The sequence below is a fragment of the Azolla caroliniana genome, unplaced genomic scaffold (genome assembly GCF_043228905.1).
Source record: "Azolla caroliniana isolate FFs.n. ecotype wild unplaced genomic scaffold, voAzoCaro1.0.p SCAF_9, whole genome shotgun sequence".
In the NCBI taxonomy this organism is placed as follows: domain Eukaryota; kingdom Viridiplantae; phylum Streptophyta; class Polypodiopsida; order Salviniales; family Salviniaceae; genus Azolla; species Azolla caroliniana.
This window is the reverse complement of record NW_028230444.1, coordinates 9,116,895-9,188,983: the sequence shown is the minus strand read 5'-3', so window position 1 is coordinate 9,188,983 and position 72,089 is coordinate 9,116,895. Positions and strand designations below refer to the sequence as shown.

At 42.3% G+C, this 72,089-nt stretch overlaps 2 protein-coding genes across 3 annotated transcripts; one reads left to right on the top strand and one right to left on the bottom strand.

Moving 5' to 3' along the window:
• Positions 1 to 55,926: 55,926 nt before the first annotated feature.
• Positions 55,927 to 57,511, bottom strand: LOC147860119 (uncharacterized). 2 transcript variants are annotated; one of them, XM_087325020.1, is made up of 3 exons: positions 57,396 to 57,511; positions 56,303 to 57,350; positions 55,927 to 56,224 (listed from the first exon to the last, which is right to left on the bottom strand). In XM_087325020.1, exons 2-3 carry the CDS (start codon positions 56,817 to 56,819, stop codon positions 56,088 to 56,090), a joined length of 654 nt encoding a protein of 217 aa, XP_087181146.1. In that variant the 5' UTR covers positions 56,820 to 57,350; positions 57,396 to 57,511; the 3' UTR covers positions 55,927 to 56,087. The 2 variants fall into 2 exon arrangements, with proteins under 2 accessions (XP_087181146.1, XP_087181147.1); XM_087325021.1 differs by having other exon boundaries at positions 57,396 to 57,505.
• Positions 57,512 to 59,207: 1,696 nt separating this feature from the next.
• Positions 59,208 to 64,974, top strand: LOC147860118 (serine/threonine-protein kinase GRIK1-like). Its single transcript, XM_087324807.1, has 11 exons — positions 59,208 to 59,812; positions 61,494 to 61,568; positions 61,691 to 61,735; positions 61,827 to 61,901; positions 62,205 to 62,292; positions 62,394 to 62,518; positions 62,638 to 62,733; positions 62,883 to 62,949; positions 63,933 to 64,048; positions 64,504 to 64,582; positions 64,669 to 64,974. Exons 1-11 carry the CDS (start codon positions 59,516 to 59,518, stop codon positions 64,728 to 64,730), a joined length of 1,125 nt encoding a protein of 374 aa, XP_087180933.1. The 5' UTR covers positions 59,208 to 59,515; the 3' UTR covers positions 64,731 to 64,974.
• Positions 64,975 to 72,089: the final 7,115 nt, after the last annotated feature.

Below are 72,089 nucleotides of genomic sequence, written 5' to 3'. Positions count from 1 at the left end.
AAGCAACATCAACACCCATTTCTGAAGGAGCGGAATGTGAGCAAAGGCGTACTCGACGTAATTCATTCCGATGTATGGGGTCTGACTCAAATGGCGACATTCGGCGGATGCCGATAGTACGTGACCTTCATCGACGACTTCTCTAGGCACACTTGGATCTACCCGATGCGACAAAAGAGTGAAGTGTTCGGACACTTCCAAAAATTTAAGAATTGTTGGGAAATAGGTCCCTCCGGATGGGAAGGGAGAAGAACAGTGCCGATGAGTGAACCCTAAACCCTATCGGCCTCGGCCGAAACCAGATGAGGAGTACCCGGCTACGGAGAGCCGGATGGTGCAGGCCCGGTATGAACCGGATGAGGAGTACCCGGATATGGAGAGCCGGATGGTGCAGGCCCGGTATGAACCGGATGAGGAGTACCCGGCTACGGAGAGCCGGATGGTGCAGGCCCGGTATGAACCGGATGAGGAGTACCCGGATACGGAGAGCCGGATGGTGCAGGCCTGGTATGAACCGGATGAGGAGTACCCGGCTACGGAGAGCCGGATGGTGCAGGCCCGGTATGAACCGGATGAGGAGTACCCGGATACGGAGAGCCGGATGGTGCAGGCCCGATATGAACCGGATGAGGAGTACCCGGCTACGGAGAGCCGGATGGTGCAGGCTCGGTATGAACCAGATGAAGAGACATATTCGTAAATATGTTTCTGAGAGCCCATCGAGGCTACTTTTGTAAATAGCCGAAAATTCATATTAGTATAAATATGACTTAGGGCAAACTTTTAGTAACTGTTGTTGTTGTTTATTCACCTGTTGGTGCAAGAGAAGAGTGAGTGCGTAACTGTATAGAGAGAGAGAGAGAGAAAGAGGTCGTTGCCTCTGTTGTAACCGCCGCCTGTGGCGAAGATCTGTGAGCATGAGGTCGTTGCCTCAGTGAACTCACTATTGTACATTCTTACATAGTGACAGTTCGCAGCCTGTGGGCTGCCGTGGTTTTTTCCCCTAGTTTGGGGTTTTCCACGTAAACCTCCTGTGTATCTTCCTCTTCTTTGTGTCGTGTTTTATTTCCCGTTTTTCTGTGTATCATTCTAAGCTCGGTTGTGGCCGAGCGTTGCGCAAAAGGAGCAGTGGGTTCCCGTCAAGAATGAAGTTGAGAAAGCCACGGGCCGACATGCACGATGTCTTCGGTCGGATGGAGGCAAGGTGGCAAGGAGTACTTCTCCGACGAATTTTCAGCATTTCTACGGAAAGAAGAAATACAACAAGAGTTTCCGTGTCGACATACGCCACAACAAAACGGAGTGGCCGAACGCAAGAATCAACACATCCTCGAAGTGGCATGGGCTATGCTTAACGAAATGTACATGCCAAAATCATATTGGGCGGAAGCAGCTAACACAACCGTCTATCTTATGAATCGGTGTACGACATAGGCCAAAATGCCGGAGTTTGAAGACGCTCATTTCGATGGCAACGAATCGACTTACTCCCTCGATAGTGAGTTCGAAGGCCTTGACATCCGGACAAATGGAGTGAAGAAAGCCTTAGAATCCGCAAACGAGAAGCTACGCCGATCCACTCGGCGTACCATTACGCTTTTATGTTGAAGGTAGCAATAGTATGGGAGTTGGAAACCTTTTCCGAAGCCGCGAAGGACCCGTGATGGATCGAAGCAATGAACGAGGAGATGCGCGCACTACGCAAGAATGACACATGGGATATCGTTCCCCACTCACCACACAGGAAGGCGATCGGATGTAGATGGATTTACAAGGTGAAGTATAATGCCGACGGCTCCATCAACCGCTGCAAAGCTCGACTCGTAGCGAAAGGATATACACAAACACATGGCTTCGACTACGAAGAGACCTTTGCCCTGGTGGCAAAGATGACGACGGTGCGGACCGTGATCGCACTTGTAGTGGCAAAAGGGTGGCACCTCCACCAAATGGACGTCAAGAACGCCGTTCTTCAAGGCGAATTAGACGAGGAGGTGTACATGGTACAACCACCCAGCTTCAAATCGTGCATTCATCCAAAAGCCGTATGCCAACTCAAGAAGTCTCTCTACGGCCTCAAGCAAGCACTGCGTGCTTGGCATTCGAAGATTACGCAATATCTTCATCAAATCGGCTTTCGAATGTCGAAATTCGACAACTCCCTCTACGTACGACATGACTCTAGAAGCTTAATTTTCATCATCCTATACGTGGATGATCTGGTCATTGGAGGTGAAAGTCTAGTCGACATCAACAAGGTCAAGTCCCTCCTCTTCGGAAAATTCGAGATGCGGACATGAAGGAGCTCCATTACTTCTTGGGCATCGAAGTAATTCGGATTCCGTCTGGCATTATGATCTCTCAACGGCATTACATTCTCAACTTGTTATACAAGTTCCAGATGACAGAGTGCAAATCGGTCGCTACGCCTCTCGATCGAAACCTCAAACTAGATGCTGACTTCGGCACAGATGAGTGCGAGCCGACCCAATATCGTCAATTGATCGGGAGCCTCATCTATCTCACGATCACTCGACCCGACCTTAGCTATCCAGTCGGACTCGTCAGCACATTCATGCAAAAACCACGCGACATTCACTTGTATTGCGCTAAGAGAGTATTACGATATGTGAGCGGCACAATGGATTAAAGCGTTCTCTACGCATCAGCCACACCAATACGACTCAAAGGGTACACAGACGCGAACTGGGCTGGCTACAAAGCCGATCAACGATCGACCTCTGGATTTGTCTTCTCCCTCGGCAACGGAGCGATTTCGTGGAGTAGCAAGAAGCAGCCTACCATCGCTCTTTCGAGTACAGAGGCAGAATACAGGGGCGCAACTGTAGCTGCATGTGAAGCCGCATGGCTCAAGAGGATTTTGAAGGATCTGGGCGTTCCCATCAAGGATCCGACTCCCCTTTACTGCGACAACATGAGCAATATATATCTGGCTCAGAACTCGGTGTTCCACGCACACACAAAGCATATTGAAGTGCACTATCACTTCATTCGAGAGCGCGTATAGGCCGGAGATGTCGACCTTCAACACATCAACACAAATCTTCAGACGGCTGACATCTTCATGAAGGCCTTAGGAGCCGACAAGCTTCGGCAATTCATGTCAGACCTTGGATTGATGATCCCTGACTTGCCAAGCTTGAGGGGGAGTACAAGTGAGAACCGGATACCGTCCGAACCGGGTACGAGCCGAAGCGGACACCGAATATCGTCCGAACCGGATACCAACCGAAGCAGACATCAATCGAAAGGAACCAACCCGAGTTGAGCTTGAGGGGGCGTGTTGAGAATCAAGCTCAGCATAGCACAACGTGTGAACACACCTTTTGAGAATCTATGATTACTCAAAGGTCAAGAGTCACACCACTACTCTCTATACATTCACTATGTGTCATAGAATCATATTCTATGACACATAACTAATGAGTTACATATTCCCCATGACTACGAGTCTTCATATTCCCCGAGAGAGACAATGGTTGTTGTAAGTTAATGAAGAGAGAGGGTGACTCTATATAAAGCACCCTCCTCATACTTCATACTAAGTCGGTTGTGACTCCTTGTAATGCTACAGTTTCATTTATCATATTCTCCTTGCTAATATACATCTCCTTCTTCTTGATTACTTCATTTTGTCTCTTATCCATCTTGTGTTTCTCTCCTCTCCTCTTTCCTCTCACACATACACATAACACACATCTCTTCTGCTACACAAGAATCACCATTGATTCTTTACAGGAGGAACTTTTCTTATTTGCAGTATCAGTGACACCTTCTAGTGCCACTCAAGGGAATTCAAACATCCAAATTCCCAAAAAATATCAAGAATATGCTGATGTCTTTTAAAAAGTTAAAGCTAGTGTACTTCCAAAGCATCGACCGTACGACTGTCCCATTGATCTTCAACCAGGAAAAGAGCCACCGTGGGGTCCGATCTACAATCTATCATCAACTGAGCTTGAGGTTCTTCGAGAATACATCGAGGAGAATCTTGCACATGGGTTCATTCGACATTCAAAGTCTCCAACCAGTGCGCCCATATTTTTTGTCATGCCTTTCGGGCTCACAAATATACCCGTAGTTTTCCAACGTATGACAAATGACATTTTCCGAGATTTTTTGGATATCTTTCTCATAATCTATTTAGATGATTTGCCAATTTACTCGAAAACACAGGAGGAGCATGATATACATGTCCAGGAAGTACTTGAACGGTTAAGAAAGTATGGTTTGTATGCGAAACTTGCGAAGTGCAGTTTTGACAGCAAACAAATCGACTTCTTGGGTTATACTATTTCATCGAAGGGTATCTTCATGGATCCAACAAAAGTCAAAACAATATTGGAATGGCAACCCCCACGTTCTGTTCGAGACGTCCAATGTTTCCTCGGATTTGCTAACTTCTATCGCAAATTCATATGGAATTATTTAAAGATCGTGTTGCCTCTCACCCAACTCACCAAGAAAGATCAAGTGTTTGTTTGGACTGACGAAGCAGACACGACCTTTACTCAGCTAAAAAAAGCATTCACATTAGCTCCTATCTTAGCACATATTGATCCCGAAAAGACATTTACTATTGAGGCGGATGCGTCAGACTTTGCATTGGGGAGTATCCCATCACAACTAGGCAAGGATGGGCAGTCCCATCCAATCGCGTTTCACTCGCGAAAATTTACTACTACAGAGATAAACTACGAGGTGCACGACAAGGATTTATTAGTTGTGGTCGACTCTTTCGAGCAATGGCGACATTTTTTGGAAGGATCGCATCATCAAATCATCATTTATAGTGATCACAAAAATCTTACGTATTTTCAAACGGCCCGAGTGTTAAATAGGAGACAAGCTTGGTGGGCACAATTTCTAACTCGTTTTGATTTCAAGATCATTTTCTGCCCTGGGAAACAACAAGGGAAAGCAGATGCTCTGTCTCGACGATCATATCTCGCACTTCGGCTTGGAGATCCGGCCTTCGACAATCAAAAGCAAATTCTCCTAGGACCATCAAAGCTACAAGCAACAACAGTTTATGCCACACCGCTTGAATCAAGCCTTGTGGATATTATTCGGCAACGACTTCACTCTAATGATTTCGCTAAGGATGTCTTAGCCCACATTAGTCCAAGCCATGCATCTTGCTCCACATTGCAAGGGTAATCTCAACACTATTAGGAATTCAAATGGCAAGATGGCTTACTCTTTTACAAGAATCTCCTTTACGTCCCTGATGGATCACCCTGCCTTCAAGTATTGGAGCATTGTCATGATGCCCCTTTGGCTGGAGATTTTGGTATTGCCAAGACCATGGAGTTAGTGAAGTGCTCGTTTTGGTGGCCTCATTTGCAAAACTTTGTCGAAGATTATGTTCGTACATGTGACACCTGTTGTCGAGCCAAAATACCCAAATATCATCCTTATGGCTTGCTACAACCATTACCGCCTCCAACTAAGTCATGGCAGTCTATTTCTATGGATTTCATTATGGATCTGCCACCTTCAAAAGGATTTGATACTATTTTAACAGTAGTTGATCGATTTACCAAGATGACACATTTTTTACCATGTGTAAAGAGCATCAATAGTCAAGAAACCGCATATCTCATTATGTGTGAAGTGTTTTGACATCATGGTCTTCCAGACAATATAAGTAGCGATCGTGGTCATCAATTTATCTCTCACTTTTGGAAGCACCTATGGGTAGGCCTCAAAATCTCTTGCAAACTCTCTTTGGCTTATCATCCTCAAACTGACAGACAAACTGAGCGCACAAATCAAATGCTCGAGCATCTTCGTTGCTTCATTAGTTATCAACAAGATGATTGTCCAGTAATATTTTACATCTTGCTGAGTTTGTATACAATAACATAGTACACTCTTCAACCAAGGTTACACCTTTCCTTTCCTACACCGGCAACCATCCTCGATGGTGTATCCTAGATCTTCCTGAGGTCGCATGAAACCCTAGTGTTGAGTATCACCTTCATCGACTACACCGGATCGAGTTAGCGTTACCTTCACATCTTCAGACACCTCAAGCACAACATAAGACTAATGTCGATCGCCATTGTCTTAAGTCTCCTTTTAAGGTTGGTGACTGAGTATGGTTGCTTCGTCGTCATATCAAGACTACACAACCCTATGAGAAACTCGATTATCAGCGCTTAGGTCCTTTTCTCATCACGGCGTAGATTAATGATGCAACCTTTCGTCTTAATCTTCCAGCACACATGCGGCTTCACCCAGTCTTTCATAGTTCTCTTTTGGAACCTTGTCGCACCTCTTCCATTACTAATCGAGTCGTGCCACCTTGGCCCTCTGTCCAACTTGCTGACGGCCCAGAATATGAGGTAGCTGCTATTCTTGATTCTAAAATTGTGCGTAATGAGCTCTATCTGGTTGATTGGGTAGGCTAACCTGCGAGTGATTGCACTTGGGAACCCGTCAATAATGTTTCTAATGCTCAAGCTATTGTCGACGACTTCCATCGCCGCTATCCAAACAAACTGGGCCCTACATTGTTGACGTCGACTTCCAGTCGTCGTTCTCGATGGGGAGATAGTGTCATGAATACATAAACATCATGGTTTCACCTGGGCTTGAACCCAAGACCTTGTAATACATAATCAAAAACCCAACCATTAAGATAGCTTATGATCATATAAGATAATAAAAGCTACTTCCGTAATACACTGATTATTGTAAATACTCTGGAACATTCTAGAATATCATAGAGCATCTTAGAATATTCTTGGTCTAGAACATTCTAGAACATTATATAAATCTCTAGGCTATTCTATAGGAACCTATAAATAGGGGCATACATGTATTCTCAAATCAATTCGAATCAACACCAGTCTTAAGCTCTCATCGCCTATCTTGTATCGATTCTCATTCTACTTTAATACATTCATTCTTCTCTTATCATTTCATTCCTCTCTTCTTGTGATCTCTTTATATCTTTCTTCTGTCACTCTATCTTCTCTCTTGGTTTGACGAGGGGGAGCCAGAGATCTTTGAGGAAGCAAAGATCAATACCCAGAATCGAGAGTGGTTATGAGCCATGCAAGAGGAGATGGATTCATTGCATCAGAACCACACATACGAAGTGATCAAGTTTCCGAAAGGAAAGAGGGCACTCCAGAAGAAGTGGGTATACAAATTGAAGTTGGGAGATTTAGGGAATCCACCCAGATACAAAGCACGAATTGTTGTAAAGAGTTTTCAGCAGAAGAAGGGTGTCGATTTCGATGAAATATTTGCCCTAGTAGTGAAGATGACATTCATCCGAACAATGTTGAGCATAGCAGCCAACATGGACCTTGAAGTCAAGTAGTTGGATGTGAAGACGGTCTTTCTGAATGGAGAGCTCGAAGAAGAAATCTATATGTAGCAACCGGAAGGATTCATCAAGAAAGGAAAGGAGAACTTGGTGTGACGGTTGAGGAAGAGCCTTTACGGTCAGAAGCAGGCTCCACATTAGTGGTACCGGAAGTTCGAATCCTTCATGGCCAACCAAGGGTACCACAAGACGCAGGCTAACCATTGCGTGTTTGTGAAGAGGTTTGACGGAGGAGATTTCCTCATTCTCCTGCTGTACGTGGACGACATGCTGATAGTCGGACGAGACCATATAAAGATCCGAATGTTGAAGAAGGCCTTAAGCAAGTCATTCTCAATGAAGGGCATGGGTCCAACAAGTCAGATGCTCGGAATGCACATTGTACGAGACTGGACAAAGAAGTTATTGTGGCTGTCACAAGAGAACTATGTGACAAAGGTGCTCCAAAGGTTCAACATGCAAAACGTGAAGCCGGTCGGGTCGACACTACCAACAAACATCAAGTTTTCCGGGAGACAAAGTCCAAAGATGAAGGCAGAAAAGGCTGAGATGATGACGGTACCCCATGCCTCAGTAGTCGGAAGCCTTATGTATGCGATGGTCTGCACCAGGCCAGACATAGGTTATGCAGTTGGAGTCGCCAATCGATTCATGAACAATCCTGACAAAGAGCACTGGGCAACTGTCAAGTGGATACTTCGGTACTTGAAAGGCACCTCGACCGTGTGCCTCCGATTTGACTTAGGTAATACCATACTAGAAGGTTTTACCAACTCCAACATGTCAGCTGATGTAGACACCAGCCGGTCCTCGTCGGGGTATGTAATGACTTATGTAGGGGCAACCGTCTCGTGGTAGTCGAGGTTGCAAAAGGTCGTGGCGTTGTCGACCACGGAAGCCGAGTATATGGTCGTAGCTGAAGTTGGCAAGTAGATCATCCAGATGAAGGAGTTCATCAGAGAGTTGGGGATTCAACAAGAAGAATTTGGACTCTACTGCGACAACCAAAGTGTCATCCACCTTGCGAAGAATTTTGCCTACCACTCGTGGACTAAGCATATCCAACAGAGATACCATTTGCTTAGAGAGAGGCTAGAAGAAAAGGAGTTTGCTCTAGTGAAGGTGCACACATCAGAGATCGGGTCAGACATGTTGACAAAGGTGATGTCGGCGAAAAGGTGCGACATGTGTCAAAGTCGGGTCAGGTTGACGAACAACCCCATGCCGGAGTGAAGGGGGAGTTTGTTGGGAAACAAGGTCCCTCTGGATGGGAAGGAGAGCACGAGCCAAATCAACAGGATCCGAAGGAAAAGAGAGACCGGATCTGGATCTGGATCCGGATACGGATCAGTAACCAGATCGGTATCCGGATCAAATCCGGATAGGCATCCAGAAGAAGCCACATATGTAAATAGGTTTAGCGTTGCACCTATTTAGACCAGATTTGTAAATAGCCCTAAGTTATATAAGTATAAATATAACTAGGGCAAAAGGTTAGATATAACATTCATGTTGTTGTAATAGAGAGAGAGAGAGAGAGAGAGAGAGAGAGAGAGAGCGTGTTGTTGCATCTCTGTTCTACCCGTCATCCCGCGAAGAAGACGAGCCCAAGGTTGTTGCTTGGGAGTCTCTATGTATTTCCTTTTGCATAGTGAGATAGTTTGGAGTCTATGGATTCCCGTGGTTTTTCCTTGTTAGGGTTTTCCATGTAAAACATCTTTTGTCACTGTACTCGTGTATTTCTGCTTCTTGTTTTTCTTGTTTGTTCAAATCTTTGTACTAGCATATGCTAGAGTACAAACCGGTTGTGGCCGGATTCGATCTCAACACCCTTTAAGTTCCTTCTTTCTTTGATACTTGAACCTTTCATCTCACACTTTATTCTTAGACATCTTTGCATCAAACGTATTGGCATCATATTTTCTCATAAACAATATTTGAACTATTATTTTATTTCATATCCGAGGTGGTTTCACAGTATGTGTCGGAAACATCACGACAACGTAGCATGAAAGGTTGTTATGCATCAAGTTGCATAATTCTAGTACGAGCATTTATTCACTAAAGACAATAACTTCCTCTTAACTTTGAAATAAGCAATATCATGTTCTAGATTGGCAAAGAGTTTACCTTTATCCAAACAAGCATATGATGAGGAATGTAGCATCCAAGTACAAAAGTGGGTAGGGTATTCATTTGGCATTTCTATTTTAAGTCATATGTAAAATAAATTTTCATCATTTTTTATGATCAACACATATTTCTCTAATTTTATCTTAATCAAACATGTCATTCCTGGTCCTCTTCATTGTTTTGGATCTTTCAATCATATTAAAGAGTGTACATTGTAGTTGCCTCATGATCTTTGGTTATTCATTGCAATTCCAAAAGAATAAGTCAATGGCCCTATTTTCATATTCACATTTGACATACCATAATGTATACTAACGAATTCACCTATGACCTTTGTGAGGGATTCGGGTATTTCCATACCCTTCTTTGTATATCTAGACTTTCGACATTCTTTTCTTGATTCATCAAATACATAATAGGTGAGTTAGAGACCATGTCCCCACTACATACATCAATTTCACAACTTTGTTGTGCTTAAAGTTTCCATTTCGCTCAAATCGCACTTGATTGTGCCCCTGGTTCATTTGTTTCTAATGAGGCTTTCTTAGATTCTCTAATATGAGCTATAGGTTTTGCAGCCGATTTCTTATGACTATCATTCTAAATATCAAATGATAATGTGGGTGTGTGTGATAGATAGATAGACAGATATACTATATTATCGTATTCAGAGGTCAAATGTGACCTATGAGACCAAAAATATTACATTTCACGTGATATGTGTGAAAGTGAGTAGCGACTCTCGATGTTCAAGAACTTTACCGATAAATGTTGCAATCGAGAGTGCACATTGTGGTTGTCAGAGAAATTCGTGCAAGGATTGGGCTTGGTCGAAGATGTGTGGAAAGCATGGTCAAATATGATCAAAAGCAAAGCATTGTATCAAAGTGTGATACTCAAACTCTTGAACTTGTTTAGGGCAAAGTGTGCATAGTCGACCACTCTCATCACTTATGCCCCAACACCCTGTCTCACATCGCAATGCATGTGAGCTAAGTCGCATGGAAGCAATCATTTGAATGGAAGCCAACGGAATGGGCTCTACCAGAGAGAGAGAGAGAGAGAGAGAGAGAGAGAGAGAGAGAGAGAGAGAGAGAGAGAGAGAGAGAGAGAGAGAGAGAATGATAAAACCAAATAACAATGAACTAAGTGGGCATCCTTGCCTCACTGATCTAGTGATATTGATTTTTTGAGGGACTCTACCATTAAGCATCACACAAGATGTTGCGTTCCGACCAAGCAGAAAATTAATTCTTGACATGTGATGTCCAAAACCCATATTATGCATCTCTCCTACGTGAAAAGACCAATTAACACAATCATGTGGTTTTTCCAAATCCAATTGCACTATAACCATTATCTCATTTGTATGGTAGGCATAATCTAAAGTCATTTGAACATTCAATACATTGTGCAAAATATTTCCACTTGCAATAAAACCATAGTGAGTTGGATGAACCAACACTTTACAAGGGGGAGGGGAGGGGGTTCCTTCAATATATAACATTATCTACTTACTAAATACATAATCTCTCATTGTACTTACTAACATTATCTCTCATTGTCAACATAATTTAGGTAAAATACATATACATATCCTTTACATGAACTATAAAAGGGACTTATATCTCTAGGACTACAATGTTATGGTAAGAGAGTGAGTGGATTTTAGATCATACACATGCACCCACCATTTCTGTAGTCACACATGTTGTACAATAAAGCTTGAAATTCCAATATGTTTTCTTTTCAAAAAGAAATTCCAATATGTTTGACTACGATAGTTGTTAGTACGTTATGTACAAACCCTAAACCCTAAACCCTAAACCAAGGCCTAAATTTGATGGGTTAGTATCAAAGTTTTTTGACAAGCATTTTTTAAAGATGTATGTCATATGACATAAGATTGCAAAAACTAACATGTCATTTGATATACAAATTTAAAAAATGAAAAGCTCTCTATAATGCTACATTGTTATAGATGTCATTACTATAACACAAATATACACAAATTAGCATAATTACCTCACAAAGATAATGAATATACATAAAATAAATATCGTGTTAATTTTTTACTATTAAGTATGAAGAAAAGTTTTTTTTTTGGAAAAAACAAAGGTTTTTTTTGGAAAAAAAGTGGTTATTTTGAGAAAAACATGGTTATTGTTTTGCTGAAAAAGGTTTTTTTATTGAAAAAAAAGGTTAGTAAAAAATTAAGGTTTAACTTAAAACTTAAAACATTAAAATCAAACCTAGAGTTTACACTTAGAGTATTTAATAAATGTTACTTTTTAAAATTTCAATCAAATTTAAAATTTATTACATGATGATGATATTATTTTAAGCATGTTATAAAAAAAAACATATAATATAAATATATTATTATACACACTTGATAGTATATAAATATATTTATATGACAATATGTATCATATATATAATATATATGACATGGAAAATAGAATTTTAGTATGTCATTTGACATGTATAAATTTTAGGGGCTTTTCACATGAAAATGAAAATTGAAACATTGTATGTCACTTGACAAGCATTTTTATTAAGTGTAGGTTTTTGACAAGCAAAAGGGCCTTTGACGGGCATGACACCCGTCAAATTTTTGCCCTGATGGGTACCATATGTCTTTAATGTATTACTATTGGATAAGTACCTCCAAAACTAAAAGTACTTTAAATAAGTTTATGTTATTTGTTAAATATATAAAAATACGTGTTTTGCATATAGTATGTTAAATAGTTGAGTCATTTTCAAAAATAATAGTATATTCCTAAGTGGTTGCAATTACAATGAGGCTATTATTTGTCAAGATACTATATTATTTTAAGTTCATTTAAAATATATATACCACACTTTAATAGCGGCATTTACAATCTAGGATTAAATATGATTTTCCAAGAAGACCAACACCAAAAATATGGTTACTACAAGAATAACAAGATCATCCAACCTCTATAATAATATCATCAAGCAACTTCATATAGGCTCTATAGTAAACAAATAACATCATCGAGGCATTATAAAACAATGCAACCATAGTTTTTGCTATTAATACAAATATTTTTAACTACTTATAAAAATGCACTAAACTCGTAAACTTGAATTTCACTAGTAAGGTCAATAATGCACTTAAATTCTTAAACTAAAATTGATGAAAATGTTAGTTAATATTTATTGTTTGAGTTGTAATTTCAATCTTCAAACTCTAGTTTCTTAGGAGTCTATAAGTTGTAATTACTTAAATTCTTAAACTAAAATGGATGAAAATGTTAGTTAATATTTATTGTTTGAGTTGTAATTTCAATCTTCAAACTCTAGTTTCTTAGGAGTTTATAAGTTGTAATTATATGGGTAAGCATTTTTTAGGACATATTGAAGAGGAGGGAAAATCAAGGGAGAAACATTTGTCAACGAAGACTTTCTAATCATTTTGAATGTTAGATGTGCATTTTGGGTTCTTTTTTAATATTTATGATTATATGAACATTGTCGTTTTTTGGGATATAGAGGATGTCCTTATATTCCCTTCCACTACAAATTGTATGTGCAATTGGATGGAACTGTTTAGGTTTTTGTCCAAGATATTGACGAATCAATGTGATATGTGAGTCTAAACACAAGAACTTTAGACAATATTTCCCAAGGAAAAAAGCAAATAATTGAAGAAAAAATAGACTATGAATAGTAATAAGATTCTTGACTACAAAATACAATCGTAGGATTGTTAGTAAAACCTAAATAATAATTGAGAATCCCCCCATATGAACCTCATTTAGGGGTTCAAATAGATCAAGCCATGTTGGGATGGCTGAGTAGATGGCCCCACTTGGCACTCATGGCTTTTGTCAAAGATTATATACTATGTTCAATGTATTTGCATGGACTTGCCTTATCTAGTTTTTGTCTTGATTGCGAATATACTTTGGTATTTACAATGTGACAATATTTGGAATATGCACATCTACACATGTGTTAAGTCTACCGATGTTTATATGTCCATGATTGTAAAGTAAATCGTTTTAACATTGTTTCACACTAACATGGCAATGTATTGTGCATATTGTTTGCACTAATACAATAAGTACAATATTTAAAAAATGAGCAATTTTATGGACTAACTTTAAGGTGTAGTATGTGTACCATATGGACTAACTTTTCGATGAGGCCCACACATGGTCGCTCACGTTCCATTTCCCGATGAGGGCCAGACATGGTCGCTCACATCTATTCATGTTCCAATTCTTGGTGAGGGCCGCATGGTCTCTCACGCATGTTCGTGTTCAGTTCTCAATGAGGGCCGCATGGTCGTTCACGCCCGTTGGTGTTCGTGTTCCAACTCTCGGCGAGGACCGACATGGTCTCTCATGCCCATTTGGTGTTCGTATTCATCGTGAGGACCGCACATGGTCACTCACACCCATTGGTATTCGTGTTCCAATCTCTGGTGAGGACCGCACATGGTCACTCACTCCAGATATCGTTCATGTTCCAGATCTCGGTGAGGAGCAACATGGTCGCTCATGCCTGCTGTTGTTCATGTTCCAGTTCCCGGTGAGAACCACACATGGTCTCTCATGCTCGTTGGTGGTCGTGTTCCAACTCTTGGCGAGGACCGACATGGTCTCTCATGCCTGTTGGTATTCGTGTTCCCCGTGAGGACCACACATGGTCACTCACGCCCGTTGGTATTCGTGTTCCACTTCCCGACGAGGACCACATATGGTCGCTCATGCCCGTTGGTGTTCATGCTCCCTGTGAGGACCGCACATGGTCGCCCACACCTGTTGGTATTCGTATTCTAGTCCTAGGCGACGACTGCACATGGTTGCTCATGCCCGTTGGTGTTCAATACCTCGTCTTCTGGAAGGGTTACTCCTTGTCTAGGATTTACAAAATACTTTGGAGGTGGTCTAAGATTTTCATCAACAATATCCCCTTAAGCCAATGATCGGTTTGGGAAGGTGGCGTAAGAAGGGAGATAATGTCACATTCTAGACTCGAATCTCTGACTTTTAACACACACAATACATTGTGTTGTGTTAACCATATGGAAACTCATGTGAACTATCCACATTTGATTGTGTGAACTTGCATATATTGTAGAGTCTAGGTGTATAGTACATTCGAGAATATTCTAGTCGTTAGTATATTCTAGATTTATTTTGTGGTATATTCTAAATGGGTATATTCTCGAGATATTTCTCGAGTATATTCTAGAGATATTCAATCTCAGAAATTATATAAATACTTGTAACATCCTTGGTCCATTTTCAAGGGATTCAACACCAGTCATTGACATATCAATCTAGTATTCTCGTTTAGCCTCATCTTTGTCTCGTTGATCTTTATTTCTGTCTTCATGCCCTCATGTCGCTCACAACATCTAAAGTTCCTAGCCTCATCACATCTAGCTCCAAGTTCATCTATCACTCGTAGCCCCATCATTTGTGCTCCGTCCAAGTCCGCCCTTGGTGTGTCCATGACAGAGCCAGAAGGGGATGCGGAGACTTGCCGAAGATAACCTCATTCCGGAGGTGAAGAACGTGCAATTTGAGAAGTGCATTGATTTCTTGGCCGGCAAGCAGAACAAAACCTCTTCCTAGTCGAGACCACTGATGAGGCAAAAGGCACTACTTGAACTCGTGCATACCGATGTATGTGTTGGCCGCCTTGGATGGCCAAGTGGGAAAGGTTAAGAAGGAGAAAGAAAAAGGCACGGTTACGGCAAGTGAAGAAGACGACTAGGGTCGTGGCGTAGTAAAGAGGGAGTAACAATTGTAGCATAGGGATAGCCGAAGCGTAGTTAATGACAGTAACGGTTCACGCGCGGAGTGTAACTGTCCATGACCCTATATATAAAGGGCATGGAAAACTTGTAAAAAGCTAGCGATAATCTTGTACTCAATATCTGGAATATAGTTTCTGATTGCCTGAATCCTTTTTGTTCTATGATTCTTGTATCTATTTCATGTTTCGTGTCGAGTATACGATCTGTGTTGAAGCCGTATGACGTTGTGTATGCTAGTATGTAAGGAGCTAGTTGTAGCCGTCTCCCTAATCTCCACAGTCCCACGATCAAGTTAACCCTTACACATCCCATACACAGTCATCGGAGTTCCAGGTACGACGTACTCACCCGTTCCTCAAACCACGATTCCCTTGAGCCGAACCCCGAAGGACTGAGGATTTGGCCCCGTGTCACCGTAACTGGTAACAATATGCTTCGTGGACACAAAGTCACATGCCCGGTCTCAGGACCTCGTGACTTTCATAGATAACCACAACCGAAATTTGTGGGTCTCCACACTAAAGAAGAAGGACAAGGTATTGTCCGTCTTGAAGGAGCTTCATGCGAGAGTAGAAAGAGAAACCAGTCGGAAGCTGAAAGCAGTTCAAGCGGACAATGGAGACGAATACCAATGGTAGTTTGAGGAATACTACCGGTCGAAGGGAATCCGGCTCGAGTATTTACCGTGCCGAAGATGCCAAAGCTGAACAGACTGGCCGAGAGAATGAACCGGACCATCAAGGAGAGAGTCCGAAGTATGCTTGCACATGCTAAGTTGTCCAAGACGTTTTGAGCTGAGGCGTTGATGACAACAACGTACGTGATAAATAGATCAACATCATCACCCTTGGACCAGAGATATACCACAGAGAGTGTGAACCACCAAAGACGTTTCGTACCGGCATCTGAAGGTGTTCGACTGTGTTGCCTATGTGCATATCACAAAGGAAAAACGGGGAAAACTGAACCCGAAAACTTAGCCATTCATATTTCTCAGCTATAGAGATGATGAATTTGGCTATCGACTTTGGGACTTAGTCAACAAGAAGGTCACTCAGAGCCAAGACATAGTCTTCATGGAGGAGAAGACTATTGTCGACTGGAAGTCGGAGAAGAACATATCCTCCCAAACAGTCGGAAGTCGATAGCCGACTGAAGAACATGGAGAGTTGATCGAATTCGGATCGACAGTTGAAGGCCAGTCGGGAGTTGGAAGCCAGCCGAGAATCGGATTCGAACAAGGAACCGAAATGACCAAAGAAGGACTAGACATCAAAACCGGACAAGACCCCAAAACGGATTCGAAGAAGCAAAGAAAGACACTCACTACTGCAAGTGGTTAAGTGCCACATAGGATGAGATGAATTCCCTAGATGAGAACCAAACATATGAATTGACGGAGTTGTCGAAAGGAAAGAGGGTGCTCCGGAACAAGTGGGTGTACAAGTTGAAATCGAGTGACGTCGGAAATCCTCCAAGGTACAAAGCCCGCATTGTGGTGGTGGGTTTCCAGCAGAAGAAAGGAGTGGATTTCGATGAGATCTTTGCCCCGGTAGGGAAGATGACATCCATCCGGATGGTGTTGAGCATAGCGGCATGCATGGACCTTGAGGTTGAACAATTAGATGTCAAGACTACATTCTTGCATGGTGACCTTGCGGAGGAGATCTACATGTAGCAGCCGGAAGAATTCATCAATAAAGGGAAGGAGAACCTGGTGTGCCGGTTGAAGAAGAGCTTATACGGATTAAAGCAAGCTCCCCGGCAATGGTACTGGAAGTTTGACTACTTCGTGACCGACCAAGGATACCACAAGACGTAGGCCGACCATTGTGTGTTCGTGAAGAAGTTCGACGGAGGAGACATCCTAATACTCCTACTGTACGTGGATGTCATGTTGATTGTCAGACGGGGCCGTATCAAAATCGGGATATTGAAGAAGGCCTTGAGCAGGTCTTTCTTAATGAAAGATATGGGTTCGGCGAGACAAATCTTGGGGATGCACATAGTCTGAAACCGGACAAAGAAGTTATTATGGTTGTCACAGGAGAAGTATGTGACAAAGGTGCTCCAAAGGTTCAGCATGGTGGATGTGAAGCCGGTCTGATCGACACTTCCAGCAAACTACAAGTTGTCCGGGAAACAAAGTCTAAAGAAAAAGATGGAGAAAGCTGAGATGATGAAGGTACCTTATACCTCAACAGTAAGAAGTCTAATGTACACAATGGTGTGTACCCGGCCGGACACCGGATATGCAATCGGAGTGGTCAGCCGGTTCATGAGCAATCCGGAATGGTTCATCAATAGTTCGTTATATGTTTATATAGCATACTTTGGATACATGCATGCTCGCCACCTCATAGGCACGCATGCTCGCCATTTGTCATTCATGCAAGCATGACACTTGGTAATCATGCGTTAGCCTATGCGGTCGCAACGTTTCACACTATTAGATATGTTTTTTCCTTATCTAATATAATAATTTACAATTTAATAAGTGTAATATGATGTATCCTAGTGGTTGAGGCTACACATTATCTTTGAAGAGGTCATGGGTTCAAATCTTTATTATCCAAGTCTTGGAGTTTTGGTATATGTTCATGACAGTGATAAGTCGTATAAAGGTGAATCCGATAGCCCCCTAAGCAGTGGCGATGGACCTCTAGAGGTCGGATTCAGCAAAAAGGGCCATGAAATTAGCCAACGAGAAATTTCATCGATCGACGCGCGACAAAAAACCCGTAATCTGGTGTTGGGAAGTTTTGCTTATCGATTAAGACTACTTGTAAAGAAGACCTAAATTTTGCTTATCGATTAAGACTACTTGCCGAGCAAGGGCTCATTGCTCCTTTTGTGGGCCGGTGGCTTTCATTGACCATGACTCGTCGGGCTTTTGAGCTCACTGCATGAGTGAACAGACAGGTACACAACGGAAGATGAACACATAAGGCAAACGCACAAGGAATGGAACGAGAATGCAAACACGAAAGTTTGAACATCTTTATGAGAAGGAGAAGTGCATGGGCACACCCGAAACGCTCCCTCGTCACAAGACAACCGAACGCACAAGGAAGACACAAAACACACACACGAATGCACGTACACCTTCATGAGGACTGGTGCATGGACACGCCGGAAACGCTCCCTCGTCACAAGATGGCCGAACGTACAAGGGGATGAGAATAAAGAAACAAAACACGAATGATATTGGCTAAAGAAATGTGTGTGTGTGTGTGTGTGTTCGATTCCAACGCAAGAGTGCCCTTTATAAAATAGGGTTTGATTACAAGAAAGAAGTTAGGAAGAGGGGGGGAGGATTACAAAGTGGCAACTTTAGTTAGCCACAAGCTCAACAAAACACAAATAGTGAATGCCCTTCGAGACAAGAGTAAATCCGAACACCAAGCACATGAGCACACGAGCACAAGGGCACGCGAACATTGCTACCAACATGAAGAAGATGAGCACCGCGACGAAGAGGGGATGAAAGAGTATGAGCATAGGAAGAGCAAGAGTTTCTCCCCACAACAGTTAAGATGAAGATGAAGAGCTCTCAAAAGAAAATGATGATAGTCTCCTTCTCCCAAAGAGTCCTCCTCCAAAATGAGGCCCCTCGACCTCCTTTTATAGGAAAGGTTGGGCATTATTGTATTTAATGCAAGAAAAGGACTAAGTCTCCTTAAATTACATTGAATTGTTAGATTAGATTTGAATCTTGCACCTCTAGCTAGAGGGCCATTAACTTTCTCTTATATAATATTTAATTTTATATCTATAAATATACAATATATTTCCTTCTCTCTCCTCTCTCTTACTTTTCCCACCCCCACATTTTTTGTGTGTCATTTCACTCCTTCATTTTCCATTTCTTTTGCACCATTTTATTTGTGCATGTGCACAAATAATTGCCTTTGCATGCACACACATTGCATATCACACCTTAGCCCTTGTCCATCGGCTTTTCCCACACTCGGCACGCCACATCACGACATCCACCCCCACCAAACCGCATATCCTCCAGTATGTGCCAAGTATGGTAGGCCGAGGGTGGTCAATCGACCATTTTCTCCTCCTCGTTGACCCCGAAGCTCATCATTTGCTCGTCTTCATCTTGGTTAGAGTCATCAAGGTTTGGCTCATCGTTGGCCACTTTTTGAAGATCTTGACCCGCTTCCCAGCTATTGGTATTGCCAACCTGGTTCCATCGAGTTTAGCCAGGTGGTAGGTGGCGTTTTGTTGTTTACGCTTGTTACCATGTACAGTCTGAACCATTATTTCACGAACTTCTGCATCGAGCTATGTTGATTGTCGAGGCTGCTATCATACACAATCACCCAGTCTCCTTCGATCTTTCGAGGGCATAGTCGGTGTGTCTTGTCGAATCGGGCTTTATTATTTATTCTAGCCACTTCTAACCTTTCCTTCACCAACTCCAAGTCTTCCGGTCTTCTCTCGAGTTGCCTTATCCTTGTTGCTAGAAGCTCTTCTCGACTCATCTCGTTTTCCCACAGCATCACTACCGATGATGTGATCGTGTCATCAATGGGCATCGCTGGCTTTTGTCCGTACATGAGCTTAGCTGGCATGAACCTTGTCATTGAACTGTGAGTGGTTATGTCATCCCACAAGACATAAGGTAGTAACCGAGGCCAATTCTCGACTCGCCCATCACAAGCTCTTACAATGGCCTTGACTATAGGCCCACGCCCGCGCTTTATCTTTCCGTTGGCCTCCGGGTTATAAGTGATCATGAGGGAGAGCTTCACTCTGGAAAGAAAGGACAAAGAGTATGATTGATGAAAGCTCGGTGCAATGGTGGTCAAAATGGACACAACATGCGACAGAATTATAGACTCTGCGAGCGAATGCTGAGAACCAAAGAAAGGACGGTGACAACTTCTACAAGATGGATGCGGAGAGCATTGTAACCATCCGGGAGGAGTTGTCAGACGATTTCTTGTCCCTGGCAGGTGAACAATTGGTGGTTGTGAGGTGGCTGGTAGAATAGTTGGATGATGACCAGCTTGCCACTCAACCTCAATTTGAGCGGTACGAGTGGGAGCGTAGACGGCAAGTGGCATCGCAAATGACAGCGGCAATCAACATAAGTGACGGAGAGCAATCTCCGGAGCAGCCACCGAATGTAGCTGGAACTGGAGGAGGCCAGCTAGACGAAGCTTGAGTGGAGCAGCTGGAAGTAGCCAGACCGGAAGAAGCAACGGAAGCAGAACGGGAGCAACAGGAGAAGCCAAGGACGGAGGAGCCAGAGCCAGAGGGGCGGAGACTAGTAGAGCCGAGAGCAGATGGAGCCAGAGAGGAGGACCAGGACGAAGAGCAACAACAGTGACATCCACAACAACAACAACAACAACAACAATCGGAGCACCAACAGCAGAAGCAGATGGAGCAACTACCTAATGAACCGTTGGAACCCCTGGACCAGAGTATTCTGGACATTCTGGAAGATGAGTGAAGGGGCTAAAGTATGAAAGGGGAACCGGTTTTGGGATAAAGGGAATTGTAATTAGAATTATAAGATCGGACGGACGGACTCGGAATCGGTATGCCGATCCGGATCCGGACCGTTTCGTAACTGGTTGCCAGTTGGCAGCGGTTCGTAACTGGTTGCCGATTGGCACCGGTTTGTAACACAACCGGATACCTATAAAAGGATCCGGATATGATGTAACTGGAGACGGATAATTAATAGGGAAATGTTGTTATTTTCATATCTTATTTATCCTATCATTCCCGTTGTGTGCTTAATGATGTTGATCCTACGCGTGTAACTAATCGATCCGGATAACAATTGAAGAGGATCGGTTCTGTGTTATGGTCTTCCCATTCCTTACCATACCACCCCTTTGGTGAAGTGTTCCAGAAGGACACCCTGTGTTAGTGGTTTGTCCAGCCCAGGATTAACAAGCATATCTTCCATGACATTGTTCTTCCCTGAAATGTGGCAAATCTCCGTGTTCATTGATTTGATGTAAGCAATCCATCTTAGCATAGCTACATCAGGTGTTGCACATCCCTAGGATTAGAAGGCAATCCGTTTCTATGACCACCTTCACTACGGACACGATACCCCAAAGCTCATGCTTCACTTGGGCATATCCTCGTTGTCTCTCGCTTTAGACCTTGGCTCCAAACCAGATGGTGTAGCGTGTGCAACCTCTCCTTCTTGGTTGATGACCCATCCAATCCCCGTTGGACTCGTATCTACCGTCACGTAGATGGGAACCCCTTCCTTGTATATGGCTTTTCATAAAGTTGGTGTTGCTACCAACATTCCTTTGAGCCACTTCATCGCCTCTATGTGATCTTTCTCCCACTTGAACTTCCACCCCTTCTTGAGTAGCCCATACAAAGGCTTGGCTAGGTGAGCGTAGTGCGGGATCCATATGTGGTAGAATGCACAACACCAAGAAAGCCTCACCTCTATGTGTGATTTATATTCTTCCTTCATGTCTATGATGGCGTCCACCTTTGCCAGGGATGGCTTCATGTCGTATGCCCCGCACAAGTGTTCCACCACGAGAATCTCCAGTTGGCTGAATGCCGATTTCTTGCCTAAGAAGGTCAAGTGTGCATCTTCAAGTCTTTGTAGAACCTTCTCGCAATCGGAGATGTGCTCTACCACAAAACTTCTACACCCATCCTCATCCAAGGTTTCATTTTTCTCCACTTTCGGGTACTAACACATTCGCGTTCACAAGTGGAATCACGCATAAATGGAAGGATAAGGGAAATTTTGGTTGATTTTAGGGCTTTTTCAATCATTTTACAAAACACATTGATACCAGTATCATACATGTTCAAACATACTATGAAAAAGGTTAAAAATCCACTATTTTCATGATTTAGAAGTAACTAAAAAAAGACGAATTTCAAAAAGATACATTCTCAATTTATATCACAAACTTTACAACCAATGTTATTTTATAAGAAACGATTTTTTAGAAATCATAAGAATTCAAAACACATGCTTTTATATTACTCGATTTGTTACAAGCGGAATGTAGTTACACTTAATAACCAAATATACATTCATGATCACTCCTTTACGGAGAATCACTACTATAACTAATATACAATGACGATTCCTCCTCATCATCCTCGGATGTACCAATCAGTGCATTATCTTCGTCATAAACCAAATGGTTTGACTCTAGATTATATGTAGCAGATCTCGTTTGCCTTTGACTCGAGCCACCTTGTAGACCTGGTAATTTTTCTTTTATTATATCTATTGTTGACTTCCTTAATCGTCCGGCTTTTGTATGTGTGAAGTCGTACACGATGATATCCACATCAAAGATATCAAGGGTCGAGGTGTTACGAATGTTTCGCTTCCTCTTCCTACCTCCCCTTCTTGTTGGGCATTCAATCATCTCCAATGTATACTTACCTGTAAAAGCATTTGCACTTCTAGTGTTGTACCAATGAACATTTATAGACTTGATCGTGTTTTCTATTTCATGCATTAGCACTTCTCTCGAATTTTACCAACCCAAAATTGGTGGCCATGTGAGTTCTCATCAATCGGCGTTGCAATCAACATCCCCGTGGTGAGCTCTTGCAAATTGCCTTGCCATCTAGCTTTGGCTGCTTTGGTCATCCTTGGTCCCACATAAATGTCTCTTTGTTGTGGATGGACTAAGCTGTCATTAATCGCAATTACTAGTTGCTCCGGAGTTCTATTTATGCGATCATGTTGCAGCGACCATGTGAATAGCGTTTCCAAATTCCAATTATCAACAGATACACAATTGTCTATAATTTCTTTCTGATCACTATAAAATACATCCCACCATGACGTGTCTTGTTGTGTAGCATATTTCTTGGCGGCCTCAATATGCTTTCTTTTTTCTTCTAAGGCTTGGAGCCATGATCGTTTTTGTTCTGATACCAAGTCGCTCTACAACTGTCCTTTCTTCTCAATTGGCATTTACTTAGCTCCATGGACAATTGTACTCGGCATACAAAGTAATAACTGGCAACCACCTTCAGGTTCCCATGTTGTAGAAGATGAATATTGTTTAGCATACAAAAGTGTAGAACCACTTATTCCATTTTTCTTTATCATAAAAATGTGATTGAAACTTATATTGTTTAACTGAGCAAGCACTTTAACATTCCCACCACCCCCATATGATATATATCTCTTAAAGTCATATACCTCCTTCAAGTGTAACACTTTTGGGCGTGGTGTATATGCATCACAAATGACATCAAATAGTTTAGGTAAAGGGAAAGCATCATGCCGAGACAACTGTCTGGAGAATGTGCTAAACATCTAATCTATATGGTCATGTGTGTGGCCAACTAAAAGGAAATTGACTTTCACTTTCCTAAACAATTCTTGGTTGACCAACATACTTAGATAGCCAAATACAGTTGAATTTTTGTTCTCTCTAGCAGTATTGTCCAATTGAATGTATAGAACAGGGGGGAAAGGTTGGCCCCAAGACATCAAAACTCGGTGAATGACTGTAACTGTTAGGTTAGGGTCATTGTGAACATTGGGGTAAGTAATAAAGACGTGAGGTCGAACAGACCTATTATAAGCCAAGCATCCCACCAAGTGCATTTGAACAAGGCACTCATCATTGACATCTTTGGGGAGCCTCCACATATGCGGCAAACACGTCTTCTTCTGGTCCATGCCATCTATCATTAAGCACATGTATTGTTCGGGCCTCTTCAAACACTTCTCTCTATGATGCATCGCCTTCTTTCGTTCTAAGGATTGTGCCTCACGAGGCTCTTGTAGTAACTTCTTACTCATATCCTTTTCCATTGATGTCTTTGCACCTTTAGCCAAACTTTTAAGATTTGCACAAATGGAGCAATACCCCATACGTACTTTATGAGGAATAATAACATTTGAAAACCGAGCTCTCCATAATCTTGTGAATTGGCTATAGGTGAGACTTATTACGTGAGCCCAGCATATCAGATCGATAGACATCATAAATTTCCCGACGTGTATAATTATCAGAAAGGTGCATCCTACCTGTAGTGGGCATTACTTCACAATTTAACTGAAAGTAAGTTTTCATCCAACCAATAGCATGTCTTCCAATTGCACCTTTCATACTTGGAACCTCTTTACAATTGAGCATCTGATCCCCGCTAAGTAGACGTTGTTGTACTCTATGTAGCTGCATGTTACTAACACATAACACAATTTTGAATGCAACTCTACATATCTGTTGTGCATGGAAGATATAATACTCGAATGATACTTTGATCCCCGTACATTTGTCAGATACTAGTTGCATATGTGACCCGAGGTAAGTGTCTTGCTCATCACCAGTCATCGAAAAATAGTATCGCCTTAATTCTCGCAACTTTGATTTTCCAATCATAGACATACAACCACGGGCACAACATACTTTTTTGACATCAAATCCAATCTGTTTATCTGATGTCACCAAGCTAAATCTAGCCAGACGAATTCTTCGTGGGATTCTTCTAATATGCATAGGGCTCCCAGATTTCTCTTCCTGCATAGAGGTTGGTGTAACCTTGTTATGATCTAATTCTCTGTTGTGACCATCGCCAATGTTATTCAATGTTTCCTTGGCACTACCTTCATTCTCCGTATCTTTATTAATATCGTATTCTTCAATAGAGAACTCTTCACATGTGTCATTATTTACATTCCTTGTAGATGAGCTTAGACAATATTCTTCGATAGAATATGGTGAGTCTGTCGACAGACAATATTCTTCAATCGAATATGGTGACTCTGTCGACAAACAATACTCTTCAGTAGAAAACGATGAGTCTGATGACAAACAATATTCTTCAATCGAGAACGGTGAATCTTCACTCATGGCTTAAGGTCTAGATAGGGCTCTGTAAGTTATGTGCTTAGGGTAAAGAAAAAAACTAATAAGCTCCTCTCTAAACATAAACTTCTCTCTAAACAAAAACCAAATCAATAGAATGTCTATATTATGTAATATTATATTAATACAATACATAAAAAAATTATTTTTAATAAAGTAATTGTATTTAAAATATCAATTATTATTTAAACTACATCTATATGAAGTTAAATCAAGTATAATATAAATCTAATCATTACCAAGCCATAAATATGTTGGATTAATGTTAAAATCATTGGCTAATTAATGGCACCCATATTTGATATAGAACCTCTCACTCATTGGTTCTTTAATGCTCACCATTTTAAATATTAGACTTATCAATCATTGGTTAATTCATGCCCACATCTTTAATACACAGCATTTGAGAGTCATAAAAATTGTTGCTTTTAATAATCAATCATTGGTACATTCATGAACCTCTATCATTGTCTCCTTCATGACCTTTGAAGTCATTGCAGGTTGTTATGACTATAAAAGATTGATCAATATGTTAGTTTGACTTTGTAATCATTAATGCAATCATAAGTTACTCTAGTTAATGTGACTGTGGTTACCAACTAACTATCCTCAAACTTACCAATGTGGTCAATCCCTATAAATAGGAAGACCTCGTCATATTTCACTCACAAGAGCACCCAAGAGCGTACAGAGCACACAAAGCACACAGAGCACGAAGCACAGAAGCACGATCTCCGCCTCCACTGCCACACGATCAACCATGTCTTCAAAGAGAATCGAGCGCGAGGACTCCAGGTAGGCCTCTGACACTGTGGACATTTTTGTAAATATGTTTTGTCGCTCAAGAACTCGATACGCTGTATCGAGTTCCTGTATACAATACAAACTTTATACAGGAAATCGATACGGCGTATCGAATTCATTTTTTTTTTCTTGCTTTTTAAACAGGAACTCGATACGGCGTATCGAGTTCCTGTTTAAAACCTACACTTTAAACACAAACTCGATATGGCGTATCGAGTTCCCGTTTAAAGTTTAGGTTTTAAACGGAGTATCGAGGTCCCGTTTAAAACCTAAACTTTAAACGGGAACTCGATACGCCATATCGAGTTCCTGTTTAAAAAGCAAAGAAATCACAGGAACTCGATACGGCGTATCGAGTTCCCGTTTAAAAAGCAAAGAAATCACAGGAACTCGATACGGCATATCGAGTTCCCGTTTAAAGTTTAGGTTTTAAACGGGACCTCGATACGGCGTATTGAGTTTGTGTTTAAAACCTAAACTTTAAACGGGAACTCGATACGCCGTATCGAGTTCTTGTTTAAAAAACAAAGAAATCACAAGAACTCGATACGGCGTATTGAGTTCCCGTTTAAAGTTTAAGTTTTAAACACGAACTCCATACGCCGAACTCAATACGCCGTATCGAGTTCCCGTTTAAAGTTTAAGTTTTAAACACGAACTCGATACGCCGAACCGAGTTCCTATATAAAAGAAGGCTCTAAAAGAGAAAAATTGTGTTTTTGGGGCAACAATTAATTAGTGTGTGGAAAAGATATCAAATTGTCTGTCAAAATCAATCTTTTTTATGTTGACTTGCCTTACTTTTTAAAAAAAAAACATGCCCTAATTATAGGTGTTTTATGACCTACTATAGCTTAAAATAGTAGAAAATAACCCACAAATTACCTTTATGATAGCAAATTCTCCTCAATATAGGTCTTGAATCTATATAAGTCATACCTACTCTTTAAAAGAATATATAACCCTGTTTACTTATTACGATATATATTTTCTAGTTTGAATAGCCCTGCCTAGAATAGATTTTTGAATATAGGACTACCATGTACTCTGAATACATGATTGATATTTTCACTTCACCACTAATCGCATGATAGTGAGAACTGTTCTTCATCTTCATATTTATATTTTAATATACAACCTTAATCTACGTGACCACCTAACTTATGTTTTTGCATATACTTTCTTAAATAGGTCGTTTGAGAACCTGTCGGACCGACCAGTGAAGAAAATAAAGCTTTGCATACAGGGTTCTCCAATCGAAGCCCAGACCAAGGTAGCTCCTGAGACCATGAAGAGAGGAAAAAATCTTCTCTTCAACGAGGAGACAAAATCTTAGCCACACATTGACGTTAGCCAAAAGAAACTTGTCGCCGCTACTGGAGGTGAAGACCTTCCTGACCGTGATCTAACGGACAAGGAATGGTGTATGCAATATGTCGACTCAAAGAAAAAAGTCGTATTGTATACAACAAAGAAGAAGGGGGAGGGGCAGCTTGGAAAGGATATGGCCGTATTCTATGATTTGACTACGAAGACGCAGATTCGGCCAACATACTGGTAATGATAGAGTGCTCCAAGGGGGTACGTAAAGTGTTCCTTTTAGAAGACCTTTTAGTAAAGGAATCTTGTGGGCCAGAAGCGTTCAAAAAAGATCTTGAAAGCTCACAAAACCTTATTGTTACCTTGAGGCCTTATATACAAGGCCATGTAACTCTAAGAGATGAAGTGCCCTCCCCATTGAAGGCCACAAAAAGGGTATCCAAAGTCCAGTCAAGACCACCAAAGAAGAAGACAACCAAAATGTCAGACACCAATTCAACAAGTGAAAATGAAGAGGAGGACAATAAGGGGACGCCAAGAGCTGAGCTGGCATTGGGTGTTTTGTCATCCGAGCAGAATAAGATAAGGAGAGAGTTAATGCAACGTAAACTGGTCAGGAAAGGGCAAGTGTTTAATTTGCCTATAACACACATCCATCGGCCCCCTATTGATGAAAAAACAGGTCGACGACCACTTGAGATTAGAGATCCACACCGCATGCATGTTCAAAATCTCAAGAAAAAAATGAAAATTAATCCTCATGCCACTGTGGTGCCTTTTATTGTTATGGTAGATCTTGAAGAATGTGAAACCATTGAAGATTTTGATATTAGAAAGCATGATCAATATAATTACTTTGTAATTGGTGGATCGCATTCAGCAGAGGCACATCGGCAACTTGTGAGAGAACATCCAACAACTTTCTTCTTCAAGTATGCCGAGTGCAAAATTTATGTTGGGCTCACAACCGAAGAGGCTAAGCTGTTGGCATGGGACCATAATAATGATAATGACTATAGGCAGAAAATGTCATCCATTGAGCGTATACGGTTCTTCCACCACGAGTATTTAGACGTGAAACAAAAGTTTGGTGTGAAGTTACATCCAGGCCTACGACATCAATGTCTGCATGAAGTCGGCATTGTTGTAGATGATAATGTTAAGTCCGATGGTCTTCGAAAATATGAGTCTTGGTTTCAATTGGCGTTTAGAGATGGAGAAATATGGGACCTACAAGATCAAATCTTCTCAATGTGGGAGAATAAGGAGGTAAAGGGTCAACGACAAAAGAAATGTAAGGTTGACCCTCAACTATAGTTAAAGTCACAAGCCGCCAAGAAAATTGACTTGACAATTGAAGAAGCGGCAGACGACATGAAGCTGTCTCTGTGGAGAGCGATGCAAGGTATTAAGGACGAGCAGCTTCTTGTGTCTGTTTTGTCAAGGGTTGTGGCAAAAGATTTAAGCCTTGAAGAAATGATCACTGAGTTCAATAAGTAAGTCTTTCAAATACTAAAATTGTAGTCTATCTGGTGTAATTCAAAGTTCTAATCTTGATTTCTAATTTTACAGTCATAAGGTGTACATGAAGATCCAAGAAGTTATGATGAAACAACTTGGATGTATAACTTGGGAACAAGTGACCGAGGATTATCCTCTAACGTCTTCATATAAGGCGTTATCGGAGTATTTTATTGCATTCAAGGATTGGGTTAGTATTGATGGTTTTTCATTACCCTTTCATCATATGTAGAGCTTGTATAATAATACCTGATGTCCTATTGCTTCTATTAGAAACCGTGTTGAGGCAAGAAACAAGGAGAAGTTAAGGATATACACGATTTCCCTACATCCTTCCTTGCACATCTCGAGCGAGCCATGTTGGCCGGTCAGAAGAGCAAGGTCAAGTGGGAAGGCGGAGTCGGATCGAATAATAGGAAGTAAATAATAGTATATTTATTATTCGGAGGGACGGATCCAGTACAGTTGTACCGATCCGGATCCGGACCGATTTGGATGCCGGTTGCCTAAGCGCACCGATTGTAACCTTGCCGGATGCCTATAAAAGGATCCGATGATTTGTAAATGCTTTACGGAAGTAATACAATTATACTTATTGCGTGTTTATCTTTGTCTTTGTATTGTTTTACCGTCTGTGCTTAGTGTAATCATCTTACGCGTGTAACCTAGCATCCAATCCTTACCACCCCTTTGGAGAAGTGTCGGATAGACACCTGTGTTGTGGCTAGTCCGGCCAGGCAGACAACACTATTTTGGCGACCACGATTCCTGCAAAGTGCAGAGGACAACCGGGGGATGGATGTCTAGACCAAACGACGACCACATCACCGAACGAGGGAGACGATACACCGAACGAGAGCAACGACGGGAAGCCCTGCAGCAAGCCGTCGACGAGATCCGGCGAGATCGGTCATTCTCCAGAACTCTTCGGAGAGTCACAGAAGAAGCACTGCAGTTCCGGGTTCTGCAAGTCCCCGACGAAGGCAGTAGCATGACAAGCCTGCAAGAGGCGGAAACGATACTACAAACGCTCGCCGGTGGAGACGGGGACTCGGAAGCATTCGCAACACTCGAGGCGGAGTCGGAAAGCGACGGAAGCGTTGCGTCCCGGTATAAAAGCAGCCACGACACACCAAACGACCCGGGGGAAGAGGAGTCGGAAGACTCAGTAACACCGGAGCCAGAGAAAGAAATAACCTTGGAGTTCGGTGACCGGCAATCGCTGAGGGAGGCTGACCGGATATCGACAACACCCGCGAAGGAACTGAAGGAGCGGATACCGACAACACCCGCGAAGGAACTGAAGGAGCGGATACCGACAACACCCGCGGAGGAACCAAAGGACCGGACACCGGCAACACCCGCGGAGGAACTAAAGGAGCGGATACCGGCACCAACCGCGGAGGAACCAAAGGTTCTCACACCGACGCCAACAACGGACAGAGAGCGGAGAGAGCAGGAGAGTCAGTTGGACGACACGATGCCGTACCCATACCCAAAGTACCGGGATGAGCCCGACGCGGAGGCACATGTGTACGCATTCCTCCAAACATGGGAAGCCAACCATGTCTCCCAAAGACTGACGGAGCCCGAAGCCGAACGATCCAAAGTCGCCGAATTCGGCATGACCTTAGAAGGACCGGCGGCCCGATGGCACGCAAAGCACTTACCGGGCAGCTTTGCCACATTCGATGCCTTGAAGGCCAAATTCCTCAGGCTTTTTCACAGACAAGTTGAGCAAAGGGAATTGGTCAGGCAGTTCTACACCACCCGGTAGGAAGAGAACGAGACTGTGCCACAATTCATCATTCAGTTTCAGACCCTGCACAACCAATTGACGAGAGCACCACCCGAAGACGAAGCCAAAGCAGTCTTTTTGGCCGCGCTAAAAGAGCCACTTCGAACGATGTGCGGAGTCCTTGATTTCCGCACCAGCACAATGGACCAAGTTATTGATCGGGTTTTAGAAATGGACAAGACTAGCTCCTTCTTGTCGATGGGGATGTTACACCGGGCACTCCCGAAGGAGGAAGACCTGAGGTTCCGATAGGCCTTACAATGCACAACATGCCTAAATTCGGGCCACTCAACGGTAGACTGCAACATGCGGACACAATGTATGATCTGCAACTCTCGCGCCCATACAACAGACCGATGCGAATATAACCTGTTAAATCGGCAGGCGGCACCAGTTCGACACATAGAACCGCGCAATCAGGACCCGGATGAGGATCAATTCCGGAGAGACGACCGCTACCAATGGGAACGCGGTAACAGATATGTTGATAGAAGACGCGATAACTATGACCGAGAGGAGAAACGCAGAGATAGCTACCCCCGGGACCGGTACGACCGAGACGAATCCCCGGAATACGAATGACGCAGAGAAGAGAAGCGACAAGGGAACCGAAATTTCCGACGGAATCAGAAGCGTGGATTTTTCCGAAGAGAGGAACGTCGGGAGGCAGCAAGGAATGACAACCCGGTATCGGTACCGGATAACCGAAAAACCGAAGACGACCGCCGAAGTATACCCACCCCCCAAACCGGGGACAAAGGAGAAACGAGCAACAGTCACAAGGTGTACTGTTATTACTGCTGTAAGGAGGGCCATTATAGTAACCAATGCCCAAGCAAAACCAATGACAAGCAGCCGGCAGTCAACATGGTTACACCCGAAATAACGGAAGTGCAACAGGTCACAACCCGATCAAAGGGGAAGACCGCCGAGTGGGAAGCCTAGGAGGCAATCAGAAAACAAGCGGCGCAATGGATCAAGGAGGCCAATGAACAGAATGCGGCAGAAGTAAGAGACCAAAATATGCCAAAAGACGAAGAAATCATACAGCCAAGAGAAAACCCGACGTGGCAAGCGCTCCAGGACTGTCAAATCGTGCTGCCGTTAGCACGGCTACTACAGTTGGTGCCACGGTTTACGGCAGACATACAGGCATCCGTGAGCAAACCGAAGCCGACGCCAGCACCGGCATTCTTCTCCAACCCGGAGGAAGGACCAATTGTGGTCGATACAAGTAGCCCGGCGATCACGACAATCGTGAAAGGAAAGGAAATTGCCAGAACAATTATTGACGGAGGCTCCGGGGTAAATGTCATCAGCTGACGGACATGCGACAACCTGGGCATCCGGGAATGGGAACCATGCCCCTTCTAGTTACGGATGGCGGATACCAGCTCAGTCCGACCGACCGAGCTTATCCGGGATTTGGAAGTAACGATCGGAGGCCACGTATTCCGAATATCGGCCGTGGTGCTGCAGCTGAATGTACAAGGCGCATACCCCCTACTGCTAGGACGACCATGGCTGCGAACAACGCATATCAAGCAGAACTGGCAAAAGAACATGATCACATTCCGGCGAGGGAAAACAAAGGTACGAGTAGTGACGCAACCACGGGTGATCGCCAGTAAGGAAGCAACTCCATTGTATGCGGAAAACATCAACATGTTGGAGGGATTACCGGACGAGGAAGTCAATCGGTACCTCGAGGAACACCCATGAATCGTCCCACTATTTGAGGTGGATATCACGGCGGCAGTAGAACCGTACATCACGACGCCGGACGAACCGGACCAAGCGGCGATCCGGGAACTGCGACAAGCACAAGAATCCCTAGAGAGGGAGATGATGATATCCCAGAGGGTAAAAGCATCCCAACTAGAGGAGGTGGACCTCGGCACAACAGACAAGCCCCGACCGGTAAATGTCGCAAAGGAATTGCCGAAGGAAGAAAAGAAGGCAATGGTAGCATTATTAACAGACTTCAAGGATGTGTTCGCGTGGTTGTACGAAGACATGCGAGGGCTGGACCCCCAGCTCTATCAGCACCAAATTCACCTAAGTACGGACGCGAAACCGATCGCTCAACGCAGGTACCAGATGAATCCGAATTATGCGGCGAAGGTGAAGGAGGAGATTGATAAGCTCCTCCGGGTCGGATTTATCTGACCGGTCAAGCAGGCAACCTGGCTGAGTCCGATAGTGGTGGTCCCGAAAAAGAACGGCAAAATCCGGGTATGCGTGGACTACCGGAAACTAAATGCCGCAACGGTGACCGATGCGTTTCCACTACCATTTACGAACGGGGTGTTAGATGCAGTAGCCGGCCACGAAGTTTACAGCTTCCTGGATGGATTTAGCGGTTACAACCAAATACAAATGAACCCGGCCGACCAGGAGAAGACAACGTTCGTTACAGAATGGGGAGTGTTCGTCACAGTCGTGATGATGTTCGGACTAAAGACGGCCCCAGCGACCTTTCAAAGGATAATAATGGAAATTTTCGGGGAATATATCCCCGGTTTTATGCAGGTCTTCCTTGACGATTTCGCGGTCTACAGCCGGCACAGAGAGCATCTCGATCACCTCCGGCTGTGCTTAGAGAAGTGCCGCGAGTACCGGTTGAGTCTGAACCCGGCCAAGTGCGTCTTTGGAGTGGCAAGTGGCAACTTACTAGGGCACGTAGTGAGTAAGGAAGGAATCGCGGTAGATCCAGATAAAGTAAAGGCGATTCTTGAGGCACCGGCACCAAATAACGCAAAGGCTTTAAGCCGGTTCCTGGGCCAAATAAGGTGGCATAGCCGGATGATACGGCACCTCGCAGACTTCGCTACACCATTGCATGCCGCCGTACACAGGGTACCCTTCCTATGGGCGGAGACGGAGGAGAAAGCCTACCAAGCGCTGAAGGTTATGTTGTCGCAAGCTCCGGTGGTGCAACCACCGGATTGGAGTAAAAGCTTTCACGTCTTCGTTGACGCGTCGGACGTAGCAATCGGCAGCGTTTTGATGCAACTCACGGAGCCGAAATGGTACCGGCCGGTGTACTACGCAAGCCGGAAACTCTCAAAAGCCAAACGGAACTACTCTACGACGGAACGCGAGGCATTAGGAATGGTGTATAGTGTCACAAAGTACAGGCACTATCTGCTCGGAAGGAAGTTTTCCTTCCATGTCGACCATTCGGCACTACTCTACCTAGTCTCGAAGGCATCCCTGACGGGAAAAATTGCACGATGGACACTGCTGTTACAGGAATTTGAATTCGACATTTTCTACCAACCCGGGGCGCAGCATGCGGTAGCGGACCACCTAAGCAGACTTGAATCCGGAGAAGCAGGGGACGGCGTACAGGATGAGTTCCCCGACGCCGAGTTGTTCCGGATCACGACGGAACCGGCAACAGATGCAACGGTAGCCGATGAAGACAAGTGGCTAACCGAGATGCATCAGTTCCTGAGCACCGGAGTACCCCCGGAGAACATGGACCGCGATGAAAGGAAAAGGGTAGCAGTAAGAAGCAGACATTTCTGCTTGGTTGGAGACACCCTCTATCACAAGGGGGCAGATGGCATCTGGAGACGAGCAGTGCGGAGCGATGAGAAGGATCTAATCCTCAGGGAAGCCCACTGTGGAATTGTCGGCGGGCATTATGCCGGCGACGCAACCGCTCGGAAAATATGGCAGAGCGGACTGTGGTGGCCCACCACCCTAAAAGATGCCGTGAAGTATAGCAGAGAATGCGATTTGTGTCAACGACTGGGCCAACCCACGGAGAAGGCCCGGATGCCACACCACCCGGTCTTGCCATTGGAACCGTTTCAAAAGTGGGGTTTGGACTTTGTCGGTCCCTTCAAGCCACCGGCAATGCGAACCGGAAATCGGTATGTCATAGCGGCGACCGACTATTGCACCAAATGGGTGGAAGCGAAGGCCTTACAGCACAACACGGCCGCATCCACGGCCAAGTTCCTGTACGAGTGCATGATGTGCCGGTATGGATGCCCGATCGAGCTTATAAGTGACCAAGGAGGACACTTTCTCGGGCAGGTAGTAGAAAGCCTGACGTCATTTTACGCGGTGGTACATAAAAGGAGTACTCCCTACTACCCTCAAGCCAATGGACTAGCGGAATCGACGAACAAAACTTTGCAGAACATCCTACGAAAAATCGTCAACGAGAACTGGACCGACTGGGATACGAAATTGCAGAGCGCGCTATGGGCGTACCGAACAACGTACAAAACCAGCATCCGGACAACCCCGTTCTGACTAGCATTCGGCTTAGAAGCAGTCATGCCGGTAGAGTTCCAGATCCCCAGCTTACGGATCCAGGTAAAGGAGCGCTTAAGTGAGAAGGAGTCCGAACGAATCCGACTGGCGACGTTGTTGGAATTAGAAGAAAACCGAATAGCCAGCTTACTACAACTCGAACTGGAGCAAAGGAGGAGAAAAGCTTTCGTGGACCGACACCGGCGTGGCAACGAAAAGGAGTTCGAAGTCGGAAAACCGGTGCTACTGTTCCAGACACGGATGGGGAACATGCCGGGAAAGTTGCGGTTTCGGTGGACCGGACCGTTCTGGATCACCAAGGAGTACAATGGGTCGTATCAGCTCGGCACGTTGTCTGGAGAAGTCATCGGTAAGTGGGCAAATGGGTTTCGGCTAAAGCCGTATAAGGGAAATATGCCAGCCAACCCGTTCAAGCAAGACCCGGAAATCTAGCACGATGAGGAACCGACACCGATAGACGCTACTGCAGAAATCCAGACCGAGGAAGAACCGACACAGATACGGACAAAGACTATTGACTAGCATTCGGCTTAGAAGCAGTCATGCCGGTAGAGTTCCAGATCCCCAGCTTACGGATCCAGGTAAAGGAGCGCTTAAGTGAGAAGGAGTCCGAACGAATCCGGCTGGCGACGTTGTTGGAATTAGAAGAAAACCGAATAGCCAGCTTACTACAACTCGAACTGGAGCAAAGGAGGAGAAAAGCTTTCGTGGACCGACACCGGCGTGGCAACGAAAAGGAGTTCGAAGTCGGAAAACCGGTGCTACTGTTCCAGACACAGATGGGGAACATGCCGGGAAAGTTGCGGTTTCGGTGGACCGGACCGTTCTGGATCACCAAGGAGTACAATGGGTCGTATCAGCTCGGCACGTTGTCTGGAGAAGCCATCGGTAAGTGGGCAAATGGGTTTCGGCTAAAGCCGTATAAGGGAAATATGCCAGCCAACCCGTTCAAGCAAGACCCGGAAATCTAGCACGATGAGGAACCGACACCGATAGACGCTACTGCAGAAATCCAGACCGAGGAAGAACCGTCACAGATACGGACAAAGACTATCCGGGAAAACCGACAGAAGGAGATTCCGGTATCAGCGCGAACCGACTTGAACAAATCGGGCGGGACCGGAAAATGACATGGTCCAAACAAAAAAAAAAAAAAAAAAAAAAAAAATCAAAGTAATGATGATGGGGAGATCACAAGAGGTGGGAGCGCCACCATGCAACGAAGAGGCGCCATGAAGTAAAGGAGGATGTGCGAGTACTTGCTATTTAAAGCGTAGAACGTGGGCACCGACGTACGAGGTATTACGCACGCGCGGCAATCAAGACAAGAATTGCTAATAATGACAGGAGATATGCACACGCGGCAACCAAGAAAGGACATGCTAATTATGGCAGGAGATAGACATGCGCGGGAAACGAAAAAGGGCGGCTCGAGGCAAAAGCCACTATATAAGACACAGGCCTGCGAAGGACTTACTTTTTACGAATTTTCGTACACACAGGCGCAGAAGCACAGAAGAGCGATCCGACGCACAGCGCACACACATCCCGATCCCGAACAACAGACAGCAGAAGAAGAATCCGAACCAATGGCACTGTCGGAAGAGGCACGCCAATGGATGATAGAGAACGGGTTAGAAGGATTGTTGTGGATCGCCGACGCTCCACCACACGCAGAACCGGAGCAGGCGGCAGCATCGATTGATTTATCAGAAGTCACGGAAGGAGCGGTGCAGGCGCTCACGGGGATAAAAGCAGGAGGACTTCAAACGATCGAAAACCCTTCAAGTCAAATCCTGTTCGAATATTTCGGTGAGTATTCCATCAGCAGCAAGGCGTACCGAACACAAGGCGGAGAGAACCTGATGTTCGGAGAAGTGGCCCGTGCCATGATGGAATATGGATTCGTGAATTCTCGTCCCCCGGCCATAGCCAGGTACCGGGCAGCGTTCCTAATTGCAACGTACGAAGGATTACAAGTGGACTAGCTCCATTTCATAACCGAAGGATTGAAGGAGGCCATCAAGAACCTTGTGGAAGGAAAAAAGCCATGGGCCGGGATAGCACAATGGCTAACGGTGTTAGTCCCACCGGTGCTCCCCATCAAACAAAAGAAAAGAGGTCGGCAGGAGACGACGCCGAAAAAGGTCACAAAGCGCCGACAGATCCTGGAGAAACACACCCCCGGATGGACCCAGGAAGAAGCAGAACAGCGGGAGGAAGGACCATCCCGACAGCAACAGGAACCGGCAACAAAGGCATAACCGGCAGGAAAAGGCAAAGGAAAACCGGCCAAGGAAGAACCGGTAGCGCTCAAACCAATCAATATAACGCTGCGACGGCCGGAACCAGAACCAGAGGACTTTATACAAAAGGTCCGTCGGGTAGCCGCACCGGAGGAGGAAGCTGAAGCAGAAGACTCATCCGAACCACTGGTAAGACTCCCAGCAAGACAAGGTCAGGAGAGACGGGCGGGAGGACCGGTTCCACCAGTTGACAGAACTCAGCAGAGAGCGCAAGGACCACCTCCAGTAGCCGGGGCAGAAGCAGTACCAGAACCCGCACCGAGGGAAGCAGTACCGGAACCGGTTTTGCCGGACTTCAGAGAACCGGTCATTCCAGAGAAGAGGAATGAACAAGCGCCGGAGCTAGAGAAAAGGCCGGAAAAACAGCCTGAGTTAAGGAGTAGAAGTGAGCAATGCTACTCCGACACAGGAAGCACAAAGCCACAATGGCTGAGATGGCTTTCGGAGTAGGTATCGGGAGTAGCGGACCAGTTAGAGGAAGAAGAAACGTGTAGGCAACACCTGACGCATACAACAACCCAGGAGTTGATCGCGCTCCGAACACAGATCCAGGAGTTGCAAGGGGAGCTGTTGCAGGCGAGGGGAGGAATTCAACAAGCACAAGTTGTTACCGAGCCGGTCGGGACAACAAGGAAGCAACCACAATCGGAACCGGAACCGGTAGCCTTGCAAACCGGCCCTGAGACCGAAAAAATAATAGAAACCTTGCGAGAGGAGTTAAAAGCTCAGGAGGCATTAAGGGAAAAAGAAAGGGAGCAGCGGAAAGCGGTGGAGGACGACAGACAAAGAATGGAAGAAGGCCTCCGGAAAGGCCGAGCCACTAATGACCGACTGCAAGAAGAAAAAGAAAAGTTGCAAAAGGAGAAGGACCGACTGCGTCGACAGGCCGAGCAGGAGATAGAGCGACTGCAGGAAGAACTCCGACAACAGAAGGACCAGGACGACCGGTTAAGAGCTCAGGTAAGCCGACGCCTGAAGCAGAAGACGGAGGACTTCGACCAACTCTACCAAGATCACAAGCAGGCCGAGTCGGACAACAAGAAACGGGCAACAGACTACGACCGGCAAATAGAGAAGCTGAAAGAACAGCTCAAGGAGACCCGATTAGACCTGGCTAAAACAATGGACGAGGTCAGTGCCAAAAAGGAAGCATTGTCGGCGGAAGTAACAAGCGACGGAGAGAAGGAAGGAATTAGAGGCGCTAAGGCGGGAAAAGCTGGATCTGACCAAGATCAGGAATGAAGAAAAGGAAAGATCGACCTTCACGATCAACAAACTGCAAAGTGCCTATGAAAAGCAGAAAGCGGATTACGAAGCCCAGGCTCAGATAATGGCCGACATTATAAAACGGGCAAGGAAGGAAAAGCAAGAAGCTTATGCGCATGCTAAAGCGGGGGTTGACCGGATCAAGCTCATCATGTCATGTTGGAGTACCCGAGCTCAGGCAAGCATCAACGAAAGTACGGAAAAGCTATGGAAGGAGTGGTCACAACAGGCAGCCGAGCTACAGACACTCCGAGCTGATGCCGAGAATCGGAGGAAGACCGGTGACAAGTTCTACAAGATGGATGAAGAAAGTATTGTCGCCATTCGGGAAGAATTGTCGGAGGATTTCTACGCTTTAGCGGAAGAACATCTCAAAGAAATCCGAGGGTTGGTAGAGAGGTTGGATGACGGGCAGCTCGCAACTCAGTTGGAGTTGAAGAAATACGAGCAGGACCGGTTATGACAGGAAGCCGAGGGAAGAACGATGCCAATCACTATAAGTGAGGAAGAGCGACCGACTGAAGCTGAACCAACCGACACCGAACAACCCCGACAAGGAATACCCGAAGAAGAACTTCCGTTCCAAGAAAATCAAGAAGAGCAGGTGCAGACCGATGCCGGGGAAGAAGAAGAGTTGAGACCAGAAAACACCGGAGCAGAGGAAGAAGGCGCACCGAACCGACCAGTCGAGACCGGAGAAAGCGACACTGGTAACAGAACAGAGCCTGGAACGGAGGAAGAACAGGAAGAACCCGGACGGAGCGGTGAGGAAGCACCGGCACCACAGAATTAAGCAGAGCCGGAGCAGCAAATTTTTACGGAACAGCCAACTCAACCGGAGGTCGGAGACCAGGCAGGCAAGGAACAGGAATTGGAGGAAGAGGCACCACTTGACACCTTCGAGCAGAGTTTGCTCGATATTTTGGAGGAAGAATGAGGCCGGGAGTGGATTCGAAGTGCAAGGCATTTTCCCACGGGCGTGCCATGTGTTGGCCGGTCAGAAGAGCAAGGACAAGTGGGAAGGCGGAGTCAGATCGAATAATAGGAAGTAAATAATAGTATATTTATTATTCGGAGGGACGGATCCAATACAGTTGTACCGATCCGGATCCGGACCGATTCAGATGCTGGTTGCCTAAGCGCACCGATTGTAACCTTGCCGGATGCCTATAAAAGGATCCGATGATTTGTAAATGCTTTACGGAAGTAATACAATTATACTTATTGCGTGTTTATCTTTGTCTTTGTATTGTTTTACCGTCTGTGCTTAGTGTAATCATCTTACGCGTGTAACCTAGCATCCAATCCTTACCACCCCTTTGGAGAAGTGTCGGATAGACACCTGTGTTGTGGCTAGTCCGGCCAGGCAGACAACAAGCCAGAAAAGAAAAGGATCGTCGCTTAGTCAAGGCGTATGAAATGGAGGAAGATGGCTCCTTTAAAAAATTTAGCCACAAAAAAGATATTACGAGAGATCTTTACTACAATGTGGTTTGCGGTGATGTCGTCGACTTGATCCAAAAGGTGCCAAAGAAGGAATATACGCTAATGATTGCGGATATTCCTTACAGATTTCGAATGGCTGGGTCATCATACGACGATGAACTGTTTAGGTTTAAACAATTGGAGAAGATGGTCAAGGATTTCGCTGAGCTAACGACTGCATCCTTGTGGCGAATAGTTGTCTTTCATAGTATGGACCAAGGGTACTCGTTACCTCAAGCTTTGAGATCTCGTTGCCATGGCATCGAGAACCTTGCATGGTAAGGATTATTTATAGGTGTCTTTCACTATATTGCATTTCTTAAGGTTGTTCAATCTATTCTTAACTCGATGTATTATTTTTTATAGGATCAAGACCAATGTAAATAGAGGGCCAACTTTTTGGTTCGTTAATGCCATTGAATACATCACAGTTGGCTACTTCGATGAAATTAAGAAACAGAGAATCAAGGAGCATTCTAATGAAGTGGGAGGTTCAAATCTGTTGGTATATCCAGCAGTGACACGGAAATTGCGACATGTCACCATGACAGAACGGGGACTTGTCAACCCATATCAAAAACCTCAACGACTTATGATGCGCTTGATCGAGATGTTTTCTATCGAAGGAGATTGGATATTAGATCTCTTTTCTGGCATAGGTATTCCTCAAACTAGGGTAACGATCTTGAGATAACCAATCCCTTCTTCTTTTTTTTGACAACTAAATCTTCTTGTTACTTACATCACAGGAATGACGTCTGCATGTGCATAGAAGCTCTTTAGAAATACAGTTGCATTGGAGAAGGACGAGGACCAGGTTATATTTATTAATATGCGGATTAAGGCTTTGTGGGAGTGCCCAGACTAGGATGAGGAGGTCGGTGCAAAGAACCTCGCTAATACAGAAAGGTTTCAACCTGCTTCGCGAGAGCTTATTCCTCCGTTAGCCGGCGAACCGGGGGAGCTAATAGAGCTTGATGATGAGCTTATAGAAGATTTTCGTTGGCTCGGCTAACAGGGGAAGCCAATGCACGTATAGCCGAAGAGAGTTCTACACAAGATGATGAAGAAAATGACGTTGATGAATTGATTGCTATGTAATAGACTCTATGAAGAAAATGACACTGATGATTTGTTAGGATTTCACATTATTAATACAAATTTTGGGTTTTACCTAGTGGATTCTATTCTTTATAATCTTCTATATGTTTCAATTTTATTTTTATATACTTGGTTAGTAGATTTATGACATTGGTTTCACCACGTGCATAGCTGACTACCAAATTTATGGAGAAACATGAATTAGTTTAAATTGAGGCTGATTTTGGTCCAAGCTAACCTTAACGGAACATGGCCCTACAATTGTTTCCATGACTGTCCATGTTGTTATTATGGATCTTTGTCTTCTATTGTTAAAACTATTATGTTTCTATTCCATTGCTAGTTAGATTGTGTAGTGTGTTGATAATGGTTCCAGTTGCGTTATCGTTCGGAGTTTGATCCTGTGTGAATCACCTAAGCAATAGAGTAGATCAATTTTAAATACAGGTATGAAAGCCTAATAGGTTTGTTATTTCCACGACATTATCCTAAAGTTCACTGCCTTACATTGTCCACAATTATATACATATGGTTTGATCCCATATGAACAAACTGAGGAATAGATTAGATCAACTTTAAATACAAGTATTGAATACTTTAATAAGTTAGTTATTCCAATCACTTATCCTAATGTGCACTATCCTACATTTTCCACAATTACATACATGCACATATGGGTCAAAGTATAAATTATAATTCATTTTATTAGTATGGATACAAGTACACCTGATATTTTTGTAAAACTTACCTAATTAATATAAGTCTTTAAGTTAGTGTTTCCCTTGTCGCACAGTAGTGACATATTGAGCCATTGTTGAACTTTATTATGCCTACATTGACTTATCAGCGCGTCTAAACTTGCATGATTTCTAATGATCTCCACTCGTAGACCTATCATGTATTTTTATATTTGCAAATTCTCATCAAGTTGAGGAACATGTGATACTAGTGCATCCAATTTTTGTAGAGAGGGTGTATTTGCTTCGTTTTAAGAAGATTCTACAAGTGGAATGCGCAATCCTTCCACTTGTGAACGCGAACGTGATTACTCTTTTATGGGGATGTCATCAAGGAATGACATGGTGATGTCCGGAATGCAATCTCTCAACACCTTGTTCATTGCATTCACCATGTGGGCTACAGAGTTAGTCCCTCCTTGTGGCAAGGTACACATTCGCACCAGACCGATAGTGGTTCACATCGTCGTGATGTCCCTACCCTCCACGACTACTTAGAATTGATCATACCCCGAGTATAGATCACCGATCGAGTAAATAGACCTTCCAACGAAGGCCTTGGCGAATTCCTCAATGCTCGACCCGACCCCTACATTTCGAATTGTCACTTGATTAACAGGTTGCAGGTCCTAGATGAAGCGCAAGAGGTCGTTCTTCTTCGGCCCAGTGAACCTCCGATTTGAGTACGAGGCGCTTGACGGCTCAAGGATACCCGTCTCGATCTTTTTCTTGAGTAGCTCAATCAACTTCGGGATGTGAGCTCTCGGAAACAGGATTGGTTTGAAGTTCCATGGTATATGCAGTACTGTAAAGATCACCATTGGCTCCACGATTTTAGGGTTTACACACCCTATCTCACCCAGGGAGATGGTGAAAGCCCTTCCGTGGCCTTCGATCATCCTTCTAAATCTCTCTTCCTCCCTAGGCAATAGGAAGCCACCCCCACCGATCCGGAGCTTCTGTCGCGTCTCGTTGGTGAACCGGTGCCCTATGCCTCGTGGATCCTGCAAGTTAGGATCACCGCTACTCCCTTTATTGGATCCCAACTATTGTCAAGCAATGGGGTAGCCACAAGCTTCACCTTCTTGTCCACGATCTTGTCCTTCATTTGCACCTCGACCGTCCTCGCTTTCTCGATCAACAACCCAAGCTCTTTTATGGCAGTATACATGTCAACTGAGTTGATTGGAATTACCTTGTCTTCATTGAGGCCCGAAGCGACTATCCTCTCCATCTCTCCGAGAGTGTCGTCGAACGAGACCGCCTCCATGGCGCCACTTATGGTGTCATTTTCCCTTAATAAATTACATTGTTTGAGCTACCTTTCATATCTCTTGGCCCTAGGCTTATCTTGTTGAGTGGGCAAGCTCAAGTGGATCCATATCGGCTCAATAAGTCAGAGCTGGATCGGTATCCGGAATGGAGAACGGAATAAGTACCCGGATCGGTGTCCGGATATATCAGTATCCGAAACCTAGAGCCGAACCGGAGAATCGGTAGGTCGTTGGAGCCTGCGGTCCCAGCCTAGTACATATGCATATTCCTTGGAGTTAGTGTCAATCGCTCGTATGAGCATTGAAGTACATGTCAGTACTTCTGTCAGTCCTTTTAAGGACTTGTATAAAAAGTGTTATGTAGGACATTTGTATGTATAGAGTATTATCTTTTGAATAGAGTTATTGTTCTGCTCTCTCTATCTCTCCCATGTATTCAAGCTTTCCATTAAACCTTTGTTCTATGTTCTACTATTTTCCAAACTAGCCGTTTTGTTTTAGCTTCCGCACATTATCTTTTACATATCTCTATCACTTAAACTAGTAATTTTACAAGCTCCAGTTTTGGAGAACCAAATTTGTTTCCTATTACTTTTAATAGTTTTACAAAGGTTTAGGGACTTAGTTTGCCTTGGGGTATTGTGGCCCCACTCTTTAATAGCCTATATAAAAAATCCTCCCAACTCTCCCCTTTGAGGGAGGCTCGATTGCGCTCATGGTTGGGAATTGGACCGAATGTTGCCCATCTTGGCTCTTGACCCTTACATATGTCGCCCCGTTGTCTAGCACCTTCGTCTCCATGCGAGCCGTTGTGATGTATGGTTCACCCAAGATGATCGGGTGCGAGGACATCTCTTGAATGAAGAAATGTTGATCTATTTCTACATCTCCCACTTTCACCTATACATTCAGGCAAGCCCCGTATAGCTCCTCGGTTGCTCAAGGCGCCGCTCTAATCTTCCACTCGTGCTTCGTGTTGATCGTCCAGTTTCCCTTTTTATAAAAGTCCATGGACATAAGGTTGATTTTAGAACCATGGGTGATCAATGCTACAACTGGCTCTTTTACATCCCCGACCCGTACCGGTGTCTCCGTTGTCGCTCTCACCAAATGCGGCCTCGTTTAGTGACTGTCCACGTAGTCTTTGTCTTCCTCGGGCACCTCAGTTGACAATGCATTTACAATCGCGGGCTTTGCCACTTCTTGCTCTGTTGAGAGACACTTCCTTTTCATTAGCTTAATGATGACCTCATGAAATTCTTTCTTGGCAATTCTGAGGACCTCTCGTAGTGTAAACTCAACGACACTTAGAGGATCCTTTCCTCCATTACCTTCTTCAAGCCCGTTGCTTGCTCAATCTCTGAGCAAAGCTTGAATTTGGGGAGGTTTCCCTTCTCTTTCCATCTTTCATTGCATGCTTGGGACTGGCTCGGCTCTTCCCTTCCTCATGCACCTGGGGTGTCACCAAGCACGGACTAGAACGGAGAACGGATGATGGGGCTACGAGCAACGGGCGACGAACTTGGAGCTAGAAGTGACGAGGTTAGGAACTCTAGAAGTTATGAGTGATATGAGAACATGAAGACAGAGATGAAGAAGGAGACAAGATGGAATGAAATGAGAATACTAGATTGATGTGTCAATGACTGGTGTTGAATCCCTCGAAAGGGACTAAGGAGGTTACAAGTATTTATACAAGTTCCGAGATTGAATATCTCTAGAATATACTCGAGAAATATCTCTAGAATATACCGTACAATATTTCTAGAATATACTAACAACTACAATATTTTGATTCTGAAATGTACTACCTACTAGACTATAGAATATTGAACCATTATATAAAAATGCATGCTCATATCAAAATAGTTGAGCATGACATTTGTTGATGTGAGGTTGTAGGTTCAATCCTCACCAACTATGTATTTCATGTCACTGTGTCGTGACATTATCCTCTCCTTTACGACCGCCTTTTCGAAAGCGTGGTGGAGGGGTGAGCGGGAAGTGGAGCAATCCTCACCAACTATGTATTTCATGTCACTGTGTCATGACATTATCCTCTCCTTTACGGCCACCTTTTCGAAAGTGTGGTGGAGGGGTGAGCGGGAAGTGGAGCACCGATGGGCGTGAGAAACCATGTGTTGTCCTCACCGGCGACATGAACACCAACGAACGTGAGCGACCATGTATAGTCCTCACCAGAGATTGGAACACCGGCGGGTGTAAGCAACCATGTGCGGTCCTCACCGGAGATTAGAACACCAATGGGTGTGAGCGACCATGTGTGGTTCTCACTGGAGACTGGAACACGGACTTGAGTGACCATGTGCAGTTCTCATCAGCAACACAAATGGGAGTGACCAACCATGCGAGAACTGGAATGTGAGCAACCATGTGCGGACCTCACTAGGAATTGGAACTGGAACACGAATGGGCGTGAGCGACCATGTGTGGTTCTCACCGGAGACTGGAACACCGACGGGTGTGAGCAACCATGTGCAATTCTCACCGGAGACTGGAACACGACCAGGTGTGAGCGACCATGTGTGTTCCTCACTGGGAACTAGAACAACAACGGGCAAAGGAGTGCAAGTGAAGTGCTCGAATCAACTTCTTCTATCATGACAAGGTAAATAGTCGAGATTGACCCAAAACACAGTTGCACACATGGTAGCGTTAGCGAGAAACCGATGCAATCCCCACGAAGAAAGTGAGTGGTTGTGACCCCCATTGGAACTAGAAGGTGAGTGATCGAAATAGATCCTCTTCAAAGGAAATTGGAGCACAAGCGTGCAATGATTCGATCCCCACCAAGAAAGTGAGCGGTTGTAACCCCCACCGGAACTGTGAAGGTGAGTGATCAAAATTAATCCTCACCAAAATCGTGATGCAAAATGATACCTATAGATTATGACAATGACAATGAAGAGGGCGGACCAATGATTATAATGAAAGAACATGCAAAGTAGTGTTGATGCCAATGAAGGTTGGGCGAAGTAGCATTGATGAAGACAACAAGAGGTGCTGAAAATGAGGAGGAAGAAGCATCTCTAAAACCAAGGATGTTGATGACAGTAGCTCTAGAAGCAAGGATTGTGACGATGGTAACTCTACAAACAAGGGCGATGATGAAAACGGGTGATGCTTCCAGTTGGAAGGTATTCAAACTGTCACGGACACACAAACCATGGACTATGACGAAGCATGAATGACGAGGCTACAACCGATAAGTTGAACTTGAAGTGACGAGGCTAGGAACTCTAGAAGTTGTGAATGACAAGACTATGAACATAGGAAGCTAAGGTTAACTGGAGAGCATGAAGAAAAATATGTGCATCAATGAGACAATATGGCATGAAACAAGAATATTAGATTGATGTGTCAATGACTGGTGTTGAATCCCCTGAAAGGGACCAAGGAGGTTACACGTATTTATACAAGTTCTGAGATTGAATATGTCTAAAATATACTCGAGAAATATCTCTAGAACATACCCAACAAATATCTCTAGAATATACCCGTCTAGAATACACCATAGAATATTTCTAGAATATACTAAAGACTAGAATATTCTGGAATGTATTGTATGCTAGAATATATAATACTAAACTATTATTTCCAAATACATGTTCATATCCAAATGGTTGAGCATGATGTCTTGTTGAAGTGAGATTGTGGGTTCAATCCTCACCAACTATATGTTTTATGTCACGATTGTGTCATGACATTATCCTCCCCTGTACAACCGTCTTTTTGAAAGCGTGGTGTAGGGGCAAGCGGGAAGCGGAACACCAGTGGACGTGAGCCACCATGTATGGTCCTCACTGGGAAGTGGAACACCAAACGACGCGAGCAAACATGTGATCCTCATTGGGAACTAGAACACGAAAGGGAGTGAGCGACCATGCAGTCCTCACCGAGAACTGGCACACAAAATGGGGTGAGCGACCATGCGCAGCCCTCACAGGGAACTGGAACACGAACAAGGGTGAGCGAACATGCGTGGCCCTCACCGAGAACTGGAACACAAATGGGGGTGAGCAACCATGCGACACTCATCGGGAACTCAAACACGAACGGGGGTGAGTGACCATGCACGGTCCTCACCAGGAACTGGAACATGAGCGACCATGTGGCCCTCACTAGGAACTGGAACGTGAGTGACCATGTGCAGTCCTCATCGGAAACACGAATGAGCGTGAGCGACCATGTGGTCCTCACCAAGAGCTAGAACACAAACCAAAGTGAGCGACCATGCAGCCCTCACCGAGAACTGGAACACGAACGGGTGAAGGAGTGCAACTGAAGCGGTCGACTCGACTTCTTCTATTATGGGAGGGTAAATAGTCGAGGTTGACCCACCAAGCGTGGATGATGGGGCTACGAACTTGGAGTTAGAAGTGACAAGGTTAGGAATTCTAGAAGTTATGAGTGACATGAGAGCATGAAGACAAAGATGAAGAAGGAGACCAGATGGAATGAAATGAGAATACTAGATGGATGTGTCAATGACTGGTGTTGAATCCCTTGAAAGGGACCAAAGAGGTTACAAGTATTTATACAAGTTTCGAGATTGAATATCTCTAGAATATACTCGAGAAATATCTAAAGTGAGTGATTAACCCATTATATCATTCGAATAGACAGAAAATACCAGAGAGTTCAAATTGACAACCAATAACATTAACTCAATTAGCGTCGGCATACCCGTCTAGAATATGTTAGGATCAAAACCGGTCACAACCGGTTTCTCGTATGTATGTTCGGGTGCAAAGAATCGACAATGAGATAGTGCACACATAGAAAATGAAAAAAAATAAAGACACAAGATATTTTATGTGGAAAAACCCGAAAAGGGAAAAAACTAGTGGAGTTCACAAACTCCAAAATAGATCACTATGGGGAGAGGAGTACAACAAGTTCACAAACTTGAGCTCTTCTTCGTCAAGGGACGACTACAGGGTTACACATTCTTTCTCTCTCACTAGTTACAGAGGCAACTACCTTCACTGTGTAACTATACAACCACTATAATGATTCAACCACTATATTGCATAATGATTTCCCTAGATGTTTATATACTAATACAACATTTAGGGTTGTTTACAAATATGGCCCACCAAGGGCACATTCTGACTATTTACAATTATAGTCCCCGAATCGGCTATTAAATCGATTTTCGATTTCGGCCTCGGCCTCGGCCGAATTTCCCATGTGTCTTTGATTCGGTTCGTTCTCTTCTTCCCATCCGGAGGGACCTATTTTCCCAACATAATATACCGTACAATATTTCTTGAATATACTGACAACTAGAATATTTTGATTCTGAAATGTACTAGCTATTAGACTATAGAATATTGAAATATTATATATAAATGCATGCTCATATCAAAATGGTTGAGCATAACATTTGTTGATGTGAGGTTGTAGGTTCAATACTCACCAACTATGTAATTTATGTCACTATGTCGTGATATCGGCATCGAATTTCCCTGATGGACCACTCCCTCGTCATTACCTACCTTTTTCTCTTCCACCATTACTTCGAAGTTTTGGCAAGCGGTTTCTACTAAGCCCGTCTTTTCTTCTATCGGATCCTTCCACCCGGTTGCCTCTTGGACCCTTCTTTCCACCTCGTCTGCTTCTTCTCTTTTGAGCTTTCCCCTAGAGAGGCTTCCAATGATTGACGACCAAAAGTCAATCTCTTTCTCCTCTTGCCTCCTTGCCTCTTTCCCCACTTAACCTTCTCATGTCGTGCTTCGGTCTCCTCCATTAACCTTCTCATGCCTCCTCGGCCTTGGTTCAATCCCAAGTGGCGCCTCATCTCTGTCGAATAGACCTTGTTGTTCAAAAGGTAGACAATATTCCTTCTTAGGGCCTCTTGGAAGTCTTTGCATTCCCTTCGTGGGTGGTCGGGAGTGTCGCACCACATACATCTTTGCGAGAATGGGGGACGTCGATCTTGAGGAGGGAGCTCACTCTCTCTCCTAGCTTGCGCTATCTGGAGATCCTACATAGACGGTGCTTCAACCACATTTCTCTCAGGGACGAACCTCACATTTTCTTGCCCTCTTTCTTGAGGCGCTCTACCACCCTTGGGTTTGTGTGTCTCACTAATGGTGCTTGTGGATGTTTGCCCGTTCAACGAAGACCCGTCGTGTTGAGAGACAAGCTCAACATGAGCCAGATCAGCTAAAGAAACTGACAACCGAGTCAGTTGAGGAATATCGACTGAAGAAGCCGACAACAAGATTGGCTAGGAGCCGGCAGGTTGATAGAGTTGTTAGGGCCGAACATAGTTATTAGGAATATTATGTTCAGATATTGTCAGACGCTCCTTTATGATGATTGAACTTAGTCCTTGTCAGTACTTGTGTCATCTTGTTGTCAAGGCTTGTATATAAAGTGCTCTGTAAGCACATTTGTATGTACTGAGAACAATTTGAATTGAATTTTTTTCTTGTTGTTTGCTCACTCAGTCTCTCTCTCTCTCCCACTCTATGTATTCCTAATTGTCTTCTGTTGTTCGGTTGAGCCGGTTGTATCTATTGTGCTACAAGCTTCTACATCTAACTCTTTTCATTAAAAAAGGGGGGAAATTATTCTTATGCATTGCAATTGTCCATCACCAAGAAAAAAAAACAATGGAAAGGACACAAGGGTAATCCAGCAATTGAGCCTCTATTAATTGAATTTAATGATGTCTTGGTAGCCAGGTTACCTATTGGTCTACCCCCAAAAGAGCCATTGATCCCAAAATCAATATCTTATTGAGAAGCACTCCACCAACTAAAGCTCCATACAAGTTGACTATCAACTCAATTGTCAAAATTGAAGATGAAATTGATAAAGCTAGAGACATATGGGTTCACCCACATGAGCAATTTCCAATATAAGGGCCTTGTTAGTTTCGCTGCAAAAAAAGGATGGAATCATGCGCATGCGGATGGACTACCAAGCATTCATTAATATAAAGATCAAAGGTAAATACCCTCTACGAGTTAGTGATGACATAATAGATCAATTGACAAGTGCACAAGTTCTTACGCAAATCGACCCCAAGTCGAGATATACCAAATCTAAGTTGTAGAAGAAGACATTGAGAAAACAACTTTTCAGATAAGGTATGGCAACTACGAATGGATGGTTATGAGTTTTGGGCTTACAGGTGAACCAAAAACATTTAGTCGTCTGGGCAATGATCTATGTTGTGAATTTCTTGATGAGTTTGTCATCTTATACATTGACAATTTGCGCATTCATAACAAAACATTGGAAGAATACATTATATATGTTAGGAAGGTGTTGCGAATACTGCAAGAGAATAAATTATATGCTAAACTGGAAAAATGTGAGTTTGCAATGCACGATATTGACTTAGGTTTCTAGGTAGGGAAACGTGGCCTTTGCATGGAATAACCAAAGTGAACGTATTACAAAAATGGCCAATTCCTACAAAAACTATGGAAGTTCAAAAATTTCTAGGCTTCACGTAATATGTGCATAAGTTCACCAAGCATTTTAGTGAAATTATAGCCCCTTAACTAATTTGACAAAAGTTAAAACAAGTTTTAAATGGACAATCGTAGAACAAGATGCTTTCGAGAAACTCAAACAAGCTATTAGTTCGTAACTGGTTCTTAAGCTACCTAATTTTAATAAACTATTTGAAATCCATATGGATGCATATGTTGTGGCTTATGGTGCAATTTTGATATAGGATAGCCACATGGTTGCATATGAATCAAAGAAATTTTTAGAGATTGAAATAAGATGGCCTACTCATGAGAAAGAAATTCTTTCCATCATCTATGCCTTACACAAATGGCATCATTATGTCCAGGATAAATTCCATAAAGTGATTACCAATAATATATCCTTGCAATATTCTTAATCATAGCCGAAATTGTCTTGGAAACAAGCCTGATGCCAAGATTTTCAAGTAGAATTTGATTTCTGCATCATCCATAAAAGTGGAGCTCTTAATACTATGTCGAATGCTTTAAGTTGAATGTTGCATGCTTGTACGCTTTTGATGATTTGTAATAACACTTTGCTATAGGGAATTTAAACAACTCAAGAACAAGAACAACTAATTTTAGATATGGAAATGCAACATGTGGCCCATGGGTTGCTTGGAATGTAGAACTACACATGCTATGACATTTGATTGATTTATTGTTAATCTTAGATGCAATGACCATGTTGCAAGTGTCTAAATTTTTAGGTGTTGACTTATTTGATCAAACATTCATTCACCTTTGTGCTCCTTAATGATCTTTTTCTTTTTTTCCAAAAAGATTTCCTTCATTATTATTAAGAAAAAACACTGTAAGGCTACAAATTGTACAATTAGAGAGTGTTATATACAAAAAGGATAATTAGGGGAAGGGCCAAGGATGATGATATTTCCAGATTGGTCCTTGAGAGGAGACCGTGAATAGAGGCAACTTCCTCCATAACTACAGTAATTTTTTCCTTTTCTTAAGAACAACCTCCGAAGGGCCCGACATATTGTCCTATTGCCCACGCACTACCGCCAATAAGTTCTCGCATAATTCTAGCAATATATCTAAGAGAAGGGGAATTATGGAATCATATCGTCTTTTACACTGATACTTCCATAAGGTCGATAATGTAACCGTGGATATTGTTTTCCATACATGGGTTGCATGCATTTGCTTTCGAGGTTGCTGAAAAGGGGAGACAGATATTAGATGCCCATTGACGACTGTCTTAGCCTCTAGAGCATCATCTGCCTCATACAATAAGAGACTGGAATGGAGAACCCCCCATACCGCTGATCCCTAGGAGAATAGGCAACCTGCATTAATTGTCAGGAATAAAGAAAGAACATTATTCCATACCTGTTGGGCTAGTGAACAGGACCAGAGAGCATGCTTGGTAGTTTCCTGCAAGTCACCACAATAACTACATTGTCTAAAAATGGGTGCCATGTTTCCTTTCAAAGACTGACCTACTGGTAGTGTTGCATGTAGTAAAAGCCATCTGAAGAGAGTATTTTTTTGGTCCCCTAAAAGACCAAATCCATTTCCAATAAGCCTTCAAATGATTACTTGATACACCCCACTTATTCCAATGCTTTTGAGCTGCAGGAGTTGGAATATTCTTAGACATGAGTAAGGTTCTACCAAATTTCATAGTATACTAAAAGAACGGAACTTTTTGCATTGGATCCATCATGGGACTAGTCCAAGACCATCCCCCTGGGTCCCACATTAGCCTATTAATTGGTTGTCGTGCATATAACCAAAGCATATCCGACATATGGGCTATTGATGGTTGTGGATCCAAGAGCCATTTCTTACCAGTTTTGGCAATCACCCTAACTGGAATAGCAAGCAGGTTTTGTAGCAAATTATCAGAGGGTGTATAAGGCCCCAACTTATTATCCTGTTGAATATGGAAATAAAAAATACACCCATCTGTAGAAATTCCTTTAACGAAAAGCATCATGCCATTCTTAAGGCAACCAAACCACATATGCTCCTACATTGGCTGAAGTCGCGATGAGGCATGAGAGAAGGCTGCTGAAATATCCATTGTCATTGTCTTCGCCCCATATATCGAGTGTAACTACTTAAGGCGATCCATTTCTGGCATCTGTTGAAAATGAATCTAGGATCCTACTAATGTTGTTGGCCCATTGTCAAGTTTTCCCCATGCAAGATGAGGTCTAAGGCCCAATACATTTCCAATAGAATCCCGAACGAGAGAATTAGCCAAAAGCGGTTGATTCATCCAACCATCCCATGTGTTAGGCATCTCCTTGCGTAAAAAAATCTTGATTGCATCCCATGCTTTGACGATCCCCAATAGAAATCTATTGGATGTTAGATTCCATCTCAGTATCTGAATATCTGTCAAGAACATACATTTCAAAGACGGCAACCACTTTCCTCTCGTCTTGGGAGATAATTGCATTAGCTAATTAAGCAGCATACCCTTCCATGCCTCTGTCCCTTGCAACAGTCCTCTGACTACAAACTTTTTCAAGAGAGCTCGAGATTGTATCAAGGGATTTATTAGGGCCAACCCTCCCTAACTTTTTGGCGTAATCAAAACATCTCATGCCACCTTGGCCATTACACGAGATCCATTTTTTCCACCCCAAAGGAAGTTACGTATGAGGCTTTAAACTTTCATGATTTCCGACCTAGAGAACAACCAAGCAGATGCGATAAACCACATTGAGGCCAACAACACTGAATTTGCAATGACAACCCGACCTGCAAGGGATAACTGTTGCGAGGCCCAATATACCAACTTACACTTAATTGATAATAGCAATGGTGATAGCATCACTTCAGATGGTAAATCTATACCAACAAGACAGCCTAAGTAACGAATCGGCTCCCCATGATTTAGCCAACAGAATGCAGGGCCTGGATACCATTCTGGACATAGTTCATCACTAGCCCAAAGGCCTATAGATTTATTCCAATTGAGAGAGGCTCCAGTAGCATCCGAAAATATCTATAAAGCATTTTGTACCCGATCAAGATTAACAACATCTCCGCGAATATAAAGAGCAGTGTCATCCACAAACTCAGCATCAAGAACTGTCGAGTTTGCAATAGGTAAGGCCATTGCTTGGATGGCCGTCATTGAGGATCTAAGAAAAGATGATAAAGATTCCCCAAATAAAATAAAAAGAAATGGTGCTAACGGACAACCTTGTTGAACTGATCTGGAAATTGGAAATAATGTACCATTGCCTCCAGAAAATAGAACTGAGCTAGACGCATGTCTATATATATATAATGCAGACACACCTTTTATCCATGCACTTGGAAACCCTAATCTTAATAGAATTGCCTCTAGAAAGTCCCAATCTACTTTATCATATGCTTTCTCAAAGTCTAATAATAGTATAGCAAGGGATTGTTTGTGATGTTGAGCCAATGCAATCATCTCCCAAAAAAGGAAGATATTGTCAAAGATGCTTCTATCTTGAAGGAATCTTGATTGTGTATCATGTATAATCGAGGGAAGCAACGGTCACATTCTATGAGCTATAGTTTTTGCTACTATTTTATAGATGTCATTAAGCAAAGTTATTGGACTCCATTTTGATATTTCATTACATTGAGCATCGGATTTCGGAATCATGTATATGATTCCTTCCATCCATTCATCAAGCATATTCCCTATTGAGAAAATTAAATTAACTGCTCTAGTAAGAATAGGCCCCAACAAGTCCCAGTAGTGCAAATAGAATACCACTCCTATGGCATCCTTTCCAGGACACACATATTTACCCAGGGATTTAGCCGTTGTCCAAACTTCAATTTCTGTAAATGGTTGAAGCAACTGGGAAGCCATTACATGAGTGACCTTCTGTTGTACTGTTTCTAGTACAAGTTGTCTCTTATTAAGATCTTCCTCTAAGAAGGATTTAGCTGATAACAATTGATGATAATATGTCGTAGCTATGTCTCACATTTCCGAATCATCCGTTGTCTAAGAGCCATCAAGTCGTTTTAGGGTTTTGATAGATTGTATTTTATACTTCTGTTTAAATTGACTGAAGAACTCTCTGTTAACCCTATCCTGCTTCTGTGACCAAGAAGTTGTATTACGTTGGTAGAAATACGAGCCTCTTGCATGTTGCTTTTCTTTTAAATTGCTTTTTACTTGTAAATCCAAGAGCAACATCGGTGAGGTTGGGTATTTTTCCAATAACTTTTGTGTTGCAACCAATGCTCGATGCAAATTAGCAATTTGTGCACTACATCGATCAACTGAAGAGGCAACTATGTTTATGAAGAAGCTCTTGACATCAAGAATGGCATAAGTGATATCTTTGAGTAGAAAGGCATCAAAGAAGCTATACTTAGACTAGATTTGAGCTATAGAAACTCTATGAGTTTCATCAGCAAGCAATGAGTTTGAGATATAGAATTGCTTAAGATAGGATCTTTTGGTGAATACAATGTTTAACTTCAATGGATAATGATCAGAAGTTACCGTCCCAAGAATAATCCCCATAGATCCATAAGCTTCCCAAAAAAAGCTACTAGCATAGAACCTATCCAATCATGACAAATTAGCTGCAACCATACTACCATTTGACCAGGAGAACTAAAGGGTGCCTTGCATTCGAGAAAGGGAGTGAATATTCCATAGATCCAATAAACCAAAAGAGAAGCAGAAGGAATCCCAAGCTCTAGCTTCTCGGCCTATTATTGTACTGATTGAGCCTCCCCTTCTCTCAAATGCTTCTTCAATCATGTTAAAGTCACCACCCACAAGCCAAGAATCCGCTAATTCGACGTATTCAAAAAGAGAAATCCAAAAGGAAGCTCTTTCTGAGGATGAGTTAGATTCAAGCATATAGATTTATAATACCAGTCTTTTGTGGTCCTATTTGAAGAATAAGAAATTGCGCCATTTTATTCAAAATAGTACCTGCCGAGACTATGATGGATGCCCATTGTTCTTTAATAGCCATGCATAAACCAGCTTGTCTACTATTTGGACCTATCATTGGACCCATAAATGTATCCATCTCCCTGGTAGGATGGAACCATAACTCCGTATCCTATCAGCGGACAAGTGATGCTCTTGCAAAAAAAGAATATCAATTGCACCAACATTTGGTGTATCTAAATCTGCTCGTATAAGTCCTTTAAATCTAGGAAAGGCCTGCCCCCCCAGGCCTTGCACGTTCCAATAAAGGATATTTAACTTGTCCATACTACATATGATTTGAAGATGTGCGTTTCTCAAGGAGAATATCTTGACAACTCTTCTTAGTACCCTCTTGAGCGCATATTTGTCGCTTTGTTAGCAAGTCCTTCCTTGCATACTTATAACCCTATGTTCTTTGACAGCCTTATCCAACTCCTGGCATGTTGCCATATCCTTCGAGGATCCAAACTTGAAACCATTGGCCTCTTTCTCTGTCAATAACAATTCTACTTCCATTGTTTCCTTTTTCTCATAAATAGTTTTTCCTTTGTTATTATCAGTTGTAGGTATAAGTGCATTTTCCTCCCATTATTGGATAGTGACATCCACCATCTTTTGTTGCCCTTGTAGCTCTAGCTTTCCTTGCTGAGCTATTTCAATCTCCATGTCATCTTCCTTCTGTTTCAATTTATCTGGCGAGATTCTTTTGGTAGGTGGTTGACCCTCTATCAACTGAAAAGATGACTTAGAAGGCATTGCTGTCATTGGGGGACATGTATCAGTCTTCGATGGGATCAATGAACTTGTCACAAGTGGCACTTGAGGATCCTCACCATCTACATGAAGCGTTGTATATTTAATATGAAGGGGAGGAAATTCCTGAAGGTTATTAGGTTGTACTTGTTGAATTTTACTTGGTCGAGATGTTTTCCTATTCTCTACTATAGTCCATCCTTCAGATGAGGCCTTATATGGAATAATGGTCGTAGAGGGATCCACTATATGAGAGGCATTTTGAAACTTAGGACAATGTTTGGCCAAATGGCCAAACCCAAAACACCGAAAACATTGATTAGGCAGACCTCGGTACATGATTTTCTGAGAATACGGAGACTGCATTGAGTCCAACAAATTGGGCAACAAAATGTGAGACGGCAATATTGTAGCCTTAGAAACCAGAATTTTAACTGATATCGCACCTAACATTTTGTCTCCTTCTTTTCTTGGCTTATCATATACCTCTAATACCGTACCAATTGTAGCAGCGATTAATGCGATGGAAGTTGTCCATTCTTTACGTAAATTCGGAAAAACCACCATACATGTATAAAGAGAGTCAAGTTCATGGAGTACCTGGTTTGCCGAGAAATTGTGGATCCATTTGTGAAAAGAAACTCATCCTCCCTTGACTGCAATAGCTTTCCTTTCTAACATAAATGGCACAATTCGATCTGATTCAAACTCGAGTTGATAGTAGTTCCTTCCTAACATTTGCACGTCCACAAAGTTGTCAACATCCTGTTTTAACACAGCTTGTAACAGTAAACGTAAATCAGCATGTGATGGACGAATCCCCAACACACGTGCAATGATCGTCCTCCTTTCCATCACTTGAATCTCTCGCAAAATATGAATCCTATCTTGTTTTGATAACAGGAGTTCAACCACATTGTCCGAAATAGGAGTTGCATTTGGGTTAGCTACACTCGAGCCCCGATAAAGCTTATCGCGACCTTGTGGTGAGTGTTCTTGTCTTGAACTTGCATCCATGTTCATTGAACCATCACTTACCACCCCATTAAGCAAAGTTCTTGCCACATATGATTTCTTGCTATCTCTTCCAATCCTAGCCTTTCCTTCAGAACATGATCCCTTCGGCGACCTTGACGCAACAACTTTCGCGGCTGGAATTGCATGTCCACTTGGTACTACAGTAACATGTGAATATGCAAGCATCACCACTATCTTATTCCCCTGTCTAGATGTTGTTAGATCAGCCATACATGTGGCGGTTTTTCCAGTAGCCGTAACAAATGAAGGCAAGGATTCATGGGGAGAGGAAAGTAAGGGAGCCTGAGAAGAGGAAGGTATGGGATCATGATGGGAGGTAGCTTGAAAAGCTGAGGCCTGAGGCAGACCTATGTGTATGCCTACAGAGGCAACCGCAAGAGCGGCGTCATCCTTGGTCGTATGCGCAGAGGCAGGTGCGATGGAGCGGTTCATCATCTCTCTTAATTTCCTTAATGATCTTCCAACTAAGTGGACAACCTAAATACTGTCACAGGAGACGTACATGACAAATACCTTACCATTTGATCTAGATTGATGATTTCTTTTGGCCATAAAAATGCATTATATATCGAATGGCAACAACAACTTAGAGTTTCTAAGTTTGAGCTTAAACCTTAACGCATCACATCATGGTATAGTTGCAAAATGTCCATAATAATTGACATATTGTTGAAGTGATCACGAGACATAAAAAAACATCCCCTACATATGCTTGACTCAAGACTACATACTATTTGATGATTTGAATAATGTCCATGAAATTGCTAGATGTCTATCAAGAACATATGTTCCAGAGCTTTCTTGGTATATTTGATTGATGACCTTTGGCATTTTCTATTGAAGATCAGAATCTCATTGTTGTTGACTCTATAAAACCCATTGTTTGCTTTTTTTTATTTCAATTTGCATGATAAGTATATCTTGATTTGTGTATTTTTATGTTGCATTCCGACATAAGCATTTGCAATATTATTGGTTATGTCTAGAGGTATAAACTTATATTGATTCACATAGATTCCATTGACCTAAACGCATTTGCAACATTATTGGTTATGTCTAGAGGTATAAACTTATATTGATTCACATGGATTCCATTGACCTAAACCTTTTATTGCTTCAAGTAGTTTCACGTCAATGGACTTTGATTCTAGTTTATTTGTTTCTACTAACTAGTTCATTGATGGGGATGACATGTGAAAGGAAAATTTCTCCAATAGATCAAAACCTTCTAAGCAAAGAGAAACCCGTTAAGAAAACTTTTGTACTTAAGTTCCATGGGTCAATATTGGCTTCTCTATTGGACACTAAGCAATACCTAAACCCAATCTAAAAGATTTTCCGAGAAATTAGCCACACATTCATGCAAATCGTGAGCGGTCGTGAGTCCATGTCCCAAATGGATCAGGTTTTCCAAGCATTCAGACTATGTTCCTCTTTGTGTAGAACAATGTAGCCTTTTCAAAGAAGTTTTCAGAGGAGCATCTTTTTTATCTCGCAGAGACATTTGACGAGCACACGTTTGCTCGATGTTCATGTAGCATTTGGGGATGGTCAGGATACGCCCAATAGCCATAATAATTAATACATACATGCATTCTATGTTTTTTTTTCCTACCTTTTCTTGGAGTTGGGTATATAGAAGGGAAATAGGGTTAGGGATTGAGAGAGAGAGAGAGAGAGAGAGAGAGAGAGAAAGAAGAAAGAAAGAAAGATATATTAATGTCTTCTTAAGGCCAAAATTGGCCCATGAGAGAGTTGGTTTACAACAAAAATTGGTATTTATCCAATCATCAGAATTAAAATAAAATAAAGTAAAAATAGAACTGAGAGAAGGGCATTTTGTTTTTGGGGGGTATTTATTTTGTAAATTTGGTAAACCTTGAAATTAAAGGACAACCACAGGCCCATTTTTGTAATTTTATATTCCCAATGTTTTGACCCTGGAGAGGAGAGGGCCATGGCGATGGCGGGACGAAGCAGAGTTCTTCTTCTCCTTCCCTTTCATCTCCACCATCGTCGTAACCATCGCCATCAAAATCTTCATCCCTTTTTTCAAAAACCCTAACCCTAATTTCTCCTCGTTTCCCTCCAATTTCTCTTCTTTGCCAACACAAATCCTGAGGAAAACATCGTCATTTTTGGCCCCAACCCGAAAAGGATGAAAGGTGTACTCTGCGTTGCTTTTCTTCATCAACATCTTCATCTTATCCTTCCATAAGAGAATCATGGGTTGTTGCAGCTTGTTTGATCTGATTTTTGGCCAAGATCTGAAAAAAGAAGAGAAATCTACGAGCCCTAATTTTTCTCTAGGCTCTTCCCATGAGCATTTGCTCAAATACGAAGAAAAAAAATCCCCCGCGTCGAGATCTGTCCATGGTTACGTCGATTCTTCTTCATCTTCACCTCAAAATAATGGAAAATATGCTACCAAGAAGAAACTTTCTTCTGACGAATTAGGGGTAGGGTTTGGTATGTCAACATCGGACCATGTTGTCTTTACTCGCGATGTTGTCCGAAGCGAGGTATAGTGATCCCTCTTTATTGAAGAAACGTTGCTGCTAATTTCTTTCAAACTAGTCTTAAGAAAATGTGATAAATTGCATATTTTCAATGTTTTTTGTTGTTTTGTTCTGAATTTGGTCCTAAAGAATTTTGTTAATCAGATTGTAAACCTGAAGAAATGTTGTTAATTGTTCCAATTTGGTTCTAAAACATTGTGAAGTTCAAGTTGTAGACTTCAAGAAATGTTACTTACTTGAATTGGTTGTAAAAATTTGAAGATAAAACTGGAGCCTTAAGCCAATACATTCAAATCGCGACTGTGAAAAATTTAGCATCACTGCTTCAAGAATAGTTAATTGCTCGAATTTGGTCTTAAATAAATGAAAATCAAAATTTACTCTTAAGCATACTGCTGTAGAAGGGCATAGATGCAATCTTTAAGCTGAAAGATTGAATGCTGCTGCTCCAATTGTAGCAAACTCTTTAATGTTTTCAAAGTTTGGCAGCACACAGCTAGGTTTGTTGAAGATGGAATAGGCTTCTAAATAGTTTCTGATTAATCAAATAGAATCTTCCCATTTATATCTCTAATATATATCATAAAGAAGTTAAAAAAATATCATGCTGCAATATCTGTAATAAGTAAATATATGTCAGCACAAAAGATACCGACTAAGAATATAGGAACTCTGGAGTCTGAACAAAGAATTTCGATTTTTGAAAAACCAAAGAAATTGCTCTAGTATGCATAAAGTTCTCCAAAGTATGACCATCTTAAACAATTTTCTGTTTTTGTAATCTTGCATAACAAACTCGATGAAAAGATGTCTAAGTCATGCCTCTAGCTTGGTACACCAAACGTCATTTGTGGTTTGTATATAACAAACTAAAACCCTAAACGCTCTAGCCATGTTGGAATGGATGCATGGAATATGGATACATTTCAGCCATTCAATCCAATCATTTTTCAGCGAAGTACAAGCAATATTTCCAATTTCCTTTTCCTAGTAAAGTTTTCTGAACTGTGTTCATTTTAATTGAAGAGATCCTAGATTGGAACATTAATCACAGAAACATTCCAGGTTGTACCCTTACATATGGTGTGTTAGGATTGAAAGATCATTAGTTTATCATGAATTCTCGTCCTTATGCTGTATATGTTTGGTCTCATTTCTTAATAGTGTTTGAGTATGCTAAGATGTTAGGCCAAAGGGTGTCTCAAGATAGTTAGGAATGTTTCTAGACGAAACAAATTAGACGTTCCTAATTATCCTTTGTTGCTGTGTTGAACATCTCTTGTCTATGTTTGTTAAAGAGAATGAGGAACTAATTTTCTTTCGAAATATTCATATATATACATGAGTATATATCTGATATCTTGTGTAAAGATACAAATTGTAGGTCATCTCCATGTAAGTATTTACTTCTTCATGATGTTTTAAAGAAAGGAATAGTGTGTTCATAAGATGTAAGAGTCTTATTAGTTCAATCCATTGTCAGTAGAATTATGACTTATCCATTATAATCTTTCATTCCTGTAGAAAAACGATGAATACATGATTCTAGGATCTCTTCCATCTTATGCCATTTGTAAACTGCATGTGGCAGTACTGAATCTGTGCCCATTACCTAAATAACACAGGGGTAAGTCAAGCATAAGACTTTACTAAATTGCATTAACTTGTTTGTACCTTACAACAGGATTGTAATGGAAAGAAAATGATTAATAACTATGTGAGGGAAGGAGTTATTGGAATTGGAAGCTATAGCAAAGTGGTCAGTGCTGGTTTGATTCAGCTATTTCTTCTGTAATTGTGAATTGCAGCTTGCCTCAGAAAAGTTCATTTCAAAAGATTGATTCCTTAACAAGTGTGATTGTGGCATGGATGGAATAACAGGTTCTCTGTCGAAATAATGATGATGAAAAGCTATATGCAATGAAGGTAGTAGCTCTAAATGTCTCGCAGCCGTAAAGTAGTAGATATGTCTTTACGCATTTATCCGACATAATTTATTTGTTTATACTTCTCACAGATAGTTCAGAAGTCACGTCTACGCAAGATCAAAGTGGCTCCATCAGAGACTGCCTTGACTGATGTCTTGAAAGAGGTAAACCTCATATAATCATTTATAATGAAAACTAGATATTGCTCATCGTTCTTATGCATCAGTAAGATCACTGCATTAGATTCTATATTTAATGCCTGTGAGGTAATGTTTAAAAAGTGTAAACTTTTCTATGGTCTATGAATCAACTTGACCATTCTGTGATCAATGGTGATGAGACTCAAAAGCCATTGCTCTTCCCTATGGATTAGTGTCTCAATTTATGCATTCACTTCTAGAGTTTACATTTTATGAACCCAACTTCATTTTTGCTCTTGTAATATTCTTATGTCTTTTGTTTTTCAGGTTTCTATTATGAGAGAATTGGATCATCCGAACATTGTGAAACTTGTGGAAGTAATAGATGACACTGAGTATGATCGTCTTTACTTGAGTATGTTCTCACAAAAAAGAAGAAAATTCTGCTGCTATAAATGATCGATTGGGCTGTTACTTGTATTGTATTTGTACATGATTCTTTCTTTTTTTGGGCAGTCTTGGAGCATGTTGAAGGTACATGTCTGTTTGAAGGTTCAGGTCCTGTTGGGGGAATAGGAGAAGAACTTGCTCTGAGATATTTCAAGGATGTGGTTCAAGGACTTATGTATCTACATAGCCATGTAAGTGTAGGTACTTCTAGGGATGGCAAAATTTTCTTTTGGTAAATGGGTCATGCAATGATAATAAACAGATGTAGGTCCTTTATTCAAAACAGAATGAATACAATCTATGTTTGTAGAAAATTATACATGGAGATATCAAGCCAGAGAATCTGTTGGTTAGTGCTGCTGGACAGATCAAAATTTGCGACTTCAGTGTCAGCCAGAGATTTGACGTAAGTTCATTAGCAATTTAAAGTATTCTGTAACTGGGGATTAATAATTTCTCTACAATAGGAAGTCTTACCGATCAGATAATCAATTTATGATATAAGAGTCAGTTTATGGCCGTTTACCTTACGAGTTATTTCCTTACCATGCGAAGGGTAACAATGATGAGCTTCGAAGATCTCCTGGCACCCCTGTCTACACCGCACCAGAATGCATTTTGGGTCAGTAACTAGTGTCCAGATTTGATCATTTCTATTTCCGCTTGTGGTCGTTAAGGTCACATATTTTTTCTATGGATTGGCTTAATGATGTGAGAAATCTTTGTAAGAGCATTTCTCCTTTTATATCTATTGTTAACTTTTTGCTATATGGACCTTAATTCTCAAAGTTTGCTTGGTTTTGAGGAGAGACTTGATCATTTTACAAAAAGCAGTGCTAGAATCTTTTCCAAAAATAACAATAATCTGCAATTTGAGATATACAGAAATAGTACTTTAGGTGAACTTATAAAGAAACATAAAGTAGCTTCGTGAACTCATAAAGAAACATAAAGTAGCTTAGGTGAACTTATAAAGAAACATAAACACTTCAAAAAGAAGCTAAGAAGCTGGTTACAAAAGGTTGTAACTAGGAAGGTTTCATTGGGATAAGAAAACTTTTAGACACTGTGGCAGGTTAGAAGAACCATGTATTTGATAAACACTTACAGTAGTTTCTGGAAGAAAGATCAGTTTATTGATCCAATCAATTTTGATAAATTACATAATTTAAAAGAACTTGGACACTTGAACTGAATAATCACTTTTAGGGTATATGTGATAGTGTTTCAAAATTCGTATATCATATGTGTCATTTGTATGAAACATGAATTTGTTGGTTCTTTATTATTAAGGTTAACATATTTGCCAAGCAGGGTAGGAATTAAGTAACCTCGTGAACTTATTATAATATAAATTGTTGGTGTAATTTATAGGTCACAACCCTGAGAGAGTAGAAAATAGTTAAAAAAATTCCCAATATTGAGCACGTTTTGTTCCAAATATAGTTGTATTTCCTTACATTTTTGTAAAGCTGATTGAATATTTCAAAACTTCATCGTCAAAAAAATCATTGAAAAATACCCATTGGGCTATAAGTAGTCTCAACGTTTTCCATTTGGCAAGAGTGCAATATAAAGCTTTTTCTGTTTTTCCTTGTGCATCAGGACCAACATATGGTGGGAGAGCAGCTGATGTCTGGGCATTGGGTGTTACACTGTACTGTATGGTTTTGGGACAATATCCCTTCATAGGTGAAACATTACAAAGCACGTATGATGAGGTAAACCTGTTGTAAGTCTCCATTATCTTCCTTGGTCACTATTAATCTGTCAAAAGACATGACTGTATTATATTCTCGTATATATATATATTCTTTTGAGGATAAAAATTATTCCTATACGTTATTGTTTTTCTTTTCTTGTTCCTTTTTGTTCAACACCACTAGATCTAGTTATTTCTTAGTGAAATAGCAATATGCAATTGTCGTTCTCTTGTCATTTCATACATCCATGCAATGGAAATTTCGTACATGTATGTATGTATGCATATGTACATATATGTGCATATATACCTTTTCACAAGCAGTTAATTATCAACAAATGGTATTGTTAATTGCATTATTTCTCAAAAATTTTCAATGATTGATCATTCATGTTTCTAGGTTTGTTGAAAGTCAATGCAATGATTTGAATCTACAAGCCTTATAATGTTAAAGAATCATTGTAATGTGAACAGATAGTTCAAGGCAGATTGAAAATTCCCGATGGGCTAAACCCGCACCTCATCAACCTTCTTGATGGGCTTCTTTGTAAAGGCAAGTTATACATTTTATTTACTCCCTTTTTGAAATATGTTGGTTATTATAAGAAGTAAAAAAATTTAATGGGAAAAAATATATAGATCCAAAGAAGCGGATGACACTGGATGCGGTGATGAAACATGCTTGTTTTTCTCAGACGTGAAATGACCCAAATATATTGTTACAGGACCAATTTATTGTTGCTCCTAAATTTCACAAATGATATTCAAATGCTCACATACCATGATTCCCAAATGACCACCAAGGGGCGTGTGTGTGTGTGTGTATGTTATTAAGTACATAAATTTTCTGCGCCCAAGTTTCTTTTTCCTTTTCAAAGATAGTAGAGATATTTATCTGTGGCTATTGTCGTCAAAAGGAATGTCTACGTTGTCATTTTTCGTAAATCTTAATGCTTAAAACGGGAACAATTTTTTTTCTCCATAAAAGGGATAGCATGTTTTTTAATATTAATTGTAATAAGCCATTCTTACCTGGTAAGTTTACATTATTAGTATGAGAAATCATGGACTTCAACAGATAACTTGAAACGTTTTTATAATTAAATGATGAGGGTATTTCATCATTTGACTTGAATCATCAAGTGCCATTGACTTAAAAAGGTTCTTGGTAGCAAATCTGACAGATTTTGCGACGTCTTCATAATCATATCATTATCCGGTGTGAGGACATGATAAAAATGTAGAAATGATTTAGAGTTGCAGCTATAAAAGCTTTACAAAAAAAAGAGTATTATATAAGAATCAAAATAAGGTAAGATTTGTTGTAACACGTTTTATTGAAATTACTAGTGTCTTATTATTGCTGTTATACTAGATGGATGAGATTAACACGTTTTATTGAAATTACTAGTGTCTTATTATTGCTGTTATACTAGATGGATGAGATTAGGAATGTTGTAAATCCTGAAAATATTTGTTATACAAATCATTTTACGTAAGTAGGGTTGTGGAAACAACATAAATATATTTTCAGATAAGCTCAAAATTCTATGTATGTTCAAGTTTAATGTGATATTTAAGGGATGCATTCTTGTGTACATATTTATGAGTTTGTCCCAGACATTTTGTATTTTGCAAAAGCTGTTCTGTAGTAAAAGGCACAAAAGGACCATATAACTGCTCAAGAACATAATGTCTGTGTTATCTTCATTCTACTCAATAAGCTATGTGTTTTATATTATTGTGTCTTGGACAACCTAGTAGATCAGTAGATCATAACTTTAATAGCTGATATGCTGATGTTAGTACTTCCCTCATAGTTATCATGAAAACATTGCAATTGAAACTAGTGTGGTATTGAATACCCCCAAATATATGTTTGGGTTTCACACGTGGGGGTTTTAGTTTGAATCCAAAACCTCACACATTTATATTTGTATGAGAAAACCATCTAACCTGTGCATGGATCTGTTAATGCACCATCATTATATATATATATATATAAAATTATGGATCCATTGATTAAAATTAGCACATCCTTAACTTTATTGTTGGAATCGGGTCATATGATCATATGCAAGTTTGACCACAATGTCCTAAATAACACATGCAATATCTTACAAACAAACTAGTGAATGAAATGTGATTAAGCTTTGAAATCCTCTTAACTTATAACATTTTTGAACTTCTTTTCATCAAAATGAAAATGATGGCAACAACCATAACTTACATATGTTTAACTAGTTAGTGATAATGGACCTTTTTAAAGAGAAAAACTTTGAGATGTCCCATTTTTTTCCATTTTGGGTTTTCCATAAATACCTAGTTTTGTTATTTTCCCTAAGGCCATTTGTCCACCGTAAAAGAGACATGGTTTGGTTTGACAATACTATTGGTCAAATGGCATGTATGACAATGGTTTTCAACATTTGTGCAGCTCATTTCCATGAAGGTCATAGATTGATGCACAACACCATGCTTGCAACCTTTGACATTGAACCAAGATTGCAAAGCTGTGCGAAATTCTTCCCATGAAGGTTTCAAAGGTGGATAACCTTCGGGGAACTCAATTCCATGAAGTGAAAAATCTTCATGGAAAAGGTTTGCACAAAAATTTGAAACCTTCATTAAAACCTATACCATGAATACTTTTCCTTTGTGGAAATGTCCACTAAGGATTTCTTTGTGGAAACTTCACGAAAGAGGAGAGGCGTCTAGGTCGTAATTTGAGTAGAGATGAGGGGTGTGAAAATAAGAGAGAATTGATGAGCTATTGGCTAACAATAGACACATGTCCACGAACCTAAAAGGGAGGTAAAACTTTATGTTCCCCAAATAACCCTCCATTACCAATAAATATATATGCATATATAAAAGACGATTTCCTAAAGTCTACTCTTCTCCCCTAAATGATGAGAACCAAACACACACTTACATATATTTGCCTATGCATATATTTGTGTTAAATACCCGCCAGACGTAGCACAACCCATAAAGACGTTGCCATTGATGTTGGTACTATAAAAGTTACTTTTCTGACTTTTTAACTCTTCCTCATGGATCTTTAGTTTTTTCTTCTCTTTAAGCCAAATCTCTTTCCCTATTCTTTAAAACATGTGTTTGTAGTGAGTTGAGTGATTAAGGTTAAGACTATTGAGCCAAACTGTAAGAACTCCTTTTGTACAAGTTTTGTCAACTTCTTTACTTAATTGGGGTGGGATTCATACTTACAAAAGAGGGTAGGTCTAAGGAAATGGCAATAGAAATAGGAGTTGCATAACAGAATGTTGTTGTGATGTGAGGAGCGCACATGAGGAAATGGGTTATATATGGAAGATTGAAGGATAGGGAAAAGCTATGACAAGAAGGACATAAATGAAATGTAATCAAACATAGCTCAATTGACTAGTGTTCACTCTAGGAAGGGAAGGACAAAGGTTCAAGTCATGTATGGATTACAAAAGATGAACAAGAATAATGCAAATGGATAATTGATCATTGACTACAAGAGACAACAATGCCGTCTTGTTGGTCCTCTAAACTGAAATTCAAGGATATTCCTACAATACCTACTAATCTTCTTTATCTATCTACCTTTTAAGCCACTCTAAGTAAGGGAGTTGAGAAACTCGTTGTATCTTTTGAATTCATAAAGGAGTATAATTTTTTAAATTGATATCTATTTTCAATTAAATCGTGTAAATCTTCTACTTGAATCAATCTTGATCAAACAAGGAACGTGTTGGACTTTTGAAAACTGAATTCCAAGCTTAGGGTGCAAACTTACACAATTTTGGAGAAAAATCGATGAAAAGACTATTGCCCAAATTTGTTGCATCCAAAAAGTCATTGCATTCACTCAAAGTTTCTAATGGAGGGTTGTGAGGAATTAAATTTTTAGATCTCGATTCCGACCATCAATTGAAAAGTTGTGAGGACACATTGATTTTTGAACGGTGGGAGTTGAATCCATGACGTTTTGACCGAGGCCTACATCCCATCCATCGGACGAAACTTGTAGAGGAGGATTAAAAATGTGCTTTTTATTAATAGTGCCTCCCCCCCCCTCTCTAATCTAATTCTAATTCTAATTCTCCCTATGCGGGAGAAGAGCGAAGTGTTCAAACACTTTCAAAATTTCAAAAACGAAGTTGAAAAGGCAACTGGTCGGCATGTCCGATGCCTTCAATCGGACGACCGCAAAGAGTACTTCTCCGACGCCTTTACAACATACCTTCGACAAGAAGGAATCCAACGGGAGTTTACCTGTCGACATGCACCTCAGTAGAATGGAGTAGCTGAACGCAAGAATCGGCACATACTCGAGGTGGCAAGGGCAATGATAAACGAGAAACATCTACCAAACTCATATTGGGTTGACGCGGCGAATACGGCTGTCTATCTGATGAATCGCTGCACAACATTAGAAGTGCATGATTTTATCCCCCATGAGAAGTTTTACGTTAAGAAACCGGACCTATCCCACATCAGGATATTCGGTTCAATTGCATATATACATATTCCCGACGAGAAACATCAGAAGCTCGATCCAGGGTCGGAGAAATGTATTCTCATAGGGTAACACCAAGACATTTGAAATAGGTAATATGTCGCAATTTAAGAATAGTCTGTCCAAAAAAGGCACAAAGTAGGTCATTTCTCAAAAAGGACCATCGCATGCGTAAAGGTTTTTGGAAATTGAATCAAAATATATTGATTTATACTATGTCCAAAAATTTAGGGCTTTCAAACATTGCCTAAATAATTGACACGTGAAATTGACAAGAGAACGTACAAAAATTACAAAATTACTAACACCTATATTTATAAATATTTGTCAATCGCTATATTGATGTAACATACAATATTTACATTTCGTATATGAGATCCATCACTTCCCAGAGATACACCTTCCCCTTCAGACTCATCCGATGAACTAGAAGAGCTTTGTGAGGTCTCATCCTCATCATCACTAGCAACCAATGCATTGTCCTCAACCAATTGCAATCCAACGTCACCGTCATAATGAGACATACTCCTTGTTCATATCTATAATTTGTCAACAACCACATCTGGGACCTTCTCTTTTATATCTTGATTGTAGTCTGTCTTAGATGGCCTGTTTTGGTCAAGTAGAAGTCATACATGAGTATATCGACATAAGTGTTAGAGTAGACATGTTGGGTAGATTCTTTCTTCTCCAGTTTCTGCTTGTGCCTCTGACATCCTTAACCATCTCTAAAGAGTACTTCCCAATAAATGCATCTTTGAAAGCGGTATGATACCAATGAACCATAATGGATTGAACTTGATTGCTGTCAAAGTTAATGTGGAAGGTTTCACAAACCGGTTTTTCCGGATAGCAACATGAAACAGAGAATAAAGGTTTAATGGACGCTTAGGAATAGGGAATACACAGGAGAGACAGAGAGAGCAGAATAACATAAACTATATTAAAAAATTAATACTTTGTACATAGGATGTGCTTAGTGAGCACTTTTTATACAAGTCCACAAGGGACTGACAGAAGTACTATGTACTTCAATGCTCATACGCATGGCTGACATTGACTCCCAAAAATATGCCTACGTACTAGGCTAGATTTGTAGGCCTCTAACGGCCTACCGAATACAATCCGTTCCGTCTCTGGCTTATTCAGCTGATCCGGATACGGTTGAGCTTGTCAGCTCAATACTCCCCCTCAAGCTCAACTTCAGGCCAGATCACAATGTCCTTTTCTGGGGCAGCAGGTTCTTTCGTCTAGCTCCTTTTGGCATCCTCCCGTCTCACTAGCGCTCCTCGTCCGGTCCAGTTCCTCCTTCTGTGACCCCTCCAGTTCTGCACTCCTCGACCTCCTCGATCAACTTGTCTGCTCAACAAGCCCATCTCAGTTCCTTCGTTGTTGCGACTTCGGTGCATCTCGACCCGTCAGTTCCTCCATGTCGGTGTCGACTTCCGCTGCCATCTCGCCTGTTTGGCCTCCAGTTGATTCGGCTCCTTCGAATCGAACGCTTCTTTAGAATTGACTACCTCCGATTTGTTCTAGCTCTTGTCTGAATTGGCTGTCTCCAATTCGTCATCATCTTTTAGGCCCTTTACCACATCAGACCACGTCTAGGTCTTGGCCTTCCTGGCTTTGCCTCCCCCTTTTTCCGTTGGCTTCTGCTTGGGTTCTCCGTTCCGGTGGCTCCCCCTGTGTCTGATCTCAGATTCTTTAGTTGTCCCGTGCACTCCGACTTCTTCAGTTGGGCCGAAGTCGAAATCGGTTTCCGACTCGGCTCGGTCGTCTTTCCCATTCCTCCTTTCACTCCTACCCCTCAAGTTCGGCATATCGGGGTTTGGTGAAGATATCGACTACCTGCTGATCCGTCGGAACATGCGACAATTCCACCTGTTGGGAGACAGGTCCCGCCGGATGGGAAGGGAGAAGAACAGTGCCGACGAACAAACTCGGCCGAGACCGATAGGCCGAGGCCGAAACGGTATGAGGAGTACCTGGCTACGGAGAGCCGGATGATACAGGCCCGGTGTGAACCGGATGAGTAGTCGGCTATGGAGAGCCGGATGATACAGGCCCAGTGTGAACCGGATGAGGAGTACCCGGCTACGGAGAGCCGGATGATACAGGCCCGGTGTGAACCAGATGAGTAGTACCCGGCTACGGAGAGCCGGATGGTGCAGGCCCGGTGTGAACCGGATGAGGAGTACCCGGCTACGGAGAGCCGGATGATACAGAACCGGTGAGAACCGGAGGAAGAGACATATTCGTAAATATGTTTCTGAGAGCCCATCGAGGCTATATTTGTAAATAGCCGAAAATTCATATTAGTATAAATATGACTTAGGGCAAACTTTTAGTTGTTGTTGTCATTTTCTGTTTTGCACGAAATCAGAGTGCGTAACTGTACAGAGAGAGAGAGAGAGAGAGATAGAGGTCGTTGCCTCTGTTGTAACCGCCGCCAGTGGTGAAGATCGTGAGCACGAGGTCGTTGCCTCCGTGGACTCATTGTTTTGTACATTCTTACATAGTGACAGTTTGCAGCCTGTGGACTGCCGTGGTTTTTCCCCTAGTTTGGGGTTTTCCACGTAAACCTCCTGTGTAGTGTGTGTATCTTCTCTCACTTCGTGTCATGCATTTGTTTCCCATTTTCTGCGTATGAAAAGAAGCTCGGTTGTGGCCGAGCGTTAGACATAAGGAGCGTTTGAGTTCCCGTCAAGTGGTATCAGAGCGAAACAACACAGAAAAATGGACGAATCATTTGGCGGCATGTTCAAGCTCACCGGCTCCAACTACTCAGTGTGGAAGTCGAAGATGAGGGATATGCTCGTGGTCAAAGACCTCTGGCTGCCGGTTCAGTTCGGGGACAAGAGACCAGACAAAATCGACGCCGCGATATGGGAGGTGATGCACATGAAGACAACGGCATACGTACGGTGCTTCATCGACATGAGCCTGTACAACAACTTCAATGAAGAGAGCAAGGCTCATGAGCTCTGGGAGAAGATCGGCATAATGCTTCAAAACAAAAATGCCGTTAACCAGGTTTCGGTATTCCGGAAGCTAGTAAGACTCCGGTACCATGATGGCTCCAGCATGGCGGAGCACATGAATGCCTTCCAGGGGCTGATTCACCAGGCAACTTCATTGGAAGTACCTCTCGCCAATGAGGTACTTGCGCTACTCCTGCTCGGTTCCCTCCCGGATAGCTGGGAGACGTTGGTTGTCACTTTGGGCAACGCCAGGCCGGAAGGAAAGCGGTTATCCCTAGCAAGAGTAAAGTCGAGCTTGCTAGATGAGGAGGCGCGTCGGAAAGACAAAGATACGAGCTCCGACTCCAAAGTGCTTCTTACCAAATCGGAACGCGGAAGACATAGAAACCGTAGTCCCCAGAACCGGGAGAGAGTCGGGGACACGGTCAAAGTCAAGGGGGAGGCCTACTTGAGTCTATTGTGGCAAGCCGGGACACTTCCAAAAGAACTGTCGGCATTTCCGTAAAGACAAGGAAACCGACGGTACTGATTCGAAGCAAACCCCGGATCGGAACGGTAAAGATCGGAAC

Bases quoted from the DNA above. Each gene is read 5' to 3' on its own strand.
- LOC147860118 (XM_087324807.1), top strand. From the start codon at position 59,516: ATGGGTTGTTGCAGCTTGTTTGATCTGATTTTTGGCCAAGATCTGAAA. The intron at 62,950-63,932 runs GTCAGTAACTAG...CTTGTGCATCAG, and splicing joins CGCACCAGAATGCATTTTGG to GACCAACATATGGTGGGAGA. The intron at 64,583-64,668 runs GCAAGTTATACA...AAAAATATATAG, and splicing joins TGATGGGCTTCTTTGTAAAG to ATCCAAAGAAGCGGATGACA.
- LOC147860119 (XM_087325020.1), bottom strand. From the start codon at position 56,819: ATGGTGGTTTTTCCGAATTTACGTAAAGAATGGACAACTTCCATCGCA. The intron at 56,225-56,302 runs GTTCATTGATCC...TTCAGTTGATAG, and splicing joins TCAAGTGCCACTTGTGACAA to AGGGTCAACCACCTACCAAA.